Here is a 72,089-nt window from a genome sequence, read left to right on the forward strand (position 1 = left end):
ATAATGATAGCAGACCTTCTATCTCCCAACCATGCTTCCACTCTAACATATCTGCCATAAACATTGTAGTTCTGATAAACTCTGAACAGGTAGGACTGGATCTTCCTCCCCCACCTCCGATAGAGGTTGCCTTGACCACGTGAGGCTTTCTGTAATGTTTCACAAACCCAGCGCAAGTTCTCTTCATCGATCTTAACTCTGCTAGTGAATCTTGCCCCCCGCTCAATCAAAACAAACCATCTGTCGTAATCCTCACTGATGTCGATTAATTCAAAAGATTTATCACCTGAGATAAAATGGATTTTTCCTCCCATGACAAAGGCTGTAACTCCGGGGGGAAACCCTGCCGGAGAGAGAATCAAAAGGAGAAAGATAAAAACAGCACATTTCCCAAGTCAGATAGAAAAGTTAGAGAGAACATTTTCGAAATTACCCTCTTTCTATATTTGAAAATAATGAACTTTGCATGAAGCATTATTTGCATTGGGTACTGTAGCTTATTTCTATAAGGTATTACCTACTTGCATTTATTTTTGACTCAATTCTGTTTCTACTTATGTTGTAGCTAATGATGACTAATATATTACTTCGACAGGAGCACTTCCAAAAGTACTATGATTTTGTAATGCCATATTTAAAAACGATCCTGGTAAATGCAAATGATGAATCTAATCAGATGCTTCAAAGCAAAGTCTTGCTGTGCATAAGCAACGTTGCGCTTGCTGCAGGCAAAGAGAAATTCAGAGATGACTTGAAGCAGGTCGTCTCCAAACTATACTCGATGCTTCTCTTTGTATGTGCCTGCAATGTATTAGTGCTATGGGAAAAACTTATCTACAGTACCGGTATTTATAGCATGCCACAAAGATTTATCATGGTTTATTGATAATTTGAGGTGAAAATATATGTTAATTAACCATGATTAAGTGAAAAGTGTGCTTAAATGGCTTTTCCATAGACAAACCATATTATTGATTACTCCTATTTGAATTACCACTTTCTTCAACTGTTGGGATCAATGACTAATGCCTCATATATTTTCTCCTCCTAGTTCCTTTTTGGTCCAACATTCTGCATCTCTATTGGCATTCTTTTCTTCTCTTGGTGGTGTGATCTTATCCATTCATTCATTTCTAAACGCGGACCTTCCTTTCTATATGTTCTGTTATATTTAAGGTTATGGAAGTGCTTAAGTACTCATTACAAGAATCACATGTGACAGAGTATACAAATATTCTTCGCTGTCTAAAGGTAAGTGTTACTCGTTTGGTTTTACAGGCTCAGAACTTTTTATTAGATTAGCCTCTCAATCTTTTCTTGATTTACTGCAGGCATCGTATGGGATTTGTGTGTGCATTGGGTAGGAATTTCTTCCTTACATGAGTCTAGTCATGCCATATGCAGTTGAATGTGCTCAACTTGAGCCCGATAAGACTGTATCCTCAGATAAACTATATGATAGGTAAGTTTTTATCATTGAGGTTTGGATTTTTCATTTATCATCTTGCCATTATGGTCTCTACAGATGCCTCCTGCACCAGTCATTTCCTCCATATTTCTACTGCCGTCAGTGTTTATTTTCATCCAGTTCGGAGGTGGCCTTTCCCATTAACTGTGATGATTCAGTTCTGGGAGAAAGATCAATAACCAGCCTGCATATAGCTTCCCAACTTGTAGGCCATTCATTATTCCCTTTATATTTGAATACCACCCATTTCATGAACAAAATCTGATAAGTCGTACGCTTAATGGATAGCGTGGAGGATCCATACTTAATAGCACACCTAGACTTCCATATCTCCCAACAGATAACAACACGAGTGATTCTCAAAATAATTCGGGCTACCAGGGATATCTTCCTTAAGTTTCACATTTTGCAATATGCACAAAGTCATGTTTGGGGGTGAAATGATATGCATCTATGGAAGTGACCTCCTAGAAGGGAAATCAATGTTGTGCTCGGCCCTTGAATTATATGCTCATGAATTGGGGGAAGATTTTTACCCATGGATTCCCCAGGTTGGCATGATAGCATGAACGATCACTAGAACAATTACTTTTCTTCATGTGTTGTTAAGTGGATTCAAACTTAACAGGTGATATTTATGTCTTAAACCCTGAAACAGGCTGCTTCAATTTTAATTCCGCTTCTGAAATTCTATATCCACTCTTCTGTCAGGAAATGTGCTAGTTGTGGTAAAAAAATCTCATGCTTTCATATGCTTTCCAATTTTTTTTCTTTAACTTACCGAATTTCTAATGAGATATTGTTTTAATTTGTGGTGGTTAAGCAATGGTATCCTTGTTGCGTTCTGCTAAACTGGCAGTAGAGAAAGGGATTGCTGGAGGTGGAAACAAGTGGTACTTGAAGCAGTTGCCTGGCTGTATAATATTGGCTTTGGGGGACGCATTGTATTCGGTTGCCTTCAACACATTAATATTTACTGTTTCTTTTTCCTGTTGGGAAAAGGTTTGAGCTCCATTTATCTGAACGAGGAGAAAGTGACACTTCAATTGCTATTGCATGCAGGAGCCTGAGACAAAACTATGTGAAAAGATATTGCAGGAATTGAATAATTGCCTAAATGTATGTCAGGTTATGATGGTTTCTTTACTTTGCAGGAATTTACTCTATGCAGTTTCTTTTCAAGGTTTTTATGTCCATTATGATAAGCAACACACTTGTCCAAGCTCGTAAGAATGAAAGTGTAAAATAGGACAACCTTGTACATAGCAAGACCTGGAGACAAGAGTAATAACTTGCATAGAGTAAGATCTTCAGGGAAAAGTAAAATAGGAGCGGCGGACTTGGTCATTCTTAGTCTGTGCATGGGCGCATGCTTAAGAATTGAAACGTGGACTAGAATTTACCATAAATCCTATATTTACAAAAGTTTCCTTGACATGAGTTAGAACAGCAGCTTTCACTTCTTATGGTCCTTTTTGTGTCTTCTTTCAGATCGGTGGAACACTTCTCAATGAATATCAGGTTCATAGAATCACAAATGGGATAAAGCACGTCATTATAGAAAGTTCACGTAGAAAAGGAAAACTCACAGAGAGAGAGAGAGAGAGAGAGAGAAATCAGAAGACTTTGATGCTGAAGAAGCTGAATTGCTGAGGGAGGAAAGAGAGCTAGAAGAAAAAGTATTTTATAGGGTTGGTTGCATATTGTTGACACTGATCAAAACCTTCAAGGCTACTTTCTTGCCTTTCCTTATGAGCTTTCCTCATATCTAATGCCTATGACAGTGAGTTTCAGCTTATGGTAACCAATGACGTTTCGATCCCCTAGGTTGTTTTCCACCAATATTTCTCATTGTTCTTTTTTCACTGCTTGAAAGGGCAAGGATAAAACAGCTCAAGAGAGAAGTGCATGTGTAAAAATCTTTAATAAACTTGTGGAGGAATGCAACGAATCAGCTCTAAAGTAGGTCTATCTTTATGAGTTTTTTCTTAAGTAAGGTCACAATTCTGATAGTTACTTTCTGTTCAAACCAGGTATTATAATATATGTCTTCCTTTTCTTTTGGACTCAAGCAACGACGAAAATCCAGTTCTTAGAGTGGTTTGTGAATCTTGGTGGTTCTGATAGTTTTCAGTCATGTGATATTTGCTGTTGATTCATCCAAACACCATTGATGCAATGTTCAGAATGCACTTTATGGACTTAGGCTTTGTGCGGAATATGGTGGTTTTGTTTTCAAACCATTTATTGGAGGTATGATATCGTTGAATGTGATTTTGAGATTCTTCTCATCATGCGGAAGTGGATGAAGAGTGATATATTTTTGTATTTACTAAATTTCATGACGTTATTCAGAGGCTCTTTCAAGGATCAATGTTGTGATAACACATCTACATGCTCTTGCACCTGAAAATGAACAGGCATATCATGATGCTGTTTTTGCACTTGGTCAGATATGTCAGTTTCATCGGGAAAGTATTGACTCCACGCAGGTGCGATTTTCTGGGAATCCCTAATGTTTTATTGCTCAGCTCATTTAAATACACACACACACACACACACACACACACACACATATATATATATATATGCATTTAGATTTTTGTTGTTGTACTTCTCTACTAACTTCATTTCATGTTTGCACTTGCGATGACCAGCTTTTTGTCCTACAATTTTAAAATCTGAAAGTCAGTATACCAGCCTGATAAATGATTGCAATAAACTAGGAATCTAGACACATGGTGCTCGGTTTCAACCACTTATATAGTGATTTACAAGACTTCTATAATTCTTATTTAATCTTCTATTGGCTGGTTTTCATTCCAACTTATTTAGTTTAATTATCCTGTAGCTTAAGGTATTTAGTCAGCTTACGAAAAGGAGAGTTTAGACACTTCTATATATTTACTAAAAGGAAACATAAGGCACTTTTATGTATAACATGCATTGTCAGTACTTTTCATAGCATATGCTCACCATATCTGAATTTTGGTAAAACATGTCGCTTTTGTTCTTCCAAGATGAAATGATGCTCCTCCAATGTACTTCATAACTTGTTGAAATTCCATTTATTTCTCATTCCATTTTTTTTTTGCTAGATTATTCCGGCTTGGTTCCTATAAGAGGTAACATGGTTGTTCACAACCAGCTCTGTTCAATGGTCGAAAGGTACTGTACTGGACTAGTTTGTTCTAGTTTTTATCATCATCACCTGTACTTTACTTTTCAGGTCTTCTTTTTGTTAAGGCGACTGATTGCCAACGCAGGTTACAAGATTATTAATGACAACCTATCTTTACTAATTTAAAATATTCAGTTGTTTTGGGTTTTTGTCAATACATTTGTTGGCCAACTAGCTTTCAGCAATTGTTTCACATTACTCCCAGCATTTTGGTGCATCAATTGTAAAACTAGAAAAAAAATAATCACAAAATAGCAACATATGATTTAAAATATTTTCAATAGATAAAAGTATGAGTGTTATTATAATAACATGCATGATGCATATGTTCCACATAAATTTCCTAATTTCAGTTATATATTACGAAAATTACGTTACCATTAGCTGCCCCTTTGATAATGATTATAATGCCTCCTAGTGGATAAGTGCTGATAATGATTATAGTGCTTATAGTGGTTGGGATTGAAAATCACCCCTGTAACAACTAAAAATCTGAACACTCCTTGCTCAGCCTGCTCATCTCTGCCTCAAGATAGGCGAGACGCGTCACCACAGTCAGAAACTGATCACCATCAGTAGTTCCAACAAGTGCCTCTAATGTAGCAACTTTTTCCCTCAGTTCTGCGTTGCCACCAGCCATCTTTTACGAAATTCAACCGCTGAACGTCGTATCTTTGTCACGATCCCGCTGCGCTCTGATACCAGTTGTTACAGGGGTGATTTATGTCACTCGAATACTGTTCGAGTTTCACCACTGAACGACAGTCAAGCCCAGCCTTGACCTCAGCCTTTCCAATACTTAGAATTAACTCAGTGATGTTTGGGACTTAGTAGAATTTAGGCAGCAATAAAAGTAAAGGCACACACGAAATTTACAGGAATTTCTTCCCAACTCGTATTAATATGTGAATACAAGAACACAATAAAGCCAACCCTATGGCCAAGAACAAAGAACACCCTTGTTCCCTGCCCCAAAATGATTTCCTACCCTTAGGAATTATACTTAGATGTTTTTGGCTAACAATTTGGCACAAGACTAAGTTCTGCCCCTTTGGGAAGCCTTATGGTAATTGGGTCAGCTTGCTCTATAAATGGGCAAACACTCAGCCATGTTTGCTGGAGCACTCATCCCTCAATGGGACCTTCCACGAAATGGCCATCATCAGCACTACCCCACTGTCACATGTCTTGCACACTTGTCTCACAGCTCTGCCCACACTTTGCCTTTAGCCTGCCTAGCCTTGCCTTCGGACCATGCCTCGCACATTTGCTTATGACAACGTTCTCGTCACAGCCATGCCGTCCCACTGTTCCGTAGCCTTAGTCAAGTGCCATGTATTTATCTTCCTCTGCCATAGCCGTCGCCCACAACCAAAGTTGTCTTGCCATCACTGAAGACACTTGTCTAGCTGACCCGCCCAAATTCGTGCACAACTTAGACACACCCCAACTCCATACATTGCTTTGTCAAAACTTCCACAAACCATGCCAAGGGGCATTATACAAGCCTTTTACATTGTTTCTTCCCGGCATCCGTCATGACTCAACTTTAGGGGCTAACAAACCACCCCCACTAGTTGAACTCGACGTCCTCGTCGAGGCTTATTTCAAGTAGTCCTCTATTTGCTGTTCGTATTGCAACAATGAAGCACCCTTTTCCCAAGTCGCATCTGCCTCGGGCTTTCCTTTCCACTGTATCAAGAATTTTGTCCGCCTATTTTTCTTATGCATCCCAAGAACTCTGTGGTCAAGCACTTTCTCTATCTTTTCCTCTAGCTGAGTGCGCATCTCAGGAGGAGCTCTCTTTGTTTTGTGCCGGTCCGGATCTTCGGGATCATCAACATAAGGTTTCAGAAAACTCACATGGCAAGTCGGATGTATTTTCATTCTCTCAGGCAGAATTAGTCGGTAAGCAACTTCACCAACTTCAAAAGGACCCTCATACCTTGAAACCAAGGCTCTATGCCTAACCCGGCTGCCAATGTTTTTCTAAATCCGTGGAGTAAGTTTTAGCAACACCTTTTCACCCACCCTGAACTCTAGTGGACGTCTGTGTTTGTCAGCATACTTCTTCATCCTCCTCTGAGCTTTTGCCAAGCTATCTGTCGCCTCTTTGATTATAGCTTGTCTATCCCAACCATAACGGTAAGCTGCTGGACATTTACCCAGTCTTTTGTTGTGCAATCACCAATGGTTGTGTAGGCTGTTTCCCCAAAACAATCTCATCTCCGTTGCTGAAGACTTGTGCAAATTATAGAAGAGTTGTGCACAATCTAGCAAATCTGTCCAGTTGCATTGACTCGCAGTCACAAAGTGCCTCAAATATTCTTCCAACAGATGGTTAGTTCTTTCTGTTTGACCATCAGTTTGGGGATGGTTTGCCGTTGAGAACTTCAAGTTTGTACCCATCAAATTGAACAGATAGGTCTAAAACCGACCTGTAAACCATGCATCCCTGTCACTAATGACATCCTTCGGCATTCCGAAGTATTTAACCACATTTTTGAAGAATAATTCAGCCGCAACTTTTGAAGGACATTCTGTCGGGGCAACAATAAAAACAGCATACTTGGAAAATCTATCAACCAAAACCATGTTTGACGAAAATCCATTGACCTTTGGAAATCCACTGATAAAGTCCATCGAAACAGATTGCCATGGTTCTTCTGGGATGGGCAGAGGTTGTAGTAAACGTGCCTCCTTCTTTCGCTCAATTTTGTCAAGCTGACACACAAGACAACTCTTCACGTAGGCTTCCACATCATGTTCCATCTTGGGCCAAAAATAGTATCAGGACAGTAGGGCCATCGTTCTTTCAATTCTTGGATGACCCGCCCATAAGGTATCGTGAGTCTCTTTCAACAGTTCACGATGTATCCCAACGCTAAGTGGTACTACGATTCTCCCTCCTTTGAAATAGAGGAGATCGTCCTCGATCCAGTACCTTCTTACCGTCCCTTCCTTCACATGATTCATTGTTTTGATGTATAATGGATCATTAGCAGCACATGCCTTGATCTTATCAAGAAAATCAAATTCAAGTCGTGTAACAGAATAAACAGCAGCTAATACCTCCTTTCGGCTTAATGCATCAGCAACTTGCTTGTCTTTTCCCGGCTTATGTTCCCACATAAAATCATACTCTGCCAAGAATGTTTGCCAACGTGCCTGCTTCGGACTTAGCTTTTTCTGCATCTTGAAATATGTATTTGCCACATTATATGTTCTCACAACGAACTTTGTCCCCAACAAATACACCCGCCAAATCTGCAAGCAGTGGATCACAACAACCATTTCTTTCTCTTGCGCCGAATATCTTTGCTCTACTTCATTCAATTTCCTGCTTTCAAACGCCACTGGGTGGCCGTTTTGAACCAACACACCTCTAACAGCCTTGTCAGAAGCATCGGTATGAACTTCAAAGGGTAGTTCAAAATCCGGAAGTTTTAAAATAGGTTCTGAGGCAATAGCTTCTTTTAGCATCTCAAATGCGCTACTGCATTTCTCAGTCCAAACCCTTACAACATTTTTCTTTAACAAATCAGTTAAAGAAGCAGCTTTCTTTGAATACCCAGCAATGAACTTCCGATAATAATTGACTAACCCAAGGAAAGATCTCAATTCTTTCACCGATTTAGGTGCCTGCCATTCCACAATGACCTGCACCTTATTTGGGTCCATCCGCACTTGATTCTGGCTCACCAAGTGCCCAAGATATCTGATTTCTTGTTTGGCAAACTCGCACTTTTCCATTTTCACATATAATTGGTACTCCCTTAGGCGAGACAATACCCTTCTTAAGTGTGAGCAATGTTCATCCAAGGTCCTACTATAGATAACAATGTCGTTTAAATAGACAACCACAAAGTCATCCAAGTACTCATATAACACATCGTTCATTAGATTGCAGGGACATTCGTCAACCCAAACGGCATAACAAAGAATTCATATGAGTCATACCTCGTAACACATGTTGTTTTTTACTCATCACCTATCTGTACCTGCCAATAACCAGACCTCAAATCAAACTCTGTGAACCAGCACGCATTGCTTAATCTATCCATCAAGTCTTGCACCAATGGAACTGGGTATTTATTTTTCACAGTCACTTTGTTCAACGCTCGATAGTCAACACACATCCAGAGCGTTCCGTCCTGCTTCCTTTGAAATAACATAGGGGCACCAAATGGAGTTTTTGATGGTTGAATCAATCCCGCATCTAGCAACTCGTCAAGTTGTTTTCTCAATTCAGCCAACTCTTTTTGGCGCCATCCGATAAGGAGATTGAGCTGGAGGTATTGAACCAGGCAGTAACTCTATCTTGTGATCAATAGCCCTCCGTGGTGGTAGATGTTTAGGCAATTCTGGTGGCATCACATCAGCAAAATCGCTCAATATTGGAGCGATACAGTCCGGCACCTCAACCCTCTCATCAGGTTTCACTTCGACCATCGCAGCAAGGAAAGTCTCCTCTCCTCAGGCCTTTTTCTACCATCGCGGCATACACTATTGAAACCTTTCGTTGTTCTTCTTCTTTCCCATAGGGATGAACAGCTTTCACAAAGCCAGGAGCCATTTCATGCATAATCATCACTCCGTCCAGGTGAGGCATTGGAACAAAGCAATTTTTTCGCATAAAGTCAATTCCAAGCATCATCTCAAAGTCCTCCAGTGGAATCACCATTAAATCAACTTTCCCTTTCCAGTTTCTAACTGACATAGGGACACCGTAAGCCATACCCACAATGGCTTGGACTTTAGCATTCACCGTCTTCATGTAAGATGGACTCTTTATCACAGACAACCCGTACTTCTGCACCAATTTTGCCGAGATAAAGGTGTGAGTAGCTCCAGTATCTACCATTGCTATCACACTTAGATCCGCAATTTTCATTTCTATGTGCATAAGTAAAGAATGAGGGTTGTTTTCGTTGCTTGTAGTACTAAGCAACGCAATGACATTCAGTAATTTCAAAGGGTTCACCAAGGCAGCGACTTCTCTGCCTTCTCCTTCCCGATTATTTTCTGTCCCAAGCAAAGCATTAACTCGTTCCCGATTTGGGCAGTTTTTGGCAAGGTGAGCTCCGCCGCAAGTCCAGCAACCCTCGTCCTTTTTGTTGGCGTTGCCTTTGTTTCTAGCAAAACCACCAGTCACTGCCTTCCCCTTTTCCACGAATTCTTTTCGAGCTTCTTTCCTCCAATCCCCTTTCTTCTCTACCCTTTTCTTAGGTTTTGAAGTAGAAGGTTCTTTAGAAATACTTCGGGTACTGCGGTAATCGACCAATGAGTCTGCTGCAGCAATCGCACTTGGGAGGTCCTTCACGTTCTGCCTCCTAAGTTCATTCTGCGCCCATGCTTGCATTCCAGAAATGAAATTGTGCAATTTGTCCTCCTCTGACATATTTTGAATATCCAGCATTAAGGAAGTGAACTTCTTAATATAATCACTAACTGTTCCGGTTTGACGTAGGCGTTTCAAGCGATCCCTAGCAAGCCAAGATGCATTGCTAGGTAAGAACTGGTCCTTCATTTCCTTCCGGAGTTTATCCCACGTATCAATTTTGGGCCTACCCACACTTTGGTCGTCGGACATGCGAGTTCTCCACCATAGTTTTGCATCCCCCGTGAGGCACATGCTTGTAATGGTCACTTTATCCGCGTTTGGGATCTTGCCAGCAACAAAATATTGCTCTATATCCCATAGAAAATTCTCCAGTTCTTTTGCACTACTCGCTCCACCAAACGCCTTTGGTTCCGGGATCTTAACCTTGGAACGTTCTTCACTGCCTCGGGCAGTATTAGCCAAAGCTCTTCGAAGAACGTTCCAAGGTTAAGATCCCGGAACCAAAGGCGTTTGGTGGAGCGCGTAGTGCAAAAGAAATGGAGAATTTTCTATCGAGCAATATTTTGTTGCTGGCATGATCCCAAACGCGGATAAAGTGACCATTAAAAGCATGTACATCAAGGGGGATGCAAAACTATGGTGGAGAACTCGCATGTCCGACGACCAAAGTGCGGGTAGGCCCAAAATTGATACGTGGGATAAACTCCGGAAGGAAATGAAGGACCAGTTCTTACCTAGCAATGCATCTTGGCTTGCTAGGGAAACCAGAACAGTTCGTGATTATATTAAGGAGTTCAATTCCTTAATGCTGGATATTCAAAATATGCCGGAGGAGGACAAATTGCACAATTTTATTTCTGGAATGCAAGCATGGGCGCAAAATGAACTTAGGAGGCAGAACGTGTAGGACCTCCTAAGTGCGATTGCTGCAGCAGACTCATTGGTCGATTACCGCAGTACCCGAAAGTATTTCTAAAGAACCTTCTACTTCAAAACCTAAGAAAAGGGTAGAGAAGAAAGGGGATTGGAGGAAAGAAGCTCGAAAAGAATTCGTGAAAAAGGGGAAGACAGTGACTAGTGGTTTCGCTAGAAACAAAGGCAACGCCAACAAAAAGGGCGAGGGTTGCTGGACCTGCGACGGAGCTCACCTTGCCAAAAATTGCCCAAATCTGGAACGAGTTAATGCTTTGCATGGGACAGAAAACAATCGGGAAGGAGAAGGTAGAGAAGTCGCTAGCTTGGTGAACCCTTTGAAATTGCTGAATGTCATTGCGTTGCTTAGTACTACAAGCAACGAAAACAACCCTCATTCTTTACTTATGCACATAGAAATGAAAATTGCGGATCTAAGTGTGATAGTAATGGTAGATACTGGAGCTATTCACACCTTTATCTCGGCAAAATTGGTGCAGAAGTACGAGTTGTCTGTGATAGAGTCCCTCTTACATGAAGACGGTGAATGCTAAAGCCCAAGCCATTGTGGGTATGGCTTACGATGTCCCTATGTCAGTTGGAAACTGGAAAGGGAAATTTGATTTAATGGTGATTCCACTGGAGGACTTTGAGGTGATCTTTGGAATTGACTTTATGCGAAAAAATTGCTTTGTTCCAATGCCTCACCTGGACGGAGTGATGATTATGCATGAAATGGCTCCTGGCTTTGTGAAAGATGTTCATCCCTATGGGAAAAAAGAAGAACAACGAAAGGTTTCAATAGTGTATGCCGCGTTGGTAGAAAAAGGCCTGAGGAGACTTTCCTTGCTGCGATGGTCGAAGTGAAACCTGATGAGAGGGTTGAGGTGCCGGACTGTATCGCTCCAATATTGAGCGATTTTGCTGATGTGATGCCACCAGAATTGCCTAAACATCTACCACCACGGAGGGCTATTGATAACAAGATAGAGTTATTGCCTGGTTCAATACCTCCTGCTCAATCTCCTTGTCGGATGACGCCAAAAGAGTTGGCTGAATTGAGAAAACAACTTGACGAGTTGCTAGATGCGGGATTGATTCAACCATCAAAAGCTCCATTTGGTGCCCCTATGTTATTTCAAAGTAAGCAGGACGGAACGCTCTGGATGTGTGTTGACTATCGAGCGTTGAACAAAGTGACTGAAAAATAAATACCCAGTTCCGTTGGTGCAAGACTTGATGGATAGATTAAGCAATGCGTGCTGGTTCACAGAGTTTGATTTGAGGTCTGGTTATTGGCAGGTACAGATAGGTGATGAGTAAAAAACAACATGTGTTATGAGGTATGACTCATATGAATTTTTTGTTATGTCGTTTGGGTTGACGAATGTCCCTGCAATCTAATGAACGATGTGCTATATGAGTACTTGGATGACTTTGTGGTTGTCTAATTAAACGACATTGTTATCTATAGTAGGACCTTGGATGAACATTGCTCACACTTAAGAAGGGTATTGTCTCGCCTAAGGGAGTACCAATTATATGTGAAAATGGAAAAGTGTGAGTTTGCCAAACAAGAAATCAGATATCTTGGGCACTTGGTGAGCCAGAATCAAGTGCGGATGGACCCAAATAAGGTGCAGGTCATTGTGGAATGGCAGACACCTAAATCGGTGAAAGAATTGAGATCTTTCCTTGGGTTAGTCAATTATTATCAGAAGTTCATTGCTGGGTATTCAAAGAAAGCTGCTTCTTTAACTGATTTGTTAAAGAAAAATGTTGTAAGGGTTTGGACTGAGAAATGCAGTAGCGCATTTGAGATGCTGAAAGAAGCTATTGCCTCAGAACCTATTTTAAAACTTCCGGATTTTGAACTACCCTTTGAAGTTCATACCGATGCTTCTGACAAGGCTGTTAGAGGTGTGTTGGTTCAAAACGGCCACCCAGTGGCGTTTGAAAGCAGGAAATTGAATGAAGTAGAGCAAAGATATTCGGCGCAAGAGAAAGAAATGGTTGTTGTGATCCACTGCTTGCAGATTTGGCGGGTGTATTTGTTGGGGACAAAGTTCGTTGTGAGAACATATAATGTGGCAAATACATATTTCAAGATGCAGAAAAAGCTAAGTCCGAAGCAGACACGTTGGCAAACATTCTTGGCAGAGTATGATTTTATGTGGGAACATAAGCCGGGAAAAGACAAGCAAGTTGCTGATGCATTAAGCCGAAAGGAGGTATTAGCTGCTGTTTATTCTGTTACACGACTTGAATTTGATTTTCTTGATAAGATCAAGGCATGTGCTGCTAATGATCCATTATACATCAAAACAATGAATCATGTGAAGGAAGGGACGGTAAGAAGGTACTGGATCGAGGACGATCTCCTCTATTTCAAAGGGGGGAGAATCGTAGTACCACTTAGCGTTGGGATACATCGTGAACTGTTGAAAGAGACTCACGATACCTTATGGGCGGGTCATCCAGGAATTGAAAGAACGATGGCCCTACTGTCCTGATACTATTTTTGGCCCAAGATGGAACATGATGTGGAAGCTTACGTGAAGAGTTGTCTTGTGTGTCAGCTTGACAAAATTGAGCGAAAGAAGGAAGCAGGTTTACTACAACCTCTGCCCATCCCAGAAGAACCATGGCAATCTGTTTCGATGGACTTTATCAGTGGATTTCCAAAGGTCAATGGATTTTCGTCAAACATGGTTTTGGTTGATAGATTTTCCAAGTATGCTGTTTTTATTGCTGCCCCGACAGAATGTCCTTCAAAAGTTGCGGCTGAATTATTCTTCAAAAATGTGGTTAAATACTTCGGAATGCCGAAGGATGTCATTAGTGACAGGGATGCATGGTTTACAAGTCGGTTTTAGACCTATCTGTTCAATTTGATGGGTACAAACTTGAAGTTCTCAACGGCAAACCATCCCCAAACTGATGGTCAAACAGAAAGAACTAACCATCTGTTGGAAGAATATTTGAGGCACTATGTGACTGCGAGTCAACGCAACTGGACAAATTTGCTAGATTGTGCACAACTCTTCTATAATTTGCACAAGTCTTCAGCAACGGAGATGAGATTGTTTTGGGGAAACAGCCTACACAACCATTGGTGATTGCACAACAAAAGACTGGGTAAATGTCCAGCAGCTTACCGTTATGGTTGGGATAGACAAGCTATAATCAAAGAGGCGACAGATAGCTTGGCAAAAGCTCAGAGGAGGATGAAGAAGTATGCTGACATATACAGACGTCCACTAGAGTTCAGGGTGGGTGAAAAGGTGTTGCTAAAACTTACTCCACAGATTTGGAAAAACATTGGTAGCCGGGTTAGGCATAGAGCCTTAGTTTCAAGGTATGAGGGTCCTTTTGAAGTTGGTGAAGTTGCTTACCGACTAATTCTGCCTGAGAGAATGAAAATACATCCGACTTTCCATGTGAGTTTTCTGAAACCTTATGTTGATGATCCCGAAGATCCGGACCGGCACAAAACAAAGAGAGCTCCTCCTGAGATGCGCACTCAGCTAGAGGAAAAGATAGAGAAAGTGCTTGACCACAGAGTTCTTGGGATGCATAAGAAAAATAGGCGGACAGAATTCTTGATACAGTGGAAAGGAAAGCTCGAGGCAGATGCGACTTGGGAAAAGGGTGATTCATTGTGGCAATACGAACATCAAGTAGAGGACTACTTGAAATAAGCCTCGACGAGGACGTCGAGTTCAACTAGTGGGGGTGGTTTGTTAGCCCCTAAAGATGAGTCATGACGGATGCCAGGAAGAAACAATGTAAAAGGCTTGTACATTGCCCCTTGACATGGTTTGTGGAAGTTTTGACAAAGCAATGTATGGGGGTGTGTCTAAGTTGTGCACGAACTTGGGCGGGTTAGCTAGACAAGTGTCTTCAGTGATGGCAAGACAACTTTGGTTGTGGGCGACGGCTATGGCAGAGGAAGATAAACACATGGCACTTGACTAAGGCATGTGTACGGAACAATGGGACGGCATGACTGTGACGAGAACGTTGTCATAAGCAAATGTGCGAGGCATGGTCCGAAGGTTAGGCAGGTTAAAGGCAAAGTGTGGGCAGAGCTGTGAGACAAGTGTGCAAGACATGTGACAGTGGGATAATGCTGATGATGCCATTTCGTGGAAGGTCCCATTAAGGGATGAGTGCTCCAGCAAACATGGCTGAGTGCTCCACCAAACATGGATAAGTGCTGATAATGATTATAGTGCTTAATTACAGAATAACTATAATTGATAATGATTATAGTGGTTATACGCCCCTTTGTATTTACCCCTTAAAATTTTCAACTCTTATTCTCCTTTTTATCCAGTAAATTAAGAGAAGTAATACAAAATCTTATTTAGTAATTTTTGTTGTATGTTAGTAATTTGTCTATCAGATCTATACCACTTACAGCACATACAAAACGAATTTCTGATACGAAATAACATAAACATTAATCAAAGAAGTAGATAGGTAAAATAGTTTCAAATTGTTGAAATAATTTGCAACGATCTTACGTCAAATAAGTTTTGCTCTTTTAGGTTCTATGTGCTGGAAAAGATCTTGCTACTGAAGAAATGATAAACCGAATGATTAATCCGTTGAGGAATCTTCAGAAAACAGTACCAGCAGCCACCTGGGCATCGGCGTGGTCATTGCTATTGCCTCAGCAGGAGATGTAACTAGAATCCATTCTATCACCTAAAGAAAATGCTAACTTGTCATCAGTGCAATCAGGGGCAAAGTTAGGTGGACGCAAGGGGCGTAAATTGAAAGGCCATCGTCAAAAACTTAAATTGCGCAAATAGGGTAAAATAATTCTCTTGACAAAAGAGAAGATGCTAGTGGAGTGGCAAAGATGGCTTAAAAATTGCTTTAGGATATAGGTTCAAATCTAACCGTGGCATTCTTGAAATTTTCTAATATTCTAACTCCACTTCTGAGTGCAATAAAGCTATGATTTATGCAACTTTGTGTCCTTCAAACATGACCAGGAAGATGAAGGTATGATGCAATTTGCTAGGCTATTGCTGTTTGCTTGAATCTCATTGAGTCAACCGGTGAATGGATGGTTCCTCTACAGCTGCTCTGAACATCTTGTTATCCAAATTCAGAAGCAGCTATGTTTCATTGTGAATCTCTTTGCCCCTTCCTTCATTTTCATGAATGTTTCTATTAGATATGTTGAGCAAGAAATCAGTAAACACGGTCAAGAACTAGACTTGTATAGGTGTGATCCCCTTCTAAGTTTTAAAATCCTGTCAGTCGCGTAGGCGACGTGTGCTGACAAAGCATTGTGAAGGAACATCCGACAGAGGGACTATGTATGAGGCAACAACCATCAAGATATGTTGTGTTGCATGTCCTAAGTGTGCCTATTTATAAACAAAACTGTCCACTGGTGGGCAGTTGACCCGTCCAGCTATGAGGTACCACTTGTCACGAGCTTAACTCCAGTAAGCTACGTGCGGACAACTAGACAGCTGTTATCTGCTTCTAGTCTCAGTCCTAACGAAATAACAAGCACAAAGTCGTGCTCAAGCTAATAAGCAAAAAGTAAAGGAAGAAATACATCATAGCAGTACCTTCTTTAGAGCCGCTACAGGCCGCTCCTCACAACCATCAAATGTATTAATCGATCTATATCTCTTGATTTGTTTTATCTCTTTCTTTCAAAGACTATTATGGTGGAGATTTAAGCACAAGATTCTAATAAATTATACATACTGGAACGTAAAAAGTAAATTGATCATTCTCTCTACGGAAAATAACTGTTGCCTACGTATCTCACGCCCTGTGAGAATCAAACCGGCGTAGTTCGCCCAACATAAACTAAACTTGTAAACAAGACTCCTTTCTTTTGTTTTTTCAAATAAATCAAACTATAAAAAAGAAAAAAAAATTCATTTTTCAAAATTTCGGCAGGGTCACTTGTCACGAGCTTAACTCCAGTAAGCTACGTGCGGACAACTAGACAGCTGTTATCTGCTTCTAGTCTCAGTCCTAACAAAATAGCAAGCACAAAGTCGTGCTCAAGCTAAGACAAACACACACAAAGGCTGGAAAGACAATGAAATGAAAGGCACACAAAGATTGGGAGGCCAAGGCCAATTTTTTGATTTACTTGATAAACAAAGGGAAAATACAAAGTGTATATGAGATGCCTTCCAACAAGGCCTAAGTATGCCTATTTATATACAAAACTGTCCACTGGTGGGCAGTGGACCCGTCCAGCTGTGAGGTATTGCCCTAAGTGGCCTCCATCATTATGTTGGCAGATTTCCTGCCTGTGGCCTCGTCCAGCTGCTGGGCACTAATTCCTGCTGGCCCAGATTGGCTCCTATGATTGTGCTGCTAGGTTGTGGCCCTGCCCAGCTGTGCAGCACTTGTCTTTGTTGGCAGAGGGTGGCTGTCATGATTTAGGTTTGACTCGGTTTGTGGCCCTGTAGGCGGCAAAATCAGTAACGAGTTTGGCGGGTCGGCACACACTCCTCCACTTGAAATGGCGATGACCGCGGCGCCACAAAGGTTTAAGTAATCATAGACTTGATCTTTGAACTGCCATAGATCCTCGTACTTTTCCCATGATGCCTCCTCCGGTGACTGTCCCTTCCAATGAACAAGAAATTGGGCACTTGAGTTGCCCCAGCCTTTGCCTCGGACTAGTTGGTGATCAATGATCGCCTCAATTTTTTTGTCAAGGGCAGAAGGTGTGATGAAAATTTGGGCACGGCTGGACTACCCCCGTTCCGCATCATCCTTGTCTTCATAATATGGCTTGAGCTGGCTAGCATGGAAGACGGGATGGATTTTCAAGTGATGAGGCATGTCCAGCTTAAAAGAAATCTTGCCAACCTTGGCAGTGATTTCAAATGGTCCCTCGTAGCGCTGAATCAAGTTTTGGTTGACGCCTCTCAATGATTTGAACTGCCGGGGATTGAATTTAACCATCACTTTATCCCCAATTCTGTAGTTCACCGGACGCCTCTTACGATCAACAAACTTTTTCATCTTGCGGGCAGCCTTATCTAAGTAAGCCCTTGCCATATCCATTTGCTCCTCCCAAGCTTTTGCCATATGAAACGCCCCTGAGTTCCTTAATTCTGCACTCGTGGGCAAAGACTGATGAGTGTTAGGCTGCTGCCCCGTTGCAAGTTCGAAAGGGCTCCTCCCGGTCGATTCACTGCGTTGCAGGTTGTATGAAAATTGGGCAGTGTCAAGTAGCTTGGCCCAATCCTTTTGATTGGCACTAACAAAGTGCCTCAAATATAGCTCCAAGAGAGCATTAATCCTCTCCGTTTGGCCATCCGTTTGTGGACGAAAACTGGTGGAGAAGTACAACTTCGATCCCAACAAGTTGAACAGCTCTTTCCAAAAAGCATCGGTAAAAGAGGGATCACGATCGCTTATGATGTGTTTCGGGATGCCCCAATGTTTTACCACGTCTCTGAGAAACAAACGTGCTGCCTCCTTAGCTTTGCAATTAGCGGTGGTGGCAGTAGATGTCGCATATTTTGAAAACCGATCAACCACTACCATGATTGTGCCAAAGCCCTCCGAGTTTGGCAGACACGTGATGAAATCCATGGTGACGCTGTCCCATGGCTTTTCCGCTATTGGTAAAGGCTCCAGCAAGCCTCCCGATACTTTGTGTTCAACTTTGTCCTGTTGGCACACAAGACACGTTCGGACGTACACTTCAATGTCATCCCTCATATGCGGCCAATAATATGATGCCTCTAACAATGCTCTAGTGCGTTGTTGGCCTGGATGCCCTACCCAAATTGTGTCATGCCCCTCGTTGATTAGGGTGCGCCTAAGGTTGCTCCATTTAGGCACAAAGATGCGTCTGCCGGTAGTATACATGAGACCATTTTCCACCCAAAACTTCTTTGTCTTGCCTTGGCTGGCTAAGTCAAGAAGTTGCTTTGCCACCGGATCATGCTGCATTCCTTCCTTGATTGCATCAAGGATATCGCTGTTGGTTGTGCTAACAATTGGCGCTAGCACTGCCTTCCGACTCAATGCGTCAGCCACGACATTAGCTTTCCCCGGCTTATACTCCAAGGAATAGTCAAATTCCGCCAAGAAGTCCTGCCACCTTGCTTGCTTAGGTGACAACTTCTTTTGTGACTGGAAATAACTCGTCGCCACATTATCTGTTTTGACGACAAAAGGTGCTCCCAACAAGTAATGACGCCAGGTCCTAAGGCAATGAACTATGGCCGTCATCTCCTTTTCTTGGACCGTATACCGACGCTCCGCATCATTCAATTTTTTGCTCTCAAAGGCTATTGGGTGGCCCTCTTGCATTAGGACTCCCCCAATAGCAAAATCAGATGCATCCGTGTGGATTTCAAAGACTTTCGTAAAGTCTGGTAAGGCCAAAACAGGCTCCTCCGTAATTGCTGATTTGAGCCCCTCGAATGCCTCTTTACACAATTCGGTCCACTCCCAAGAATGAACCTTCATCAGTAAGTCTGTGAGTGGAGCCGCAATTGTTGAGTAGCCAAGAATGAATCATCGGTAATAGTTGGCAAGGCCAAGAAAGGACCTCAACTCGGTTACCTTTGTTGGGGCCTCCCAATCTCTAATCGCTGCAACTTTGTGGCTGTCCATTCGAATCTGTCCTTGGCTGATCGTATGCCCCAAAAATTTCACATGGTGTTGGGCAAAAGAACACTTTTCCCTTTTCACGAACAGGGTGTTTTCCCTCATAATTTGGAAAACTTTTCGGAGGTGATCAAGATGTTCCTCCATGCTGCTGCTATAGATCACAATGTCATCCAGGTAGATGACTACAAACTGATCCAAAAAGGGGTGGAACAATTTGTTCATTAACGTGCAAAACGTTGCGGGGGCGTTGGTTAAGCCAAACGGCATCACCAACCACTCAAAGCCTCCATAACGGGTTACACAGGTCGTCTTCGGTTCATCTCCTTCGGCTATGCTGACTTGATAATATCCTTTCCTTAAATCCATCTTGGTAAATACCTTGGCTTGGCCAAGACGATCAAACAAATCTGCTATCAAAGGGATTGGATATTTGTTTTTCACCGTGACTTTGTTGAGTGCACGATAGTCTATGCATAGTCGTAATGACCCATCTTGCTTCTTTTGAAACAAGACTGGTGCTCCAAATGGCACCTTTGACGGTCTAACGTATCCCGCTTCAAGCAACTCCTTCAGTTGCTTCCTCAATTCCTCCAATTCTGGAGGTGCCATGCGATACAGACCCATGGCAGGTGGCTTTGCTCCCGGAATCAGCTCAATCTGATGATCCACCTCTCTTCGTGGTGGCAAACATTTGGGAAGTTCTTCCGGCATAACATCCATGTTTTCATCAAGAACCCGCTGCACACATGGGGGCAAGGTCTCATCAACCTTGACCTCATCAATCTCAGTTATGGCTGCTAAGAACGTGGCTTCTCCTCTCTTGAAGCCCTTCACAATCTGCATTGCTGATAATTGACCTACGGCTTGTGGCACACGAAGGGTTGGTACCACACAAGGACCCCTTGGATCATAAATATAGATTTGGTTAAGGCTGGGGAAATGCACGCCATTACTTCATCCCAATAGTCCAGGCCCAATACGATATCAAACACGTCCATGGGAGCGACGAAGAAACACGCACTCCCATACCAAGCTCCTAAATTGAGTTGCACATTGTGAGCAACTCCATTTACGTTTGTGAGATTGGCATCGACTCTTTTTAACAAAGAGCTGCTGGGACTAAAAGTAAGAGCAAGTGATCTAGCCTTTGCTTCAGTCACGAAGTTGTGTGTCGCCCCAGTGTCGACCATGATGCGAACGGGTTGTCCATTAAGCTTCGCATCCACAAATAGTGATCCTTTTTGCTTTAACCTGGGTTCCTTGCCTATCACAACACCCAGTAAAGTCTGACCCATTTGGGCAAGATCAGGTTTGTCCCGCACAACCTGCTTCAAAGTAGGCTCCTTGGTCAGCAACGCACCGAGCATCATGTGGCCAAGATGCACCACGTTTTGTCTCCCTTGGGCAACAACCTCGCCCGCTTGCATATCCATTTGTGCCGCACCTTCTTGCCTCCGTTCTGCTGCGATTAAGGCACTGAGCTTGCCCAAAGAAGGACAATCTCTGTAGTGATGGTCAGGGTCCTTGCAAAGATAGCAACCATTGCGTGGACCATTCGCCTTCTTCCTTTCATTGTACCTGTCGCGCCAGTGTGATTGGCGGTTGCCTTCTCCTTTGGAATCACGATTGAAGCCAGCAATTTGTTTGCCTTTGTCTCGATAGGTACGATCTCCTCCAGATCTGACGGGTTTGCCCTTGGTGTCCCTTGACTTGGTGACTTCTGTCCTAAAATCCGTCAAGGATTCAGTCACGGCGATAGCTTCATTGACGTCCTTCACTTGACGTCGCTGCAACTCTTGTTTGGCCCAGTTTTGAAGGCCATCCATGAAATAAAACAACAAGTCCTCACTTGACATGTTGGGGATCTGTAAAATGAGTTGGTGAACTCCTTTACGTACTCACGAATGGAAGTTGTCTGCTTCAGCTCTCTCAACTTCCGACGAGCCTCATTGACGACGTTCTGTGGGTAAAACTGTCGTTTTAGCTCGGACTTGAACTGCTCCCAAGTTTGGATGGAGCAAGTGCCTTTCTCCATCTCGGTTTTCTTCCTCCGCCACCAAAGCATGGCGGTGTCGGCTAGGTATATCGTTGCGGCCCTGATTTTGGCAGCCTCATCAACGATGTTGAGGTGCTCATAGTAGTCCTCCATTTTCCAAATGAAGTTCTCAACGTCTTGAGCGCTTCTTTCGACTCTGAACTCTTTAGGTTTAGGGGCATCGATTTTGGTTTCACGAATCGTCACAGGACCAGTGCCACCGGCAAGCCTTACTGCCTCTAATTGTTGCTTTAGAATCTCAACCTCCCTGTGCAACGTTGAGACAGCCTCGGTCAGCTTGAGCTCAAGGTTGGTTAGTTCTTCCTTGTGCTCCTCGGTCATTTGATCCACGGCTTCCTTGACGTCTCCCAGCTCTTCTAAGGCAGTAGACTCAAGTGAAGCGAAGTTGCCTTCAACAACTTCAAGACGCTGGTTTAAAGCAGCTAAACCGGCCTCAGTGAGGTCTACCCGCTCGTCTAAGCGGCTTGATGCAGAACCATAACCTTCCTCGCCATGACTAACCTGCTGTGGGGGTGGCTCATAGGAAACACCCTCACTTGTCATGGCTATGGCAGGATCTCGCGCCTTGCTCGTCCCTCTTTTCTTTGGTTTATTCTTCTTTGTTGGTGACTCATCTCTCCCACGAATGTTGCCTAGATCAACATTATCTTTATCTGTTGCCATTCTGTAAACCTCGCTCTGATACCACGTGTCGCGGGCCTAGCATTTCACCGACGCGGCGCCTGCAGTCACCCCGCACTGCAGGCCAGCCCTTCCTTATAGTGCGGGGTGACTGCAGGCGCCGCGCGGGCACCATAAGGAAGGGCTGGCCTGCAGTGCGGGGTGACTGCTGGCGTCGCGCAGGCATTTTGGTGCCGCTAGCGTCGGTGAAATGCTAGGCCCGCGACACGTGGTATCAGAGCGAGGTTTACAGAATGGCAACAGATAAAGATAATGTTGATCTAGGCAACATTCGTGGGAGAGATGAGTCACCAACAAAGAAGAATAAACCAAAGAAAAGAGGGACGAGCAAGGCCCGAGATCCTGCCATAGCCATGACAAGTGTGGGTGTTTCCTATGAGCCACCCCCACAGCAGGTTAGTCATGGCGAGGAAGGTTATGGTTCTGCATCAAGCCGCTTAGACGAGCGGGTAGACCTCACTGAGGCTGGTTTAGCTGCTTTAAACCAGCGTCTTGAAGTTGTTGAAGGCAACTTCGCTTCACTTGAGTCTACTGCCTTAGAAGAGCTGGGAGACGTCAAGGAAGCCGTGGATCAAATGACCGAGGAGCACAAGGAAGAACTAACCAACCTTGAGCTCAAGCTGACCGAGGCTGTCTCAACGTTGCACAGGGAGGTTGAGATTCTAAAGCAACAATTAGAGGCAGTAAGGCTTGCCGGTGGCACTGGTCCTGTGACGATTCGTGAAACCAAAATCGATGCCCCTAAACCCAAAGAGTTCAGAGTCGAAAGAAGCGCTCAAGACGTTGAGAACTTCATTTGGAAAATGGAGGACTACTATGAGCACCTCAACATCGTTGATGAGGCTGCCAAAATCAGGGCCGCAACGATGTACCTAACCGACACCGCCATGCTTTGGTGGCGGAGGAAGAAAACCGAGATGGAGAAAGGCACTTGCTCCATCCAAACTTGGGAGCAGTTCAAGTCCGAGCTAAAACGACAGTTTTATCCACAGAACGTCGTCAATGAGGCTCGTCGGAAGTTGAGAGAGCTGAAGCAGACAACTTCCATTCGTGAGTACGTAAAGGAGTTCACCAACTCATTTTACAGATCCCCAACATGTCAAGTGAGGACTTGTTGTTTTATTTCATGGATGGCCTTCAAAACTGGGCCAAACAAGAGTTGCAGCGACGTCAAGTGAAGGACGTCAATGAAGCTATCGCCGTGGCTGAATCCTTGACGGATTTTAGGACAAAAGCCACCAAGTCAGGTGTCGTGATTCCAAAGGAAAAGGCAACCGTCAATCACACTGGCGCGACAGGTACAATGAAAGGAAGAAGGCGAATGGTCCACGCAATGGTTGCTATCTTTGCAAGGACCCTGACCATCACTACAGAGATTGTCCTTCTTTGGGCAAGCTCAGTGCCTTAATCGCAGCAGAACGGAGGCAAGAAGGTGCGGCACAAATGGATATGCAAGCGGGCGAGGTTGTTGCCCAAGGGAGACAAAACGTGGTGCATCTTGGCCACATGATGCTCGGTGCGTTGCTGTCCAAGGAGCCTACTTTGAAGCAGGTTGTGCGGGACAAACCTGATCTTGCCCAAATGGGTCAGACTTTACTGGGTGTTGTGATAGGCAAGGAACCCAGGTTAAAGCAAAAAGGATCACTATTTGTGGATGCGAAGCTTAATGGACAACCCGTTCACATCATGGTCGACACTGGGGCGACACACAACTTCGTGACTGAAGCAAAGGCTAGATCACTTGCTCTTACTTTTAGTCCCAGCAGCTCTTTGTTAAAAAGAGTCAATGCCAATCTCACAAACGTAAATGGAGTTGCTTACAATGTGCAACTCAATTTAGGAGCTTGGCATGGGAGTGCGAGTTTCTTCGTCGCTCCATGGACGTGTTTGATATCGTATTGGGCCTGGGCTATTGGGATGAAGTAATGGCGTTCATTTCCCCAGCCTTAACCAAATCTATATTTATGATCCAAGGGGTCCTTGTGTGGTACCAACCCTTTGTGTGCCACAAGCCGTAGGTCAATTATCAGCAATGCAGATTGTGAAGGGCTTCAAGAGAGGAGAAGCCACGTTCTTAGCAGCCATAACTGAGATTGATGAGGTCAAGGTTGATGAGACCTTGCCCCCATGTGTGCAGCGGGTTCTTGATGAAAACATGGATGTTATGCCGGAAGAACTTCCCAAATGTTTGCCACCACGAAGAGAGGTGGATCATCAGATTGAGCTGATTCCGGAGCAAAGCCACCTGCCATGGGTCCGTATCGCATGGCACCTCCAGAATTGGAGGAATTGAGGAAGCAACTGAAGGAGTTGCTTGAAGCGGGATACGTTAGACCGTCAAAGGTGCCATTTGGAGCACCAGTCTTGTTTCAAAAGAAGCAAGATGGGTCATTACGACTATGCATAGACTATCGTGCACTCAACAAAGTCACGGTGAAAAACAAATATCCAATCCCTTTGATAGCAGATTTGTTTGATCGTCTTGGCCAAGCCAAGGTATTTACCAAGATGGATTTAAGGAAAGGATATTATCAAGTCAGCATAGCCGAAGGAGATGAACCGAAGACGACATGTGTAACCCGTTATGGAGCCTTTGAGTGGTTGGTGATGCCGTTTGGCTTAACCAACGCCCCCGCAACGTTTTGCACATTAATGAACAAATTGTTCCACCCTTTTTGGATCAGTTTGTAGTCATCTACCTGGATGACATTGTGATCTATAGCAGCAGCATGGAGGAACATCTTGATCACCTCTGAAAAGTTCTCCAAATTCTGAGGGAAAACAACCTGTTCGTGAAAAGGGAAAAGTGTTCTTTTGCCCAACCCCAAGTGAAATTTTTGGGGCATACGATCAGCCAAGGACAGATTCGTATGGACATCCACAAAGGTGCAGCGATTAGAGATTGGGAGGCCCCAACAAAGGTAACCGAGTTGAGGTCCTTTCTTGGCCTTGCCAACTATTACCGATGATTCATTCTTGGCTACTCAACAATTGCGGCTCCACTCACAGACTTACTGATGAAGGTTCATTCCTGGGAGTGGACCGAATTGTGTAAAGTGGCATTCGAGGGGCTCAAATCAGCAATTACGGAGGAGCTTGTTTTGGCCTTACCAGACTTTACGAAAGTCTTTGAAATCCACACGGATGCATCTGATTTTGCTATTGGGGGAGTCCTAATGCAAGAGGGCCACCCAATAGCCTTTGAGAGCAAAAAATTGAATGATGCGGAGCGTCGATATACGGTCCAAGAAAAGAAGATGACGGCCGTAGTTCATTGCCTTAGGACCTGGCGTCATTACTTGTTGGGAGCACCTTTTGTCGTCAAAACAGATAATGTGACGACGAGTTATTTCCAGTCACAAAAGAAGTTGTCACCTAAGCAAGCAACAGATAATGTGACGACGTTAGACTATTCCTTGGAGTATAAGCCGGGGAAAGCTAATGTCGTGGCCGACGCATTGAGTCGGAAGGCAGTGCTAGCGCCAATTGTTAGCACAACCAACAACGATATCCTTGACGCAATCAAGGAAGGAATGCAGCATGATCCGGTGGCAAAGCAACTTCTTTGACTTAGCCAGCCAAGGCAAGACAAAGAAGTTTTGGGTGGAAAATGGTCTCTTGTATACTACCGGCAGACGCATCTTTGTGCCTAAATGGAGCAACCTTAGGCGCACCCTAATCAACGAGGGGCATGACACAATTTGGGTAGGGCATCCAGGCCAACAACGCACTTTGGCATTGTTAAAGACATCATATTATTGGCCGCATATGAGGGATGACATTGAAGTGTACGTCCGAACATGTCTTGTGTGCCAACAGGACAAAGTTGAACACAAAGTACCTGGAGGCTTGCTGGAGCCTTTACCAATAGCGGAAAATCCATGGGACAGCGTCACCATGGATTTCATCACGTGTCTGCCAAACTCGGAGGGCTTTGGCACAATCATGGTAGTGGTCGATCGGTTTTCAAAATATGCGACATTTACTGCCACCACCGCTAATTGCAAAGCTAAGGAGGCAGCACGTTTGTTTCACAGAGACGTGGTAAAACATTAGGGCATCCCGAAACACATCATAAGCCATCGTGATCCCTCTTTTACCGATGCTTTTTGGAAAGAGCTGTTCAACTTGTTGGGATCGAAGTTGCACTTCTCCACCGGTTTTCATCCACAAACGGAGAGGATCAATGCTCTCTTGGAGCTATATTTGAGGCACTTTGTTAGTGCCAATCAAAAGGATTGGGCCAAGCTACTTGACACTGCCCAATTTTCATACAACCTGCAACGCAGTGAATCGACCGGGAGGAGCCCTTTCGAACTTGCAACGGGGCAGCAGCCTAACACTCCTCAGTCTTTGCCCACGAGTGCAGAATTAAGGAACCCAGGGGCGTTTCATATGGCAAAAGCTTGGGAGGAGCAAATGGATATGGCAAGGGCTTACTTAGATAAGGCTGCCCGCAAGATGAAAAAGTTTGTTGATCGTAAGAGGTGTCCGGTGAACTACAGAATTGGGATAAAGTGATGGTTAAACTCAATCCCCGACAGTTCAAATCATTGAGAGGCGTCAATCAAAACTTGATTCGGCGCTACGAGGGGCCATTTGAAATCACTGCCAAGGTTGGCAAGATTTCTTTTAAGCTGGACATGCCTCATCACTTGAAAATCCATCCCGTCTTCCATGCTAGCCAGCTCAAGCCATATTAAGAAGACAAGGATGATGCGGAACGGGGGCAGTCCAGCCGTGCCCAAATTTTCATCACACCTTCTGCCCTTGACAAAAAAATTGAGGCGATCATTGATCACCAACTAGTCCGAGGCAAAGGCTGGGGCAACTCAAGTGGCCAATTTCTTGTTCATTGGAAGGGACAATCACCGGAGGAGGCATCATGGGAAAAGTACGAGGATCTATGGCAGTTCAAAGATCAAGTCCATGATTACTTGAACCTTTGTGGCGCCGCGGTCGTCGCCATTTCAAGTGGAGGAGTGTGTGCCGACCCGCCAAACTCATTACTGATTTTGCCGCCTACAGGGCCACAAACCGAGTCAAACCTGAATCATGGCAGCCACCCTCTGCCAACAAAGACAAGTGCTGCACAGCTGTCAGGGCCACAACCTAGCAGCACAATCATAGGAGCCAATCTGGGCCAGCAGGAATTAGGGCCCAGCAGTTGGACGGGGCCACAGGCAGGAAATCTGCCAACATAATGATGGAGGCCACTTAGGGCAGTGCCTCACAGCTGGACGGGTCTATTGCCCACCAGTGGAAAGTTTTGTATATAAATAGGCATACTTAGGCCTTGTTGGAAGGCATCTCATATACACTTTGTATTTTCCCTTTGTTTATCAAGTAAATCAAAAAATTGGCCTTGGCCTCCCAATCTTTGTGTGCCTTTCATTTCATTGTCTTTCCAGCCTTTGTGTGTGTTTGCCTTAGCTTGAGCACGACTTTGTGCTTGCTATTTTGTTAGGACTGAGACTAGAAGCAGATAACAGCTGTCTAGTTGTCCGCACGTAGCTTACTGGAGTTAAGCTCGTGACAAGTGACCCTGCCGAAATTTTGAAAAATGAATTTTTTTTCTTTTTTTTAGTTTGATTTATTTGGAAAAACAAAAGAAAGGAGTCTTGTTTACAAGTTTATGTTGATACGTAGGCAACCGTTATTTTCGGCAGAGAGAATGATCAATTTACTTTTTACGTTCCAGTATGTATAATTTATTAGAATCTTGTGCTTAAATCTCCACCATAATAGTCTTTGAAAGAAAGAGATAAAACAAATCAAGAGATATAGATCGATTAATACCTTTGATGGTTCTGAGGAGCGGCCTGTAGCGGCTCTAAAGAAGGTACTGCTATGATGTATTTCTTCCTATACTTTTTGCTTATTATATGACTAGTTTCTGGACACGTGTATCCCATGCTAATTATACAAATATTTCAAGATGGTATATATTTTATGATGATTCTTTTTTTTTACAAGTATAGAAAGCTGGAGAAGAACACTCTTATATCAATAAAGTATAACAAATATTGGTAAACCATAATGTATAATTGTATATATTGGCACAAATAATAACTTTAAATTTCTTCCCGTATGCATCTACAAGAAACATTATCAAATAACATTACGGTTTCATTTCTTCCCGCGCGCAAGGGCCATATCTACCTAGAAGTAAATTACATTGAAAAAAAAATAACTCTTCCCCTAATTTTAGTATCAAGAATAAATGAGGGAATATCTTTGTAGAATTCCTTCAAGAATAAATAATGATAAATAGAAAGAAGCAGTAAATAACTTTAAAAAAAAGAAGAGATGTACCGTTACTTACCAAAATAAAAAGAGAAATATGATTTTACTTTTAGTAATGGTCATGATCCCATGCAAAAGAAATTGTCAAAAGGACAACACAAGATGCATTTTGAACCTATAATTTATACCTCATCCCTTGCACTCAAGAGACAAAATTGCAGCGGATGAAGTGACTGCAAAAGGAAACATTTTTACCAAACAACAAAAGCAAGAAATACAGCAATAACAATAGCAAAAACTAAAAACAAAATTGTCAGGGAAGAAAAAAGAAAACTAAAATAAAAGGCTGATATAAAATGCCCTAAAAAATTAAATGAAAATAAAAGTAAAGTATAAAACATATATTAAACGCCCAATAAAATTGACCATCTGGTGATAGCTTCATGCTTCACGCCCCATGATTTTTTAGCAATATCACAGGTCCAACTAACAACGAGCATGCTTGATCATAGTCATTTGACAGTCCTTCATACCAACACACAGAACTAATGGCTCTCTCATAAAAAATTAATCAATAATAATAAGAATACATAACAACAACTACCTAGTAAAATCCCACAAAGTGGGGTCTGGGGAGGGTAATGTGTACGCAGATCTTATCCCTACCCCGATAGGGAAGAGAGGTTGTTTCCGATAGACCCTCAGCTCAGAAAGACGAAAAATAAAAATAATAATAATAAAACAAGAAAAGACAATTCATTAGTAACTCCAGTAGAAACCGTAATAGTAACAGAAGCATAACAACCAAAAAGATAAATGACATGCAATAACAGTAACCAGTAACTAAGGCCCGAGGCTAAGATAAATAGCAAGGATAGTGTGGATTCAACATAAACCGCAAGCCATCTAAGATCAACCCTAATCCAACCCCGCCTCACCCCCGGTATGAAGTAAGGAAAGCTCTACTACCCCCTAACCTACAATCCTAATGCTTGACCTCCAAACCTTCCTATCAAGGGCCATGTCCTCAGAAATCTGCAGTCGAACCATGCCCTACCTAATCACCTCTCCCCAATAATTCTTAAGCCTCCCTCTACCTCTTCTCGTACCCACCACGGCCAACCGCTCACTCCTCCTCACCGGAGCATCAAGGCTTCTCTTCCGCTCCGCACGTGCCCGAACCATCTAAGCCTCGCTTCCCGCATCTTGTCATCCACAAGGGCCACGCCCACCTTCTTCCGAATATCTTCATTCCTAATCTTGTCTATCCTAGTGTGCTCGCACATCCACTTCAGCATCCCCATCTCTGCTACCTTCATCCTCTGGATATGGGAGTTCTTAACCGGCCAACACTCTGCCCCATACAACATGGCCGGTCTAACCACAACTCTATAAAACTTACCTTTGAGTATCAATGGCACTTTCTTGTCACACAAAACTCTAGATGCATGCCTCCATTTCATCCAGCCTGCCCCTATACGGTGAGTGACGTCCTCGTCGATCTCTCCGTCCCCCTGGATCATCGACCCAAAATACAACTTTCTCTCTCGGGGATGACCTGTGATCCAAGCCTCACGTCCCTGCCTACTTCTCTCGACTCAGTGCTAAACTTGCACTCCAAGTACTCTATCTTAGACCTGCTCAATTTGAAACCCTTAGACTCGAGGGTCTGTCTCCAAACCTCCAATCTCTCGTTAACACCGACGCTCGTCTCATCAATTAGAACTATGTCATCAGCAAATAACATACACCATGACACATCCCCTTGAATATGGTGTGTCAATGCATCCATCACCAAGACAAATAAGAACGGGCTAAGCGCAGAGCCTTGGTGTAATCCCATAACAACCGGGAAATGCTCCGAGTCGCCTCCCACAGTCCTAACCTTAGTCTTAGCTCCATCATACATGTCCTTGATAGCTCTTATGTAGTCTAACGACACGCCCTTTGCCTCAAGACATCTCCAGAGCACCTCCCTAGGGACCTTGTCATACGCTTTCTCCAAGTTAATAAACACCATGTGCAGATCCTTCTTCTTATCCCTGTACTGTTCCACCAACCTCCTAATAAAGTGGATAACTTCCATAGTGGAGCGACCCAGCATGAACCCAAACTGATTGTCGGATATAGACGTCGTCTTCCTCACCCTCACCTTCACCACCCTTTCCTAGACTTTCATGGTATGGCTAAGTAACTTGATACCCCTATAATTGTTACAACACTGGATATCACCTTTGTTCTTGTACAACGGTACTACTGTACTCGACCTCCACTCCTCCGGCATCCTCTTCGTCCTAAAAATTACATTAAACAACCTAGTCAACCACTCCAATCCTGCTCTACCCACACTTCTAAAACTCAATCGAGATTTCATCTATCCTGGTCGCTCTACCCCTACTCATCTTACGCAAAGCCCTCACGACCTCCTCCACCTTAATGCGCCTGCAATACCTAAAATCTCGGAGATTCTCCGAATGCCCCAAGTCCCCTAGCGTGATATCCCCGTCCCCCTCCTCGTTCAGAAGTCCATAGAAGTACGTCTGCCATCTCTGCTTATTCTGGGACTCTCCCATCAATACTCTACCATCCTCGTCTTTGATGCACCTTACTTGGTCCAGATCCCGGGCCTTCCTCTCCCTCGCTTTAGCCAGCCGAAACAACTTCCTGTCCCCGCCTTTCTCCCCCAATTCCTCGTATAGGCGGCCAAACGCTGCATTCTTAGCCTCCGTGACCGCCAACTTTGCCTCCTTCCTTGCCACCTTGTACCTCTCTCTATTCGCTCTCCTCTCCTCCTCGCTTGTGCTTCCTGCCAACTTCGTGTACGCTACCTTCTTCGCCTCCACTTTACCTTGGACTACGTCATTCCACTACCAGTCGCCTTGGTGCCTGCCAGAAAAACCCTTCGATATCCCTAGCACACCTCTCTTGCCGCCTCCCTCGCATAGTTCGCCATCGTTGACCACATAGTGCTCGCGTCTCCAAGCTCCCATAGCGGATAACCTCCCATCCAACTCCTGGGCATTATCCTTGGTTAAAGCTCCCCATCTAATCCTCGGTCGGCCATGAGCATACCTCTTCTTCCTCTTCATCATAATGCCGACGTCCATCACTAAGAGCCTATGCTGAGTCGCGAGGGTCTCTCTTGGGATAACCTTACAATCCTTGCACAAACCTCTATCACACCTTCTGAGGAGAAGGTAATCAATCTGAGTCTTCACCGCCGAACTTTGGAAAGTAACCAGATGCTCCTCCCTCTTCGGAAAAGTCAAGTTCGCAATCACCATCTCGAAAGCCTTGGCGAAGTCTAACAGCGAAGTACCTCCTCCGTTTATAACCCCAAGGCCAAAGCCGCCATGCACCTCGCCATAACTACCAGCAGCTGACCCAATATGGCCATTAAAATCCCCTCCAATAAATAACCTTTTAGTAGGTGGAATACTGCGCACAATCTCGTCCAAACCCTCCCAAAAGTGCCTCTTAACCTCCTCATCCAAGCCCGCTTGCGGCGCGTAAGCGCAAACCTCATTGAGGTTGCACTCACCAGTCACCAACTTAATAAACATTAGCCTATTATTCACTCGCCTAACCTCCACCACCAAACTCTCTAGGATCCCTATCCACCAAGATACCCATTCCATTCTTACCCCCCACGACTCCAGATGATAAGGCATGTTACCATTCGGTTATTTTGCTGTGATGAGGATTTGGTTTAGCAAAAGGCTTCATGGGTACGTAGTGTGGAGCGGCGAGGGTGAAGAAAAGGAAATACATTTAGAGTAGTGGAACAGACTTTACAACATTTAATTATGAGTAGTAAACGGATGGTTTTAGTGGTGGAAGTTAGAAGGGCAAAAATTAACGCTCAATAAATAGTAGATGTAAAAATTCTTAATTACCTTGCATTCTTAATTGTACTTATTCATTTAATAGATTTTTTTTTTGAAGAAGGCCAAAATAGCCAATCAAAATTTTATGGGTATTTTCGTAAATTAACTTCACACTAAGGGGCTTCCCACTTATAATATAGTATGATGATATGATGATTATTAGTAGGAACAAAGTTAAACTTAAGTAACCAGATGTAGATCACCTTTACATCTTTCCTTGAGCAATTTTGGCTCTTGCAATATTCAGAAAGATGGCTACTGACAAGTTGCATCAAATAAATGCCATGACCAGTGAACATCTAACAATCATTGCAGGAGCTGCCTGAAGTTATCTCATCTTTCCTGTGACAAGGAGTAACTTCACCAAAAATTAATATGCAAGCGATACAAAATAGTATCATATAAAGAAATAAAGTTCATACGTCAATGTGATGGATCCATCCAAAGAAATTATTTTGAAGTACAAACACAACTTGAAAAAGTAAAATGTCTTCAACTTTCCCAGCTTCCATCTAGCTGGAGATGTTATTGTGCATAATGAGAACAAGGGAAACAGCTTAAAAGAATCACTGTTTTTCACCTTTGCACAGCAAAAAATAATTCTCAGGTATGTTTTACTTAGACTTAAAAGGTTAAGTGAACAAGCTCAGGAGTCACTACCTGTTGAACCAGTGTTGCAGCTTCAGTATGCACGTCAAGCAGACGAATCTAAGGGATAAACAACGACTTCGATCTGCTGTCCATTTTCTTCTAGCACTTCCTCAAATCTCTTCATTGATTTTTCAAGAGAATCACTGCATGGTTTCACTTCAATCCTCTTTAGGTTTGCAGTGTCTCCAATAGCAGGAGGAATTTCTTGAAGATGAAAGCATCTTTCGACCAGAAGTCTTGGGCAAGCTGGATTCCAAGATCATACCATTCACATTGTGTGATTCAAGTTGAAGAGCATCTAATTTGAGTTGGAGAGGTCCTTTACAGTGGCACTTGAGCTTTCGCAGTCTGGTTGCCTTCTTTATCATGTAGTCTGCTAGCTTGTCAGTGAGAGACACTGTGGCCAAGGTTTCTATGCAACATATGTTTGTTTTTGTGAGGAATGCGTCCATCAAATGACGCAACAGGTTGTACATGCACATGTTTTAACCTTGGTATTGTACCACTGCCTACAGTTATTACTAGCAAAACCTCAAGGTTTGAAAGGTTTGATATCCAAGATGGCATAGACTCCACAAATCCTTTGATTCCAAAGAACTTCAAATGAATTAGCTGTTTTAATCTCAGGAATGGACTGTCTGACACAAGACATTCCATATATAAAACTCTTATGAGTTTAAAGTTCTCGAGATCAAAAAACTCTTGGCAACCATATTGGGGGGGTCTGAAGAATGCGGAACGAGCTTGCACAGCCTCCGGTGCTCATAAAAGGAACTAGTCTAATCTTTGTTCTAACTACTTGTTATCTGCATAAACTTCTCTTCCTTAGCTTTTGCTCCACAAAAATCGTGCGACATATCATGAATGTGACATGTTCTGATTCCTCCGGCGGACCCCTTCTTGCTCACCATTATTAAGCTTCTACCGATGAGATCATTCAGTAAACTTTCTGCAACAAACTCTGAACTTTTTTCCTCTATGTTCTGCACCAATCCCTCAATAGTCCATAACCACGCCAAGTTTGAGAATGGAAGTTTGAACTGTTTATATTATCTGAATTTAGAAATGACTAAAGCTCTATCCCTTTCTGATCAATTTTCGTGGTAAGTTTCTATAAGATATGTTGAGCAAGGAATCCAGCCAGAGCCATCACTATTGTTTTCTGATAGAATATAAGGGTTCACCAAACTTTATAGAGAACCAGATTCTCTATCAGTTCCACGAGAACACACACACACATTAGTAAGTAAATGACACGAGGAATTTTACGTGGAAAATTCCCAGCTCAACGGGATTAAAAACCACGACCTACCTTTGTAGGATTTCAACTTCACTACTAAGCAACTTTTAGATTACAACCTATGCAACCTAGTAATTAACCTCTTAATCCCTTACTAATTGGTAACACACCTATTGCAAGCCACTTTGTAATACCTCTATTGCAAAGACTTCACAACTCGACTAACTCTAGCCAAGGCTCGAACACACAGGTTGAAGGTTTACAAAGGGTTTCCTACACACTGCTTCTATGTAAGCTAAGTAGGAGTTACAAGTAAGAGCATTAACAAAGTTACAACTCACTAAGGACGTACAATAACTTGATGTAGGAACTGGTCTGTAGTTGTTTTGTTCTTTGTTCTTGAAGCACTTGAGACTTTCTTGCTGGATGATCACGTGAAAGAGCTTGAGTAAAGTCTCTAAGTGTTTGAGTTGTTTTTACCTTCCTTGATGTTAATAATACATGTGTGACATCACTTACAATGATGTAAGCAATGTAGGTAAAAAGTCTTCCACATAAAGTTGACTGTTGCACTGTTCCAATACTGTAGCGTGTGCAGGCAACAACTTTTCCAGCTAGAGAGTTGACTTTCGTACAGTCACATCGGGATCTGGTGAATGTGTAACAGGTTCTTTATCTGGTTCTGGATAGTAAGTTTATTAGATCCTCAAAACATAAAACAAGGTACTTATGACCAAGGTACTTGTAGCCTATCATTTCTCTGTTCCGTCGCCATACCTACTGCAGTGCTATCATCCTCTATCCTTCTCAAGAAGCTGCTAAATGAAAAGCGCTCGTGCACTTGGCCTCGGCTTCCTTTGTTCGCTCAGTCCAATATCAGTTCTAATCCTCATGTTCAATGCAGAAAATTAATTTGGTCTAGCATGAATTAGTCAGTGCAATCTTACAAAACTTGCAAGATTTACGTTATTGTAAATTTTACAAAACTTCTCAATAGGCAGCAAGTTGACCCTTCTACAAGGTGTTTCTTTGTTGGATACATTTATTGGTTTTGCAATCAATTATCCAACACTAACTCAAAACCTGCAAACTCCTGTGTTGGTAATCTCATGGATTAATACCTTAGCTTTCTGATCTTGGATGTTTATCAATTTTCTCGGCTTGCAGGCCAGACACAATTTTCTAGTCCCAACTAAGAATTGTTCCGTGTTTCGCAGAGGTACTTTGAAACTAGAACCAGCCGTTATTGTAAATAACCGATAAGCTTTAAATGCTAAAAAGTATTTTTAAGTGTTGAAAAATTTATCAATAAATAGTTATGTGTATGGATAGAAGAGCTAAAACTAATTATATACATTCTTTGGTTAAAAAAAAAGTATTGATAAGTTGTTACTTATGCTATGTCGGATGGCCTTAACACAACCATAGTGTAGTTTACTCTTAATTTGAGTTACTAATTCTCTAGACAATTATTTGTAACAGAATATAATGACAGATATACTACCACAATGGGGAAAATATATAATAATAATTTTAACAAAAGAGAGATAAGATTCTTCTACGGTGCTAAAGTAATCACCCCACAAACAGCTCCTTTTTAATCAAGAAATGAAAAGTGAGCTTAGTTGCTCCATAATATGTTAATTGGCCTTAATATCCCATTGTCATATGGTGAGAAACATGATCGCATTATTCATAAAAAATATAGATTGTGTATGTGTCAAAGTAATGGCATGTAACGTTTTTTTGTATTTAAATTTACTTTTTCTTTAATCATGGGGCATTTGCATCTATACCTGCTTTTTGTGTTACGTTTTAACTTGTGCCCGCTTTGTAAAAAAAATTGCAAGCGTACCCGCTTTTTCGCATAACTTCAGCATACGGGGCTGAAGTAGCAAAGGCAATCATGCAAAACTTCAGCATTTTAGTAGACGGGCTTGAAGTAGCAAGTGTGCTAAAATTTTTGTTTTGTAACTGGCGAACTTCAGCTCTAGAACTGAAGTTTTTGTTTTGTAACTGGCGAAGAGCTGAAGTTATTTAGTTCATTTGTAAAAACTTCAGCACTATTTATGTTTGTTTGGGATCTTGGTCATCTGTATTTTGTTTGTGAAAGCAAAACTCATAGATAGCAAAATAACTTACTGCTAAAAAACCCCGTTAATCTATTGTCTTAAAACGCTACAAACTGTCGTATTGATTTTTTACTTTTAAATCAAACATAGTCTGTCTATAAAGCGATGAAATGGAACACATACTATTGTGCCTACACATTTACAAAGTGCTTTTATGAAATGATTGCTACAGACCACACAACCTTATTTGAGGTACTCATTTCTGAAAAGTCGACAAGAAAAACTGCTGAAATAATGGCCAATGCACTCATATACACAGCCTGTATTTCTATGAAAGAAACCACAATTTCGTTTGATTAATTGGATAAAAGAAACTAAGTGATTTTATCTCACTGAAGCAGTTGTGATTTTCCATTTCCTTTGCTTGAAAACAAAGGAGGAGAAAGAGGGCTGAAGTTATTTTAAAAGTGGGTACAAGTTAAAAGTTTTAAAAAAAAATGGGTATAGGTTAAATGTGGGCGACCAAATAGGGCGCTCCGTGCAATTTTTAGTTTAATCATTGACAATTGGTGGGCCAAATCTACGGAAAAGGCCTAAAAATGCCACTCAACTTTCAAAATGGTCTATCCATGCTATCCGTTAAAAAAATGTTCATTTTATGCTATTGTCGTTACACATTTGGCTCATCCATGCCATTATTGACTAACGACTCAATTTTTATTTTTTAAATATTTATAACACCCACATTTCCACGTGTCCTGTTGTTATTGGTCTGAATTAACCCATGCCCCACTTAATTTTAACCTTGGTTAGGTCCACCTACTCAAATCCGACCCGGTTAAAACATACCCATTCAATAACCCAACCCAAACTCTTCATACCAAATCTGCTTCTCTCCGGTCGTCTTCCCCGCTTAGCTCAAGGTGCTGGCAAAGAAGTAATTCGGAGAAGAAAGAAAAGATGTTTCCGCCGCCATTATCGTCCTTAAACCAAGATGTAAAGCCAAATTTCTTCATGCGTGCGGTGAGAAAAGATGAAAGGTTAGAGTTGACAGAGGTGAAAATTGGCCGGCCCGAAACTCTCCTTGCTTCCAACCAAGATGGACGGCTGAGATTATATCTCATTCGTGATGAAAAAGAAGAAACAGAAGAGGAAAACGAAGAATTCCCCTTTGACGATGAAGAAGAGGTGATTGAAACAATTCAAAAAGAAGAAGAAGAAGAAGAAGACAAGGTTGAAGAGTGGAAGTTTTCGCTGACAAGCGGTGGTAGTGGAGATGGTGTTCGGAGATGTTACGGTGGTCATCACCATCATCATCATAACAACCACCGCCATGATTTACATCTTGGGGAAAACGATTGGAGAGAAGGGGATTTGGTATGAAGGGTTTGAGTTGGGTTAATGATTCGGGTAAGTTTTAATCGGGTAGGTTTGGGTAGATGGACCTAACCGAGGTTAAAATTAAGTGGGGCATGGGTTAACTCGGACCAATAACGACATGACACGTGGAAGTATGTGTTATAAATATTAAAATAAAAATAAAAATTGAGTCGCTAGTCAATAATGACATGGATGGGCCAAATGTGTAACGTTGTGGCATGAAATGAGCATTTTTTTAACGGATGACATGAATAGACCATTTCTGAAAGTTGAATGGCATTTTTAGGCCTTTTCCGCCAAATCTATAATCAAACCTACTCCACTTATTTAAAGGGAATTGAATAAAAATAGATTTCCCCTATATTGACTGATTATGCATTTATGCTACTACTGATGGTTTAGATATATAGGGAAAGAGCTATTTTTGAAGAATATAAAATAATTGACAAATTGTTACAATTTTAGGGCACGATTTTGTTTTCTAAATTTAACAAGCTTATTATGCCAAAAAGTTTAGAGCTCTTGTTTCTTTTTTAAGAATATATATATATAGTAATCTATACAATATAAAATAAAAATAATACAGGGCAAAACAATGTACTAAGTTTTCGTTACGGGCGGGATCCGGAAAGGGGCGGACTATATGGGTCTATTCTTGAAGCCGCAACAGTCACGACCCATTTTCTGAACAAGTCGTGATGGGCACCCGATCGTTAAACTTGACCGAGCGAACCATCTACACTTATCAAATCTATTATAACTTCAAACTTTATATACAACAAGGCAATACTTTAACCAAATACTTTTAATTAATTTAAATATCTAAAATAAACCAACTCCAAAACTTTATCCATAGTAACAACTGAAATAATGCAAAGTTATTATCAAAAAACATCTGAATCTTAACCCACCGACTGTGTCTATGAAGCCTCTAATAATAAACTGACGCACTGCTCAGGACATGAGATTGTCTGGCTAGTTCTCCAAGTAAACAAAGATATAACTAAATAAAAATGACTCAAAGGAAATCCCACGAACAAAAGTGGAGTTCACCAATAACATTTGAAAATAGGGGAGTCCTAACCTGTAACCTGCTCACCTGCAAAACCGGTTCCTACGTTGTACCGCAAACCAACGTAGGTTCCCAAAAGAGAACGTCAGTACCATCCATTGTACTCAGTGTGTCTCAATGAACCCCTATTTAAGCATAGAATGATACTTAATAAAATATACACTACAAGCAAAGATTCTAAATGCATAGAAACATAAAGCTTCTAAAAACAATTCTAAAATAATTGTATAACAACAGTTTATGAATATTCTAAAAGAAATTCTTTTTTTTTCTTTTTTATAAAAAAAAATTACTTCACTTTCTGCTTCAAGGGTTCCAACTATCCTAACTTATTTATGTCTTAGTCACCGTGTGATCGCCATTGGTTTGATCCCAACCTGATCAAATAGGCCCAATCCACGACTCGTTTCATGGTTCTCAGCGCTCATGTATCATACCTTAGCCTGACTAAGTAAATTCTCAGCAACGAGACCCTCGGCTTTTGTGCTCCCTATTTTGGCACAAATAGTTTCGGGAAGTCAACGCCTTGGGCAGGACCCTCAGCCTGGATGATGATCTCTTCTCAGAATAGAGGTTACTCCCAAATTTTTTTTTTCTAAGACTTCTTCTTGTGACTTTTCAAGTCTAAATCTTTTCTGGAACATTCTATACATACTCATACTAGTATCCTTAAATGCAAAGCATGACATAAGAATGAAATAAACATTCAAAAGTATTTCTAAAGATTTTTGCTTATGAATTTTCAACATGAAAATGGCATATATTGAGATTCTTCTCATCATGTGGAAGTGGATGAAGAGTGAGATATTTTTGTATTTACTAAATCTCATGACTTGATTCAGAGGCTCTTTCAAGGATCAATGTTGTGTTAACACATCTACATGTGCTAGCACCGGAGAATGAACAGGCATATCATGATGCTATTTTTGCACTTGGTCAGATATGTCAGTTTCATCGGGAAAGTATCGACTCCAGGCAGGTGCGCTTTTCTGGGAATCCCTAATATTTTATTGTTCAGCTCATATATATATTGTTGTTGTACTTTACTACTAACTTCATTTCATGTATCAACAGTTTTGTACTTGTGATGACCAACTTTTTGTCTTACAAATTTTAAAATCGGAAAGACAGTATACCAGCCTGATAAATGACTGCAATAAACTAGGAATATATATTGATTTACAAGAATCTTCTATAATTCTTATTTAATCTTCTAGTGACTGGTTTTCATTCCAACTTAGTTTAATTATCCTGTAGCTGAGGGTATTTACTCAGCTTACGAAATGGAGAGTTTAGACACTTTTATGTATTAAAAGGAAACATATGGCACTTTTATGTATAACATGAATTGTCAGTACTTTTCATTGTTTTGAAGAAACTGGATTGCTAACATGGTGCTTGGTGTTTGGTACAACTGAATATTACTTTTGTTTACACCTTTTGTGCACATGTTCACCATATCAGGATTTTGGCAAAACATGCCGCTTTTGTTCTTCCAAGATTTCTCATTCCAAATTTTTTTGGTAGATTATTCCGGCTTGGTTGAATTGTCTGCCTGTAAGAGGTAACATGGTTGTTCACGACCAGCTCTGTTCAATGGTCGAAAGGTACAGTACTGGACTAGTATGTTCTAGTTTTTATCATAGGAGAGGGGTCAAATATATCCATGTACTATCAAAAAAGGTTTAAAAATACCCTCCGTTATACTATTTGGTCATCTTAGACCCTATCATTATACTATCATTCAAATATACCCCTCAATTGGACGGACTGCCACGTGGCGCCTCAGGATTAAAGAGACCCATCTCTTTTTTTACCCAATCCACTTCTCCTCCACCCATAACCCGACCCAAGTCGGTTCTTTTTAAAAAACCCTAATGAGTGGAATCTAACTTCCATGAATATCTTCTCTACTTTTTCTCTTTTCTTTTTCATTTCCTTTACCTTTAATTTCTTCTATGTTTTTTTCTTACTCCTTACCTGTTATAACATAAACGATTGTGTATAGTCCATAGATTGATTTTGGGTTTTCATGGAATTAGAAAATTTTCTATCCATATATCTATTAACCACATCCAATGAGAGAGCAAAGTATTTTGGTTTTTGAAATCATGGCCTTACTGAAGAAGAAAATGCACCCATCTTCTCTGACATCTCATGTTTTTGGCATGAAGCTTGGGCAAAAATTTGAACCAAACATAAATAGATTTCCAAGAACAAGAAGACTCGGATTCGATTACCAAAATTTTAAGGCTCAAGTTTGCATTTTATCGGAGAAGTAGAAGGCAACCACGTCATGCCTGCAAAATTACTTGTGGATTGTCTCATTCTTAACTTTGTCAGCATAGAAATTGAAAATTATCACTGCCTCTATATATTACTCAAAGAGAGGAAAACGAAATGTGCCAAAAACACATAGACGCAAGTTTATGGCTTAAGTTGTGGATCGGAAACATATGAAGATTAATGCCTATTTTTACATGGACATTGTGACCTATTCAAAGTATTTCGCAAACAAGGGTTGTTGGTTTGGCTGCTAAGGAAAATCATTAAAGTGAAATGAGGGGTTCAATTGGATAGGGGTGTTTTTTAAGTGGATGGGTACGGGTCTAATTAGGGTCGAATTAGTATTGAACCGGGTAACTTAATTTGGGGTGGGTCTCTTTAATTCTCAGGTGCCATGTGGCAGTCCGTCCAATTGAGGGGTATATTTGAATGATAGTATAACAGTAGGGGCTAAGATGACCAAATAGTATAACCGAGCTTATCTTTAAACCTTTTTTAATAGTACAGGGATATATTTGACCCTTTTCCGTTTTGTCATCATATGCTTTTTACTTTACTTTTCAGGTCTTCTTTTTGTTAAGGCGACTGATTGCCAAGGCAACTTACAAGATTATTAATGACAACCTATCTTTACTAATTTCAAATATTCAATTGTTTTGGGTTTTTGTCAACACATTTGTTGGCCAACTAGCTTTCAGCAATTGTTTCACATTACTCCCAGCATTTTGGTGCATCAATTGTAAAACTAGAAGAAGAAAAAAAGAACCACAAAATAGCAACATATGATTTAAAATATTTTCAATAGATAAAAGTATGAGTGTTCTTATAATAACATGCATGATGCATATGTTCCACATAAATTTCCTAATTTCAGTTATATATTAGGAAAATTACGCGACCATTAGCCAAACAAAATGCTTGAAGTAATATTATAGTATTGTGTCTATTTTCAAAGTTATGGTGCAACTAGAAAATATCTGTTACATTTAGTTTAACAGAAGTTGGTTAGCAGTTGCAATCTTGAATCTTGACAGAAGGCTTTTCTACTAAATTAAAAGATTATCATGTTCTTTCTAATGTTAGATGAATTATTAAACTATAATCTTTGTAGCATTTGTCGGGTTGACTTGATCATCTTATTGTTGGTTGTTACTATGATTTGTCTATTTTTCCATTCAAACAAATTGAACACTAGCTGAAGTTTGTAAACCCTAATATGTTGTCTCTTAAATCAATTTTTTTCTAGCCTTTAACATTTTAGCAACTTTTCTCGCTTTGCAGGTCAGACAGAGAACTTTTGGGTCCCAAATATGAGCACTTTCCAAAAATTTTGTCAGTTTTGCAGAGGTTATTTCGATATCAGAACCTATAGATGCCAGATTGAGTTGTTCATTTGTTCCTGATATAAATATTCTCAACTCTTATTCTTATTTTTATCCAGTAAATTAAGAGAAGTAATACAAAATCTTATTTAGTAATTTCCGTTGTATGTTAGTAATTTGTCTATCAGATCTATACCACTTACAGCACATACAAAACGAATTTCTGATACGAAATAGCACAAACATTAATCATAGAAGTAGATAGGTAAAATAGTGTCAATTTGTTGAATAATTTGCAAAGATCTTATGTCAAATAAGCTTTGCTTTTTTCTAGGTTCTATGTGCTGGAAAAGATCTTGCTACTGAAGAAATGAAAAACCGAATGATTAATCCGTTGAGGAATCTTCAGAAAGCAGTACCAGCAGCCACCTGGGCATCGGCGTGGTCATTGCTATTGCCTTAGCAGGAGATGGAACTGGAATCCATTCTATCACCTAAAGAAGATGCTAACTTGTCATTGTGAGCACGTGATTTTTGCCTTACGAAAACTACTCCAAAATAAATCAAAAAAATAAAATAAATTTCTTTTACTGTGTAATTTTTGAATTTGCGTGGTGTTAAATACTTGTGTTATGTCCGTAAGTGTTTACTTTGTCATAATAAAATGAAAAAATAAAATAAAATACATATTGCATGCATATAGGATTTAATTATGCATTTAAAAGATAATTTAAATAAAATCACAAAAAATATGCAATAGTTCTATTTTAAATATTCCACTGTGTGATTGATGTCTTGTCTATGTGTTAAATAATTGTTATAGAGTAATTAATATATTTTTGAAGTTAAAATTGTTTTATAATTAAAATTAGAAATTTAAATTAGAAAAAATGAAAAAAAATGTATATGTATACAAAATCGGACCTGGATTAAAATCCAGGCCCAAATGAATTAATTCCCCCCCACAGCCCAATCCAGATGACCATGTCCGGTCCAATTCAGCTACGCCAAACGACGTCGTTTGGTGATCATTCATCAAGGGCCGTTAGATTAGATCAATTTAACGGCTGAGATACACTACCCTTACCCGTAACCCGTAACCCGACCCTTTGACCCAATCCAGGCCGACCCTGAACTTAGACCAAACGACGACGTTTGGTTAAGTGGATTGATCTCAACCGTGCATCTTAATTGATCCAACGGATGAGATCAATCCACCCCACCCCTATATAAAGACCAAACCCCTACCCCGCCCCCAGTAACTAAACCCCCCTCTCTACTGTTCATCATCACCTTCCTCAGACCCCCCCTAACCCTAGCCGCCCTAGGATCCCACCGCCTGAAACCCGGCGGCATCAACGCCGCCGGTCACCAAAATAACACCCTAGAATCCCCTGAACATCCTCTACACAGATCCAACCTTAGTTTCCTTTGAATCAGACCCCAACTCTTCGAATATTAAATCGAAGGTGGGTCTGAAAACTCCAACCTTTCCAATGGCTTCCAAAATAACACCATAGTACCCCCTAGCATGCCTTGTTATGGATCTGAAGTTTGTTTGGCTCGAATCAGTTCCGAGCTTCTCGAATCTTCTTTTGAAGATTCGGACCAAACAAGAACAAACTCAGATTCGTTTTAAGCTGACACCAAATGACCCCTAGGCTACCCTCACCCTTGTATCATATTTGGTTCTCCTCGAATCTGACCAAAAATGGTTAAGTCCCAAATCGAACTTTCAAGAACCCTAAAAATACCAAACTTTTGGATTCTGTTCAGATTGAATAAAGATTGAGGTTTAATCGACCTTAGTCGAAGTATTTTCAGTGGAAAATACTTCGACTAAGGTCTGTTTGATTTCAAACAAAATCCGAAAGCCGAGTTGAGTTCGAGTCTGATTAAAATTCAGAGGTACTTTTCTATTTCTGTTTGTATATTCTGTATGTATTTTTGTTTGTTTTAATAACTCGTTGATTTTTCATATTTTTGTTTTGATTAAATTCTGTCATCTTTGTCTCATGCCCGTCTATATGATCAAAATATGAAACTATTTCTGTTGGTTGTGATTATTCACAATGTAAGTAATCGACTCGATTAAGTTCGTCGATTAGTTATATTATGAATTCTCATTTATGATAATGCTAATTGAAACAGTCTGTTTTTATTGTTTTAGACTAATTATGGACAAATGTTATAAGTAATCAACTGATTAATACTCGTCAATTAAATCATGTTTGTTTGCGAATCAGTGAATTCAAATGTGTGCTGTATATATCATTTTCTGAACAGGGCATTGTCAGTATACTAACAATGCCCCTGTGTTTGTTTAACTTTAGTCCAATGTTGAAATTCAGTTTTATTGCTATGTTAAATTCAGTATAATTGATTGTGATGTTAAGTTTGAATTCAAGTTTACAAGTGTTAGTTAAATACAATTGTACGAGGAATTTAATCCTAGGACTGGTTATAACTGTTAAAGCAGACTTTAAAATCTGTTTTGCAACATATTCTGATTTTAGTTTAAAGGCTGTAATTACAGAAGGATTTCAGGTTTATTTTGAAATGAAACAGTAGGGTAATGTGATAGTGTGCTTTCAATGGAATGTTGGTTGGCTATAATTTAAGATACTAATGGGAAACAAGGGATAATGGGGCTGCTGATAAGAGCACTTAGTTTTAAATTATTCAAAAGCAGTTTTAATGGAAACTTTCTGATTTAAAAAAAAAGGGTCCAAGAAGCACTTAAAAAGTATAGGACCAGCCCTGTATAAATACAGGAGCTGGACAGACTGAAAGGAGTCAGTTAGACAGAGAGAGAGAGCTTACAGACTGGAGAACAGATTTTGAAAGAGAGTTTAAGAAAAATACACCTAGAGTGAGATAAAAGAGTAAATCAGCAGAAAAATCAGATTCCTCTCGGAATCTGAAGAGGAAGAAGAAACAGAAAAAAAAAAAAAGAGTATTCGCACACACGCACACAGTGAATCTGAAACGGATGTAGAAAAAGGAAAGAAAAACCCGAAACATATTTTTTCTGGAATCTGTCCGTGTTTATTTATTAATACTGTGTGGTTTAAATCTGAATTTTTTTATCTCCGTTACTATTGGTCTGGTTTCACGGGACTCGTTGATTGTGCTCAAAATCAGCTGCGTTATTTGGCATTTTCTGCCTGTTTTTGTTACTGCTGTAACTGCTGAAACTTACTTCTTCTACCTTCATTTCCAGGTACATATCCTTTTAAATTCTATGTTGGAAAGAGATTCAGTATGACAGATAAATGAAGCTTGAATTGTAATAATATCTTTATTCATTTGAGCTCTTTAATTAAAAATTCAGTTTTGTTTCTGGATCAAATAAGTGGTATATGTTGATAGGAAGACTGTAAGTTAAATGTCATTTCTTGAAATTTGTACAAGTGTTGTAATAGGGTTAATTTTGAAATTTTCATTAATAGAAGGTATAATTAAGATTGTCAAGATAGGAAACATGACATAAAGTGGGCCATTATTTAAATTTTATGGTGCTGTTAGCTAAGTAAAGAGTAATGTAGAAATATCAAGAAAACTACATTACTAACTCTTGTTGTTAAATAAGGTGAAGATGGTACTGATGGTATATTTTATAAGATAATAGATGTATAAACGTTGGTGAAAGGTGATATGATATAGCTTGTTACGATGTTAAAACGTTATGAATGTTTACGACATACAACTAGGTTGCATGTAAGGTAATTTTATTGAATTAGCTTGTATAATAATTCCTTTCCTATAAACTCGAATGCCTATCTACCTTCATAAAATAAATTAACCAAATAATTAGGCCTATTAGATTAAAAGCAAGTATATGAGAATGAAAAGAGATGTACAAGCATAAATTGCCACACTTTATATCAATGGTAATTAGAAATAGAATTTGCATTAAGTAAATAATGAAAATTCTTGGAAAATATTTCCTTCCTTTATGAATCATTCATTTTCAGTTTCATATGCAATTTATTCTTTGGCATATATATATATATATATGTCATATTTGTTTAAAAAATAGTATTAATCATATTTTTATTCTGTTCTTTGAATTTGAATAGTTGGAATGAATATAATTTATATTCGGAAATTATAATCGACGGGCAACCTTTAAATAAATATATGAATATAATAAACAATTTGTGGAAAATCCCTAAACCATTACAAATATTTTGCGCAATTAGGGATGCGTTCGCGTACCCTGATTATATTTTTAAAAAACAAATTCGGATTATGCGTACGCGCAATTTCGAGCGAATATTTAATAAAAGGATTTTTTCAAAGGCGTTAAATCAATTTCATAAAAAACCCAAGATGTGCGGTTCACTATTTAAGAAAAACAAATTTTTCTTGATTCGACACAAATTTCGAAAAAATGATTGTTTAATAAATACATTATCAAAAGTTATCGTGTACACGTACGCGTGACACAATTCCGCATTTTTAAATTTATAACACGAATATACGTACGCGTAATTCGATTCAAAGAAGGGTCCTTAATCACAATAAGTATAAGCGGTAGTAAAATTACGTAATAAAAATATATTTAATAAAAATCAAGATAATTAAGCCAATAATAAAAACAGTTAAGCGACCGTGCTAGAACCACGGAATTCGGAAATGCCTAACACCTTCTTCCGGATTAACAGAATTCCTTACTCAGGATTTCTGGTTCGCAGAATAATAAACAGAGTCATATTCTCCTCGATTCAGGGATTAAAATTGGTGACTTGGGACGCCTTAAAATTCCCAGGTGGCGACTCTGAAATAATTAAATAAATCCCGTTTCGACTGTCCTTCAATTGGAGAAAACTCCCCCACGCGCCCCGCGGGCGCGGTAAAAAGGAGGTGCGACAGCTCTGGCGACTCTGCTGGGGATTCCTATTGTAAGTTGTAACCCAGAACCATTGGTTCAGGGTTTAAAGAATTCGAGCTTAAAATATCTGTTTTTATTGGCTTTACTTACTATATAATTTTCAACTGTTTATATGCTAATATGCTAAATGTTTTTTTTTACCGCTTTAATATTATTTGAATTGTGAATATATACAACTGCTACGAAACCCCCTTCTTTCTGAGTCTTCTGAATTTATGGTGTACACGTGCGCGTGACCCACCTTTCTGTTAAAGTCATACCAAATAAGACGGAGTTGGGACAAGTAACTAGGCCGGGCAGACTTTCGTGCTCCCGGTACGTTGCCCCCGCTTCGGCTCAAACTGTCCGTTTGGGTAAGCCAGGTTTAGAACAATCAACCTAAGGTTTTACACTTAGAATAACTCAGCCATGTACCGGATCCCTAGTAGGAACGAATATTTGCATCATATACATTTGGCCTTGGAGACTCAACACAGGGGTTGGGTCTGTCTAGGACAGGTGAACCCGAAACAAAAAGACCATCCTGATGCATCCTACTTGCTACTTGTGCATTCATTTGCCTCGAACATGCTTGTTGACCAGCTTAAATGAAATCATGGTGAGAACTGAAGAATAAAATAGGTTGTTTTTTTTTTTAAAAAAAAAGAAAAATAGTTTTAAAATTTTGAAATAAAGGTATTTAATAAATAAAAAAAATTTCGAAAATGATTTTTTTAGTATAAATTTTCAAAATGAATTTTGACTTTATTAAAATTAAATTTCAGATACAAAATGAGCACCACACAAAGCCCCTCGTCCACAAGTACGGAAGAATTTCTATGTCAGCTTCAAATGTGGTGGTATGATTTAGGCGAAGACAGCCAAAAATGGGTCGTCAAGCATTTGGGAAATCTCACGGACATTATGAAAGTTAAACCCCATGATGATCTGATTGCGGCGTTAGTAACTTTCTGGGACCCTGTTCACAATGTTTTTCGTTTCTCTGACTTCGAGCTTACTCCTACATTAGAGGAGATAGCTGGCTATGCTGGTTTTGACGGAAGTCTAAGAAATCAAAGCTTGATATTCACAAAGGCTCCTTCGGTACATCGATTCTTCGGTCTTCTGAACATCAGCAGTCAAATCAGGAAAAACAATGTCATCAATGGATGTTGTTCCTTCAACTTTTTGTATTCAAGGTTCGGAAAGTCAGATGGGTTCGAAATTCATGAGAAAGGCCTTACTAACAAGCAAAACAAAGACACTTGGCAGATTCACCGTCGCTTTGCCTTCATGGTGGCTTTTCTAGGAGTCATGGTCTTCCCAAACAAAGAGCGAACAATTGATATTCGCACCGCGAAAGTTGTGCAAATCCTCACCACCAAAGAAAATCACACCCTTGTCCCCATCATTCTATCAGATATTTATCGGGATTTGACTTTATGCAAATTAGGAGCAAAAGTCTTCGAAGGATGCAAAATTTTGTTGCAAATGTGGGTGATTGAACATCTCCAACAACAACCCAAGATCATACAGTATGGGTCAAACAATGATAATTGCATCGAAAGCTATGAGGAAAGAACAAAAAATTATCAGGTTCCAGAAGGGATAGAAGCATGGGTATCTCATCTAAAGGCTTTAACGGCAAATCAAATTGAATGGACCCTGGGATGGCTCCCGATGAGGGAAGTAATACATATGTCAACCTCAAATAGTTATCTACTACTATTGGGATTAAGAAGCATTCAGCCGTATGCACCACTAAGAGTCTTAAGGCAACTAGGGAGATATCAAATAGTTCCTGATGATGAAGATTTGAGTATGCAAGTAATCGAATTACACCCAGAAGCCACTATTCCCGAAGCTCTACTTCAGCAGATGTGGAATGGATGTCGATACTTGAAAAGTGATACTCAAGTCCCAGACACTACAAGGGGTGAGATAAATCCTGGATATGCAAGGTGGTTTGAAAAACGATCTCGCGTGGATGATGTATCAGAGCCTGAGCTAAGAGGGCCAACAAAAAGACCCCATGTTCAAAACTTCAGTGATAAAATCCAAGAACGGTTGATCTGGGGAGAAAAGGAAAAAGGGTACAAAGCAACTATCCATGCCCTAAAAGAAAATCTAAGAAGCCTCAGTTTGGAGAAAGATTTGCAAGCACAAGAAGCTGAAGGCGAGAAGAAGAGTCTAGCTTGTGAGAATGAAAATCTTCATGCTCGATTCCAAAAAATGAAAAGAGTTTCTGAAATGCCAAAGAGGAGCTGGAAGGATCAAAAAACCATCGCCAATCTCTTTGAAAGAATGCAAGATTATGATTCCATTCTTGCGGAAAACGAAAGGGCATTGAGCAAGGCAAAAGAAAGGATCCAACAATTAAACGAAGAAGCCAGATCTAACAAGGAACGCCAGGATAGGCAATCCGAAAAAGACAAGGCACAATTCAAGAAGGAAAAGGACTATTGGATGCGATCAGAAGACCAGCTTCGTGCACAACTAGAAGAGGCAAGAAGATGCAACAGAGAACACCAACAAGCAGACCTCGACAGGGAAAGAGCGCAAGCAAGATTAGAGCAGGCCAGACTCCGAGCTTTGTTAGAATCAGCTCTAGATCGTGAGAACCGTGTCAGAGATATAGCCACCACTCGTCAGCAGCAATTGCAAGACCAAGACCAACGTCTCCAAGGTTTCAGGGCACAAATCCACGACCTGGCAGTCTTCACATCTCAAAGTTATGTAAACTGCCAAGGAATGGATTATGAAAGGTTTACAGAGCATGCGCCCACTTTTGCTCGTCATCTAGCAATGGAGTTGGAAAGGATGTATCGTACGCTGGGAGGCCATCCAGGTCAAGCCCCACATTGAGCAGATAATCCAATATTTGACAACAAAAGTGGAAAGTGGGGCACGTTGTGAGATGTTAAGAATTGTATCTTTTATTTTGATTTAAGTGTGTGTGTTTTCAAGCCATTTTCTTAAAGTTTTCAAATGTAATTCCATCTTTGTGTAATGAATAAAAGTGATTGCCTTTGGTCCGAACTACGCAAGGTCTGATTCATGTGAGGCATGATACGTAGGCAATCTCTAAGATTCGACCACCACGATAAAAGATATATATAATAAATAAAAGTGAATAACAATAAAAATTTCAAGAAAGCTGGGACGACACAAGCAGCCGAGCAAATGCATAATAGAAAGGGATTATTTGTCTAGGAGCATTGCATCTCAACGTGTGATTATATATGTGTTAAACTCTCAAAACTAACAAGTTTGTTCATTTTCAGAATTCAAGCAATTAGTTTCTCTAAAGAGTATACTGGCATATTATCACTATCACACAAGATCAAAAGGACCAATACCCGAAAGTATGTCTATCCCAGATGTTGACACAGGTATGGAGCTAGAGGAGATGGATGTCGGGAAAATGAAAGAAGAGATGTTTAAGCTCAAGCAGCAAATGGCTGAGATGTACCAAGCATGGTCTACAGGACAGCTACCCCCATCTTACCCAAATAACCCTGCTCCATCAATGACCCAAGCTCAGGATAATATCACCATTGAATTATCCCCAAACTTCCCCATTTACCAGCACTACCGAGGCACCACCTCCCAGACACCGCAGTCTCCACCTCCAAAACCTGTTCCATATTTTCCTCCACCTATGACTCCTGTTTTCGTAGCACCTCCCCTGCTACATTCCACAAATCTCCTAGTGAGCCTACATTCCAGGCCCAGGACAACCAATATTACCCCCGGAGCCCACCTTCAAAGCCTCCGAAATCAATTCACCTGCTCCTCAGTTTGATCTCCCAACCGAAATTAACAAGCCAGCCAAAAATGCTGAACAAGAAGAGATGTTCAGGAAGGTCAAAAGTCTAGAACAGTCGTTCCGAGACATGCGAGGATTAGGTGGGCAAGTCAGTGTAGCCTACAAAGATTTATGCTTATTCCCTAATGTACAATTGCCATTTGGCTTCAAGATGCCCAAATTTGACCTATACAGCGGGCACGGCGACCCAGTAGCCCACTTAAGGGGTTTCTGTAGCAAGATGCGAGGAGCTGGGGGAAAGGATGAATTATTGATGGCTTACTTCAGTCAAAGTCTAAGCGGATCAGCTTTGGAGTGGTATACACGCCAGGACCATGGGAGATGGTACACCTGGGATGACCTGGCACAGGCATTCGCATACCATTTCCAATACAATCTGGAAATCATCCCAGATCGATTATCTTTGACAAAATTTGAGAAGAAACATAATGAAAGTTTCAGAGAGTATGGTTTTCGGTGGAGAGAACAGGCAGCAAGAGTGGATCCTCCTATGAAGGAGAGCGAAATGGTAGACTACTTCCTCCAAGCCTTGGAACCGACTTACTATGCCCATTTGGTTTCAGCGGTTGGGAAATCATTCAACGAAGTAGTGAAGATGGGAGGTATGGTGGAAGAAGGCCTCAAGACAAATAAAATCATGAGCTATTCAGCAATTAAGGCAACTACTCAAGCTATTCAAGGCGGGGTAGGAGGAATCGGAAGAAAGAAGAGGGAGGAAGCAGCAGTAGTTGATTCAGGAATTTGGCCGGGACCCAGAGGTTCACCGCTTTACTATAATCAACAACGACCTCGCCAATCAGCTTACCACCATGATTCATCCCAACACTACTATCACCCTTCAGAGCCTCATTTTTCCATTAACCATGCTCAAGCATACAATCAGCCACCTGTTCACACCAATTGGCGTGCTCCTGTCACACCAAATACTTACCCACGAGCCTATCCCGGACCAGGTTTCAGGCCTAGGCCAGCATTCAGGGGAGAAAGGGAACAGAAAAAGAAAACTTACACTCCATTGGGAGAGTCTTACACTAGTCTGTTCCACAGGCTGAGACAGCTAGACATGCTGAGACCAATACAATCCAAGCTACCCAATCCTCCTCCAAAGAATCTGGATTACACCATTAGCTGTGAATATTGCTCCGGTGCACCAGGCCATGACACGGAGAAATGCTGGCATTTGAAAAATGCAATACAAGAACTGATTGATACTAATAAAATCGAGGTTCAAACCCCCGAAGCCCCAAATATCAATAGAAATCCAATGCCAGCCCATCAAGAGGCTAATATGATAGAAATCATACAAACTGATGGGGAGACAAAGAAGCCGTCACAAACTGTCATGATGATCAAGTCTCATGAAACCAAGCCAGATAAGCAGTTAATGGAGGAGAAGCCGGTGTCTAAGCAGAACAAAAATGGTGATGAACCATCTATGATAGTCGATGAGGGATCATCGAGCAAAGTTGCCGCAAAACAAGAAAGGCCGAAAGTGATAATACCAGGGGTTGCTAACAAACCCATTGTATTCGTGGAAGGAGCCCGTACAGATCAGGTTATTATTGCACCTGTAATCCAGCTGCCGATCATCAACAACAAAGCCATCCCATGGAACTATGAACGGTTGACTGTAATGTACAAGGGAAAAGAAATCAAGGAAGAAGTGTGTGAGGTGCAAGGCTTGACTCGTTCGGGAAGATGTTTTACTCCCGAAGAGTTAAGAAAAACTAAAAATAATCCAACGCCAACAAAGAGAGCTGTGACGGAAGAAGAGGCGGAAGATTTTTTAAGAAAAATGAAACTCCATGATTATTCTGTTGTGGATCAATTAAAGAAGACCCCCGCTCAAATTTCATTATTGTCATTACTGATCCATTCAGAGGAGCACCGTCTGGCTTTGATGAAAATCCTGAATGAGGCTCATGTTCCTGAAAAGATCTCTGTAAATCATTTGGGAAAAATAGCCAACAGAATCTTTGAGACAAACAGAATTACATTTGCTGATGATGAATTACCTGTGGAAGGTACCGAGCACAACAGAGCTCTTTACCTCACCGTGAAATGTGAAAACTCCGTAGTAACCCGGGTATTGGTTGACAATGGGTCAAGTGCAAACATATGCCCTCTCTCCACTTTAAACAAATTAAAAATTAAAGAGGAGAGGATCCAGAAGAATAGTATCTGCGTACGGGGGTTTGACGGTGGAAGCAGAGATTCATTTGGCGACATAGTGTTGGAACTGACAATAGGGCCAGTTGAATTCACAATGGAATTCCAAGTGTTGGACATAACTGTTTCTTACAACTTGTTATTGGGTCGACCATGGATCCATGCTGCTAAAGCAGTCCCGTCAACACTACATCAGGCTGTCAAGTTTGAATGGGATCATCAAGAAATAGTCGTGTATGGAGAAGAAAGTTTAAATGCTCACAGCAGTACCATTGTACCGGTCGAGGGAACAGAAAATGACCAGGGACCATGGGTATACCAAGTGACCGACACAGTGTCGATAGAGAAAATTCCAGAGGGGAAATACCTTCCAAATCCAAAGATATCCTCTGCATCAGTCATGGTAGCTTATGAAATGTTAAAGAATGGCTTTATACCCGGCAAAGGTCTGGGTTTATCTTTGCAAGGAATTATACAACCAGTATCTCTCCCCGAGAACTGGGGAACATTCGGTTTGGGGTTCATACCCACTGCCAATGACGTGATAAGGGCTAGGAAGCTGAAACACCAAGCATGGGTTCTTCCAAAACCAGTCCCACATCTGTCAAAGTCTTTTGTCAAGACCGGTGCTAAAAATCGCCCGATAACAACAATTCCTAAATCCCGGGTCAATCCTGAGAAGGAATTAATTGAAAGGTTCGAGAAATTGTTTAGTGATGTGAATATGTTGGAAAGCGGAGAAGGGTGTAGCAACGCAGAAGTTCAATTCGTTGGGCCAGAAACAAAGCTCAATAATTGGAAAGCCACTCCTCTCCCAATTCGAAAGGAGTCTTGGTAGTTTATTTTGATTTTCTTTCAGTTTGTTTGGGTTACTTCAGGGTTGTAATCCCAAAGCTTATCTTACAGTTTGTTTGAAGTGTGCAAAACCTTGTTATCTTTCATCATCCAATAAAAAGCAGTTTCCTTTTTTATCATTCCTGATAGTTTTCTTTTCTTTTTTTTCTTTCCTGTACAGTTCCTTTTACGCTGGCTCTAGTGATATGGCATGCATGAGGAATCCTCGGCCCAGTCTTAAAAATCAATCTGGTTCCGAAATATTAATTCAAGAAATATATTGTGATTATGAATCAGAATATGATGAAGATGAGGTTTTTGAAGAGATTAGTAAAGAGTTAATTCACTTTGAGGAAAAAATCAAACCTAACTTGAGTGATACCGAGGACATCAATATAGGGGACACGAGTAATATCCGAGAAACTAAAATAAGTGTCCATCTGGAACCAAAGATCCGAGAGGAGTTAATTAAAGCACTCATAGAATTCAAAGATGTTTTTGCATGGTCGTATGACGACATGCCGGGCCTGAGCACTGATTTAGTGGTTCACAAATTGCCCACCGATCCAACGGTGCCTCCTGTCAAGCAGAGGCTGAGAAAATTCAAGCCTGACATGAGTGTGAGAATTAAGGAAGAAATCACCAAACAATTGGAAGCAAAGGTCATTCGAGTCACTCGATATCCTGTTTGGTTGGCTAATATCGTTCCTGTACCAAAGAAAGACGGCAAAATTAGAGTATGCGTCGACTATCGCAATCTCAACAAAGCAAGTCCAAAGGATAATTTCCCATTACCTAATATCCATATTTTGATCGACAATTGTGCCAAGCATGATATAGGGTCTTTCGTGGATTGTTATGCCGGGTATCATCAAATTCTAATGGATGAAGAAGATGCAGAAAAGACGGCATTCATCACACCATGGGGAACTTATTGCTACCGGGTAATGCCATTCGGTTTAAAGAACGCCGGAGCAACCTATATGAGAGCAATGACCACAGTGTTTCATGATATGATACACAAGGAGATTGAGGTATACGTGGACGATGTGATCATAAAATCAAAGCATCAGGCCAACCACGTTGGGGATTTGAGGAAGTTCTTCTTAAGACTTCGCAGGTACAACCTCAAGCTTAACCCTGCCAAGTGCGCATTTGGAGTTCCATCTGGAAAGTTGCTGGGATTCATAGTCAGTCGACGAGGCATCGAGCTAGACCCATCAAAAATCAAAGCCATCCAAGAATTGCCACCTCCCAGGAACAAAACTGAAGTAATGAGTTTGTTGGGAAGGTTAAATTATATCAGCAGGTTTATTGCTCAGCTCACAACAACTTGTGAGCCAATTTTCAAATTGTTGAAAAAGGATGCTGCGGTCAAATGGACCGATGAGTGTCAAGAAGCGTTCGATAAAATAAAAGGGTACTTGTCAAACCCACCCGTGTTGGTCCCGCCAGAGCCAGGAAGACCTTTGATTCTTTACTTGACGGTTTTGGAAAATTCATTTGGTTGTGTATTGGGGCAGCATGACCTCACTGGCAGAAAAGAACAGGCCATCTACTACCTTAGCAAGAAGTTCACAGCTTATGAGGTTAAGTATACTCATCTGGAAAAGACATGTTGCGCCCTAACATGGGTAGCTCAAAAATTGAAACACTATTTGTCATCCTACACTACTTACCTCATTTCTCGGTTGGATCCATTGAAATACATTTTTCAAAAGCCTATGCCAACGGGAAGACTTGCAAAGTGGCAGATATTGCTCACAGAATTCGACATCATCTATGTGACTCGAACTGCAATGAAGGCTCAAGCACTGGCCGATCATTTAGCCGAAAACCCGGTCGATGAGGAATATGAGCCGTTGAAAACTTATTTTCCTGATGAAGAAACAATGCATATCGACGAGGTGGAGCAAATTGAAAAGTATGGCTGGAAACTTTTCTTTGATGGAGCCGCTAACATGAAAGGAGTTGGGATAGGAGCTGTAATCATTTCTGAAACAGGGCATCACTATCCTGTTACGGCTCAATTACGATTTTATTGCACCAATAATATGGCTGAATATGAAGCTTGCATTTTGGGGTTAAGGCTAGCTGCAGACATGGGTATCCGAGAAATCTTAGTCATGGGAGATTCGGATCTTTTGGTACATCAAATTCAAGGAGAATGGGAAACCCGAGACTTGAAGCTCATCCCATACCGACAATGTCTACATGATCTTTGTCAGCGGTTTCAATCAGTGGAATTCCAACATATTCCAAGAATCCATAATGAGGTTGCCGATGCATTGGCTACCCTAGCATCAATGTTGCACCATCCGGACAAAGCTTATGTAGATCCAATACATATTCAAGTCCACGATCAGCACGCTTATTGCAATATGGTTGAAGAAGAATTTGATGGTGAACCATGGTTCCACGACATCAAGGAGTATATCAGGATGGGGATATATCCCGCACAAGCCACAGGAGATCAAAAGAGGACCATTAGGCGATTAGCAAATGGATTCTTCTTAAGCGGAGGAGTTTTGTATAAAAGAACACCAGATCTTGGATTATTAAGATGCATAGATGCCAGACAAGCTACAGCTGTCATGTCTGAAGTACATTCAGGAGTTTGCGGACCCCACATGAGTGGATATGTGTTGGCAAAGAAAATCCTCCGAGCTGGTTACTATTGGCTTACCATGGAGCGAGATTGTATCAGTTTTGTGCGCAAGTGTCATCAATGCCAAATACACGGAGATTTGATTCATTCTCCACCATCCGAGTTGCACACAATGTCGGCACCATGGCCATTCGTTGCCTGGGGCATGGATGTGATTGGACCAATTGAGCCGGCAGCATCCAATGGGCACAGGTTCATTCTGGTAGCTATTGATTATTTTACCAAATGGGTTGAGGCCAAGACATTCAAATCAGTGACCAAGAAAGCTGTGGTCGATTTTGTCCACTCAAATATCATATGTCGATTCGGAATCCCGAAGGTGATCATCACAGATAACGGTGCTAATCTTAACAGCAACTTAATGAAGGAAGTATGTCAACAGTTTAAGATTACACATCGTAACTCTACCCCATATCGGCCCAAGGCGAATGGAGCAGTAGAAGCAGCCAACAAAAACATAAAGAAGATACTTCGGAAAATGATAGAAGGTTCAAAACAATGGCATGAAAAATTACCATTTGCATTATTGGGATACCGCACTACTGTTCGCACTTCAGTAGGAGCAACTCCTTATTTGTTGGTATATGGCACTGAAGCAGTAATTCCTGCAGAAGTTGAGATTCCTTCCCTTCGGATCATCGCCGAAGCAAAGATTGATGATGATGAATGGGTCAAAACCCGTCTGGAACAGTTAAACTTGATTGATGAAAAACGATTGGCCGCAGTATGTCATGGTCAATTATATCAAAGAAGAATAGAAAGAGCATACAACAAAAAGGTGCGTCCCCGGAAGTTTGAAGTAGGTCAGCATGTGCTGAAACGTATTCTTCCACATCAGGTCGAGGCAAAAGGAAAATTTGCCCCAAATTGGCAAGGACCATTCATTGTGACCAGAGTATTATCAAATGGTGCACTATGTTTAAAAAATATTGAAGGCAAATGCATAGATATGGCGATCAATTCTGACGCGGTAAAGAGATATTATGCATAAATTTTTTTGAATGTTTGTATTTAGCATTATTTCGAAGATTGGAATGACAAAGGCCATTTATTCTGCTATCCAAACACTATGCCCTTTGTTTTCCCCCTTTTGAGTCATACTTGTTTCTTTCCTATCCCCTCTTGGAAGCAATAAAAAAAATCACTATTATTTAGTGAACTACGTTTGACCTGATTCCTCAAAGAAGGATACGTAGGCGCCTTACGGCTCGGTCATAGGGTGCACAATATACATAATGTGCACAAAAAGTTATGTCAAGCAACCCCAATAAAACAACTGGGGCAGAGAAACTGTATTGCAAATAAGAGAAAGATTCCAAGAGTTGTAATTTTTAACCCATACCAAGAACTGTTTAGCTTTTAATACCTTTTCCATTTCTAACCCCATACCAAAAGACCTTTCGATCAATCTTAGAAAAATGCTGAGACAAGCAAATGAAGATGGTTCATAATACTCTGGTACAAACAAGAAAAGAAAGTAAAAATGAGAGAGTCTTATAGGTGAAAACCCACACGGGCACCATAAGGCGACGGAAGTTGAGAGAAAAGTAAAATGAGAGAGTCTTATTGGTGAAAACCTTCGTAGGCACCATAAGGCGAAAAGGAAGTGAGAAATGAACAAATGAGGAAGGTTTATCGGTGAAAACTCTTTGAGATATTGCAAGTCCAACAGGTCTGTGAAATGAAAAATGAAGTTGGATTACGGAAATTTTGGGGAAAACCAAAATGAGACAATTGAAAGGAGATTGATTAAAAGACTGGGTTGATTAATCCGAAATGCATACCCTGATCATTGGTGCCAGTAATCCAATCAGATAAGTTTTTATTCTTTCTCCAACAATCATCCAAAACTTGGATTTTTATTTTCATTCTATAATTGTTGAAATCAGCGTATTTCGTCACTAATAATCTTACTTTTCTAAAAGCTTCGAGATAAGTTTTATTCCAAACAAATAAGAAGGAATGTCAAGGTATACTACCAAGATTCAAGGTTACAAAATACAGCCACGAAAGGTGGGAGATAAAAGATATGGGTGTAAGAAAGGTGAAATCAAAAGTGGATCAACAAAGTCAGAAGGGACATATGATTACAGTTGAAAGGTTTTGAAGGAAAACATACAGAGGGGAATCCTATAGTCAAGAATCAATTACAAGGACAAAACAGTCTTTTCAACCATTCCAAGGCAATAAAGAGAGACGAAGAGAAGCATCACCATCGGCAAGAATACCCCAGTCAACCACCCTGCTTTAAACTAACGAAGTTTTCTTTAAAAACAGGGGCAAATACAATATTTGTGTCAGGAAATACCTGGTAAAAGAATTAAAGAAGTCAGGCGTCCACCTGGAGAATGAGGATGAAGAATTGAAGAAGTCAGGCGTCCACCTGGAGAATGAGGATGAGAATTGAAGAAGTCAGGCGTCCACCTGGAGAATGAGGATGAGAATTAAAGAAGTCAGGCGTCCACCTGGAGAATGAGGATGAAGAATTGAAGAAGTCAGGCGTTCCACCTGGAGAATGAGGATGAGAATTGAAGAAGTCAGGCGTCCACCTGGAGAATGAGGATGAGAATTAAAGAAGTCAGGCGTCCACCTGGAGAATGAGGATGAAGAATTAAAGAAGTCAGGCATCCACCTGGATAATGAGGATGAGAAAAGAAGAAGTCAGGCGTCCACCTGGAGAATGAGGATGAAGAAAAGAAGAAGTCAGGCGTCCACCTGGATAATGAGGATGAGAATTAAAGAAGTCAGGCGTCCACCTGGAGAATGAGGATGAGAATTAAAGAAGTCAGGCGTCCACCTGGAGAATGAGGATGAAGAATTGAAGAAGTCAGGCGTCCACCTGGAGAATGAGGATGAGAATTGAAGAAGTCAGGCGTCCACCTGGAGAATGAGGATGAGAATTGAAGAAGTCAGGCGTCCACCTGGAGAATGAGGATGAGAATTAAAGAAGTCAGGCGTCCACCTGGAGAATGAGGATGAAAAATTGAAGAAGTCAGGCGTCCACCTGGAGAATGAGGATGAGAATTGAAGAAATCAGGCGTCCACCTGGAGAATGAGGATGAGAATTGAAGAAGTCAGGCGTCCACCTGGAGAATGAGGATGAGAATTGAAGAAGTCAGGCGTCCACCTGGAGAATGAGGATGAGAATTGAAGAAGTCAGGCGTCCACCTGGAGAATGAGGATGAAGAATTGAAGAAGTCAGACGTCCACCTGGAGAATGAGGATGAGAATTGAAGAAGTCAGGCGTCCACCTGGATAATGAGTATGAGAATTAAAGAAGTTAAGCGTCCACCTGGAGAATGAGGATGAAGAATTGAAGAAGTCAGGCGTCCACCTGGAGAATGAGGATGAGAAAAGAAGAAGTCAGGCGTCCACCTGGAGAATGAGGATGAAGAAAAGAAGAAGTCAGGCGTCCACCTGGAGAATGAGGATGAGAATTAAAGAAGTCAGGCGTCCACCTGGAGAATGAGGATGAGAAAAGAAGAAGTCAGGCGTCCACCTGGAGAATGAGGATGAAGAATTGAAGAAGTCAGGCGTCCACCTGGAGAATGAGGATGAGAATTGAAGAAGTCAGGCGTCCACCTGGAGAATGAGGATGAGAATTGAAGAAGTCAGGCGTCCACCTGGAGAATGAGGATGAGAATTGAAGAAGTCAGGCGTCCACCTGGAGAATGAGGATGAAGAATTGAAGAAGTCAGGCGTCCACCTGGAGAATGAGGATGAGAATTGAAGAAGTCAGGTGTCCACCAGGAGAATGAGGATGAGAATTGAAGAAGTCAGGCGTCCACCTGTAGAATGAGGATGAGAATTAAAGAAGTCAGGCGTCCACCTGGAGAATGAGGATGAAGAATTGAAGAAGTCAGGCGTCCACCTGGAGAATGAGGATGAGAATTGAAGAAGTCAGGCGTCCACCTAGAGAATGAGGATGAGAATTGAAGAAGTCAGGCGTCCACCTGGAGAATGAGGATGAGAATTGAAGAAGTCAGGCGTCCACCTGGAGAATGAGGATGAAAATTGAAGAAGTCAGGCGTCCACCTGGAGAATGAGGATGAAGAAATTGAAGAAGTCAGGCGTCCACCTGGAGAATGAGGATGAGAATTAAAGAAGTCAGGCGTCCACCTGGAGAATGAGGATGAAGAATTGAAGAAGTCAGGCGTCCACCTGGAGAATGAGGATGAGAATTGAAGAAGTCAGGCGTCCACCAGGAGAATGAGGATGAGAATTGAAGAAGTCAGGCGTCCACCTGGAGAATGAGGATGAGAATTGAAGAAGTCAGGCGTCCACCTGGAGAATGAGGATGAGAATTAAAGAAGTCAGGCGTCCACCTGGAGAATGAGGATGAAGAATTGAAGAAGTCAGGCGTCCACCTGGAGAATGAGGATGAAGAATTGAAGAAGTCAGGCGTCCACCTGGAGAATGAGGATGAGAATTGAAGAAGTCAGGCGTCCACCTGGAGAATGAGGATGAGAATTGAAGAAGTCAGGCGTCCACCTGGAGAATGAGGATGAGAATTGAAGAAGTCAGGCGTCCACCTGGAGAATGAGGATGAGAATTGAAGAAGTCAGGCGTCCACCTGGAGAATGAGGATGAAGAAATTGAAGAAGTCAGGCGTCCAACTGGAGAATGAGGATGAAGAAATTGAAGAAGTCAGGCGTCCACCTGGAGAATGAGGATGAGAATTAAAGAAGTCAGGCGTCCACCTGGAGAATGAGGATGAAGAATTGAAGAAGTCAGGCGTCCACCTGGAGAATGAGGATGAGAATTGAAGAAGTCAGGCGTCCACCTGGAGAATGAGGACAAAGAAAAAAGAAGTCAGGCGTCCACCTGGAGAAAGAGGATGAGGAAAGAAGAAGTCAGGCGTCCACCTGGAGAATGAGGATGAGAGAAGAAGAAGTCAGGCGTCCACCTGGAGAATGAGGAACAAGAATTTAAAAAGAAGTCAAGCGTCCACCTGGAGAATGAGGATGAGAATTGAAGAAGTCAGGCGTCCACCTGGAGAATGAGGATGAGAATTGAAGAAGTAAGGCGTCCACCTGGAGAATGAGGATGAGAATTAAAGAAGTCAGGCGTCCACCTGGAGAATGAGGATGAGAATTAAAGAAGTCAGGCGTCCACCTGGAGAATGAGGATGAGAATTGAAGAAGTCAGGCGTCCACCTGGAGAATGAGGATTAGAATTGAAGAAGTCAGGCGTCCACCTAGAAAATAAGGATGAAGAATTTAAAAAGAAGTCAGGCGTCCACCTGGAGAATGAGGATGAGAAAGAAGAAGTCAGGCGTCCACCTGGAGAATGAGGATGAAGAATTTAAAAAGAAGTCAGGCGTCCACCTGGAGAATGAGGATGAAGAATTAAAGAAGTCAGGCGTCCACCTGGAGAATGAGGATAAGAAAAAAAAAGTCAGGCGTCCACCTGGAGAATGAGGATAAAGAATTTAAAAAGAAGTCAGGCGTCCACCTGAAGAATGAGGATGAAGAAAAGAAGAAGTCAGGCGTCCACCTGTTGAATGAGGATGAGAATTTAAGAAGTCAGGCGTCCACCTGGAGAATGAGGATGAGAATTGAAGAAGTCAGGCGTCCACCTGGAGAATGAGGATGAGAAAAGAAGAAGTCAGGCGTCCACCTGGAGAATGAGGATGAGAATTAAAGAAGTCAGGCGTCCACCTGGAGAATGAGGAGGATGAGAATTAAAGAAGTCAGGCGTCCACCTGGAGAATGAGGATGAAGAATTGAAGAAGTCAGGCGTCCACCTGGAGAATGAGGATGAGAATTGAAGAAGTCAGGCGTCCACCTGGAGAATGAGGATGAAGAAATTGAAGAAGTCAGGCGTCCACCTGGAGAATGAGGATGAGAATTAAAGAAGTCAGGCGTCCACCTGGAGAATGAGGATGAAGAATTGAAGAAGTCAGGCGTCCACCTGGAGAATGAGGATGAGAATTGAAGAAGTCAGGCGTCAACCTGGAGAATGAGGACAAAGAAAAAAAGAAGTCAGGCGTCCACCTGGAGAATGAGGATGAGGAAAGAAGAAGTCAGGCGTCCACCTGGAGAATGAGGATGAGAGAAGAAGAAGTCAGGCGTCCACCTGGAGAATGAGGATGAGAATTGAAGAAGTCAGGCGTCCACCTGGAGAATGAGGATGAGAATTGAAGAAGTCAGGCGTCCACCTGGAGAATAAGGATGAAGAAATTGAAGAAGTCAGGCGTCCACCTAGAGAATGAGGATGAGAATTAAAGAAGTCAGGCGTCCACCTGGAGAATGAGGATGAAGAATTGAAGAAGTCAGACGTCCAACTGGAGAATGAGGATGAGAATTGAAGAAGTCAGGCGTCCACCTGGAGAATGAGGATGAGAATTGAAGAAGTCAGGCGTCCACCTGGAGAATGAGGATGAGAATTAAAGAAGTCAGGCGTCCACCTGGAGAATGAGGATTAAGAATTGAAGAAGTCAGGCGTCCACCTGGAGAATGAGGATGAGAATTGAAGAAGTCAGGCGTCCACCTGGAGAATGAGGATGAGAATTGAAGAAGTCAGGCGTCCACCTGGAGAATGAGGATGAGAATTGAAGAAGTCAGGCGTCCACCTGGAGAATGAGGATGAAAATTGAAGAAGTCAGGCGTCCACCTGGAGAATGAGGATGAAGAAATTGAAGAAGTCAGGCGTCCACCTGGAGAATGAGGATGAAAATTGAAGAAGTCAGGCGTCCACCTGGAGAATGAGGATGAAGAAATTGAAGAAGTCAGGCGTCCACCTGGATAATGAGGATGAAGAAATTAAAGAAGTCAGGCGTCCACCTGGAGAATGAGGATGAGAATTAAAGAAGTCAGGCGTCCACCTGGAGAATGAGGATGAAGAATTGAAGAAGTCAGGCGTCCACCTGGAGAATGAGGATGAGAATTGAAGAAGTCAGGCGTCCACCTGGAGAATGAGGATGAGGAAAGAAGAAGTCAGGCGTCCACCTGGAGAATGAGGATGAGAGAAGAAGAAGTCAGGCGTCCACCTGGAGAATGAGGATGAGAATTGAAGAAGTCAGGCGTCCACCTGGAGAATGAGGATGAGAATTGAAGAAGTCAGGCGTCCACCTGGAGAATGAGGATGAGAATTGAAGAAGTCAGGCGTCCACCTGGAGAATGAGGATGAGAATTGAAGAAGTCAGGCGTCCACCTGGAGAATGAGGATGAGAATTGAAGAAGTCAGGCGTCCACCTGGAGAATGAGGATGAAAATTGAAGAAGTCAGGCGTCCACCTGGAGAATGAGGATGAAGAAATTGAAGAAGTCAGGCGTCCACCTGGAGAATGAGGATGAAAATTGAAGAAGTCAGGCGTCCACCTGGAGAATGAGGATGAAGAAATTGAAGAAGTCAGGCGTCCACCTGGATAATGAGGATGAAGAAATTAAAGAAGTCAGGCGTCCACCTGGAGAATGAGGATGAGAATTAAAGAAGTCAGGCGTCCACCTGGAGAATGAGGATGAAGAATTGAAGAAGTCAGGCGTCCACCTGGAGAATGAGGATGAGAATTGAAGAAGTCAGGCGTCCACCTGGAGAATGAGGATGAGAATTGAAGAAGTCAGGCGTCCACCTGGAGAATGAGGATGAGAATTAAAGAAGTCAGGCGTCCACCTGGAGAATGAGGATGAAGAATTGAAGAAGTCAGGCGTCCACCTGGAGAATGAGGATGAAGAATTGAAGAAGTCAGGCGTCCACCTGGAGAATGAGGATGAGAATTGAAGAAGTCAGGCGTCCACCTGGAGAATGAGGATGAGAATTGAAGAAGTCAGGCGTCCACCTGGAGAATGAGGATGAGAATTGAAGAAGTCAGGCGTCCACCTGGAGAATGAGGATGAGAATTGAAGAAGTCAGGCGTCCACCTGGAGAATGAGGATGAAGAAATTGAAGAAGTCAGGCGTCCACCTGGAGAATGAGGATGAAGAAATTGAAGAAGTCAGGCGTCCACCTGGAGAATGAGGATGAGAATTAAAGAAGTCAGGCGTCCACCTGGAGAATGAGGATGAAGAATTGAAGAAGTCAGGCGTCCACCTAGAGAATGAGGATGAGAATTGAAGAAGTCAGGCGTCCACCTGGAGAATGAGGATGAGAATTGAAGAAGTCAGGCGTCCACCTGGAGAATGAGGATGAGAGAAGAAGAAGTCAGGCGTCCACCTGGAGAATGAGGATGAGAAAAAGAAGTCAGGCGTCCACCTGGAGAATGAGGATGAGAAAAGAAGAAGTCAAGCTTCCACCTGGAGAATGAGGATGAGAATTAAAGAAGTCAGGCGTCCACATGGAGAATGAGGATGAGAATTAAAGAAGTCAGGCGTCCACCTGGAGAATGAGGATGAGAATTGAAGAAGTCAGGCGTCCACCTGGGGAATGAGGATGAGAATTGAAGAAGTCAGGCGTCCACCTGGAGAATGAGGATGAAGAATTTAAAAAGAAGTCAGGCGTCCACCTGGAGAATGAGGATGAGAAAGAAGAAGTCAGGCGTCCACCTGGAGAATGAGGATGAAGAATTTAAAAAGAAGTCAGGCGTCCACCTGGAGAATGAGGATGAGAATTAAAGAAGTCAGGCGTCCACCTGGAGAATGAGGATTAAGAATTGAAGAAGTCAGGCGTCCACCTGGAGAATGAGGATGAGAATTGAAGAAGTCAGGCGTCCACCTGGAGAATGAGGATGAGAATTGAAGAAGTCAGGCGTCCACCTGGAGAATGAGGATGAGAATTGAAGAAGTCAGGCGTCCACCTGGAGAATGAGGATGAAAATTGAAGAAGTTAGGCGTCCACCTGGAGAATGAGGATGAAGAAATTGAAGAAGTCAGGCGTCCACCTGGAGAATGCGGATGAGAATTAAAGAGGTTAGGCGTCCACCTGGAGAATGAGGACAAAGGGAAAAATAAGTCAGGCGTCACCCTGGAGAATGAGGATGAAGAATTGAAGAAGTCAGGCGTCCACCTGGAGAATGAGGATGAGAATTGAAGAAGTCAGGCGTCCACCTGGAGAATGAGGATGAGAATTGAAGAAGTCAGGCGTCCACCTGGAGAATGAGGATGGAGAATTGAAGAAGTCAGGCGTCCACCTGGAGAATGAGGATGAGAATTGAAGAAGTCAGGCGTCCACCTGGAGAATGAGGATGAAGAAATTGAAGAAGTCAGGCGTCCACCTGGAGAATGAGGATGAGAATTAAAGAAGTCAGGCGTCCACCTGGAGAATGAGGATGAAGAATTGAAGAAGTCAGGCGTCCACCTGGAGAATGAGGATGAGAATTGAAGAAGTCAGGCGTCCACCTGGAGAATGAGGATGAGAATTGAAGAAGTCAGGCGTCCACCTGGAGAATGAGGATGAGAATTAAAGAAGTCATGCGTCCACCTGGAGAATGAGGATGAAGAATTGAAGAAGTCAGGCGTCCACCTGGAGAATGAGGATGAGAATTGAAGAAGTCAGGCGTCCACCTGGAGAATGAGGATGAGAATTGAAGAAGTCAGGCGTCCACCTGGAGAATGAGGATGAGAATTGAAGAAGTTAGGCGTCCACCTGGAGAATGAGGATGAAAATTGAAGAAGTCAGGCGTCCACCTGGAGAATGAGGATAAAGAAATTGAAGAAGTCAGGCGTCCACCTGGAGAATGAGGATGAAGAAATTGAAGAAGTCAGGCGTCCACCTGGAGATTGAGGATGAGAATTAAAGAAGTCAGGCGTCCACCTGGAGAATAGGGATGAAGAATTGAAGAAGTCAGGCGTCCACCTGGAGAATGAGGATGAGAATTGAAGAAGTCAGGCGTCCACCTGGAGAATGAGGATTAGAATTGAAGAAGTCAGGCGTCCACCTGGAGAATAAGGATGAGAATTAAAGAAGTCAGGCGTCCACCTGGAGAATGAGGATGAAGAATTGAAGAAGTCAGGCGTCCACCTGGAGAATGAGGATGAGAATTGAAGAAGTCAGGCATCCACCTGGAGAATGAGGATGAGAATTGAAGAAGTCAGGCGTCCACCTGGAGAATGAGGATGAGAATTGAAGAAGTCAGGCGTCCACCTGGAGAATGAGGATGAGAATTGAAGAAGTCAGGCGTCCACCTGGAGAATGAGGATGAAGAAATTGAAGAAGTCAGGCGTCCACCTGGAGAATGAGGATGAAGAAATTGAAGAAGTCAGGCGTCCACCTGGAGAATGAGGATGAGAATTAAAGAAGTCAGGCGTCCACCTGGAGAATGAGGATGAGAATTGAAGAAGTCAGGAGTCCACCTGGAGAATGAGGACAAAGAAAAAAGAAGTCAGGCGTCCACCTGGAGAATGAGGATGAGGAAAGAAGAAGTCAGGCGTCCACCTGGAGAATGAGGATGAGAATTGAAGAAGTCAGGCGTCCACCTGGAGAATGAGGATGAGAAAAAGAAGTCAGGCGTCCACCTGGAGAATGAGGATGAGAAAAGAAGAAGTCAAGCTTCCACCTGGAGAATGAGGATGACAATTAAAGAAGTCAGGCGTCCACATGGAGAATGAGGATGAGAATTAAAGAAGTCAGGCGTCCACCTGGAGAATGAGGATGAGAATTGAAGAAGTCAGGCGTCCACCTGGAGAATGAGGATGAGAATTGAAGAAGTCAGGCGTCCACCTGGAGAATGAGGATGAAGAATTTAAAAAGAAGTCAGGCGTCCACCTGGAGAATGAGGATGAGAAAGAAGAAGTGAGGCGTCCACCTGGATAATGAGGATGAAGAATTTAAAAAGAAGTCAGGCGTCCACCTGGAGAATGAGGATGAAGAATTAAAGAAGTCAGGCGTCCACCTGGAGAATGAGGATAAGAATTAAAAAAGTCAGGCGTCCACCTGGAGAATGAGGATGAAGAATTTAAGAAGAAGTCAGGCGTCCACCTGGAGAATGAGGATGAAGAAAAGAAGAAGTCAGGCGTCCACCTGGAGAATGAGGATGAGAATTGAAGAAGTCAGGCATCCACCTGGAGAATGAGGATGAGAAAAAGAAGTCAGGCGTCCACCTGGAGAATGAGGATAAGAATTAAAAGAAGTCAGGCGTCCACCTGGAGAATGAGGATGAAGAAAAGAAGAAGTCAGGCGTCCACCTGGAGAATGAGGATAAGAATTAAAGAAGTCAGGCGTCCACCTGGAGAATGAGGATGAAGAATTAAAGAAGTCAGGCGTCCACCTGGAGAATAAGGATGAAGAATTAAAGAAGTCAGGCGTCCACCTGGAGAATGAGGATGAGAATTGAAGAAGTCAGGCGTCCACCTGGAAAACGAGGTTGAGAGAAGAAGAAGTCAGGCGTCCACCTGGAGAATGAGGATGAAGAAGGAAAAGAAGCAGTCAAGGCACCCACCTGAAGAACGAGGGAATGCAATTGAAGTGTTGAAATCAAAAGCCCGCTCATATGAAATAGGAGCACACTTAGAATCAATAAAGCAGAGGAGTCCAACAAAATCCCCAGCAAGAAACAACAAGAGTCCCAAAAGAAAATACAGGACACAATGAAAAGGAATACGGAATAAGTCAAATGCCCAAGAGTCACCAAGATATCAAGACAACAAGAAACGCAAGGGCATGATCTAGATAAGATTTGTTTAAATTCCTGTACCATAATCTAGTTTAATTTTTGCATTACCTTCGAAGTAAGGTGTAATAAGGAGGTCAGCAAGAAGTAAAAACAGCACGAGGCAGCAGTAACATCACAGTCCCACGGTAGTCCCAGCTACCACAAAACTTCCCGAACTATATTGACCTGATTCCTTTATAGCCAAGGATATGTAGGAAACCTTTGAAGCAGAGGTTCGGTCAAATCTTTCTAAAAATGCTTCCCACGGAGTATTCGAACGGGCAAAAATCGCTCGTATCCGCTCACTTTATCTTTGCACGAAAACTCTTCGAGTTTCCGCACAAAGAGGGGCAGCTGTGAGCACGTGATTTTTGCCTTACGAAAACTACTCCAAAATAAATCAAAAAATAAAATAAATTTCTTTTACTGTGTAATTTTTGAATTTGCGTGGTGTTAAATACTTGCGTTATGTCCGTAAGTGTTTACTTTGTCATAATAAAATGAAAAAATAAAATAAAATACATATTGCATGCATATAGGATTTAATTATGCATTTAAAAGATAATTTAAATAAAATCACAAAAATATGCAATAGTTCTATTTTAAATATTCCACTGTGTGATTGATGTCTTGTCTATGTGTTAAATAATTGTTATAGAGTAATTAATATATTTTTGAAGTTAAAATTGTTTTATAATTAAAATTAGAAATTTAAATTAGAAAAAATGAAAAAAAAATGTTCCCCCCCACAGCCCAATCCAGATGACCATGTCCGGTCCAATTCAGCTACGCCAAACGACGTCGTTTGGTGATCATTCATCAAGGGCCGTTAGATTAGATCAATTTAACGGCTGAGATACACTACCCTTACCCGTAACCCGTAACCCGTAACCCGACCCTTTGACCCAATCCAGGCCGACCCTGAACTTAGACCAAACGACGACGTTTGGTTAAGTGGATTGATCTCAACCGTGCATCTTAATTGATCCAACGGATAAGATCAATCCATCCCACCCCTATATAAAGACCAAACCCCTACCCCAGCCCCCTAACTAAACCCCCCCTCTCTACTGTTCATCATCACCTTCCTCAGACCCCCCTAACCCTAGCCGCCCTAGGATCCCACCGCCTGAAACCCGGCGGCATCAACGCCGCCGGTCACCAAAATAACACCCTAGAATCCCCTGAACATCCTCTACACAGATCCAACCTTAGTTTCCTTCGAATCAGACCCCAACTCTTCGAATATTAAATCGAAGGTGGGTCTGAAAACTCCAACCTTTCCAATGGCTTCCAAAATAACACCATAGTACCCCCTAGCATGCCTTGTTATGGATCTGAAGTTTGTTTGGCTCGAATCAGTTCCGAGCTTCTCGAATCTTCTTTTGAAGATTCGGACCAAATAAGAACAAACTCAGATTCGTTTTAAGCTGACACCAAATGACCCCTAGGCTACCCTCACCCTTGTATCATATTTGGTTCTCCTCGAATCTGACCAGAAATGGTTAAGTCCCAAATCGAACTTTCAAGAACCCTAAAAATACCAAACTTTTGGATTCTGTTCAGATTGAATAAAGATTGAGGTTTAATCGACCTTAGTCGAAGTATTTTCAGTGGAAAATACTTCGACTAAGGTCTGTTTGATTTCAAACAAAATCCGAAGCCGAGTTGAGTTCGAGTCTGATTAAAATTCAGAGGTACTTTTCTATTTCTGTTTGTATATTCTGTATGTATTTTTGTTTGTTTTAATAACTCGTTGATTTTTCATATTTTTGTTTTGATTAAATTCTGTCATCTTTGTCTCATGCCCGTCTATATGATCAAAATATGAAACTATTTCTGTTGGTTGTGATTATTCACAATGTAAGTAATCGACTCGATTAAGTTCGTCGATTAGTTATATTATGAATTCTCATTTATGATAATGCTAATTGAAACAGTCTGTTTTTATTGTTTTAGACTAATTATGGACAAATGTTATAAGTAATCAACTGATTAATACTCGTCAATTAAATCATGTTTGTTTGCGAATCAGTGAATTCAAATGTGTGCTGTATATATCATTTTCTGAACAGGGCATTGTCAGTATACTAACAATGCCCCTGTGTTTGTTTGACTTTAGTCCAATGTTAAAATTCAGTTTGATTGCTATGTTAAATTCAGTATAATTGATTGTGATGTTAAGTTTGAATTCAAGTTTACAAGTGTTAGTTAAATACAATTGTACTAGGAATTTAATCCTAGGACTGGTTATAACTGTTAAAGCAGACTTTAAAATCTGTTTTGCAACATATTCTGACTTTAGTTTAAAGGCTGTAATTACAGAAGGATTTCAGGTTTATTTTGAAATGAAACAGTAGGGTAATGTGATAGTGTGCTTTCAATGGAATGTTGGTTGGCTATAATTTAAGATACTAATGGGAAACAAGGGATAATGGGGCTGCTGATAAGAGCACTTAGTTTTAAATTATTCAAAAGCAGTTTTAATGGAAACTTTCTGATTTAAAAAAAAGAAAGGGGTCCAAGAAGCACTTAAAAAGTATAGGACCAGCCCTGTATAAATACAGGAGCTGGACAGACTGAAAGGAGTCAGTTAGACAGAGAGAGAGAGCTTACAGACTGGAGAACAGATTTTGAAAGAGAGTTTAAGAAAAATACACCTAGAGTGAGATAAAAGAGTAAATCAGCAGAAAAATCAGATTCCTCTCGGAATCTGAAGAGGAAGAAGAAACAGAAAAAAAAAACCAAAAGAGAGTATTCGTACACACGCACACAGTGAATCTGAAACGGATGTAGAAAAAGGAAAGAAAAACCCGAAACATATTTTTTCTGGAATCTGTCCGTGTTTATTTATTAATACTGTGTGGTTTAAATCTGAATTTTTTTATCTCCGTTACTATTGGTCTGGTTTCACGGGACTCGTTGATTGTGCTCAAAATCAGCTGCGTTATTTGGCATTTTCTGCCTGTTTTTGTTACTGCTGTAACTGCTGAAACTTACTTCTTCTACCTTCATTTCCAGGTACATATCCTTTTAAATTCTATGTTGGAAAGAGATTCAGTATGACAGATAAATGAAGCTTGAATTGTAATAATATCTTTATTCATTTGAGCTCTTTAATTAAAAATTCAGTTTTGTTTCTGGATCAAATAAGTGGTATATGTTGATAGGAAGACTGTAAGTTAAATGTCATTTCTTGAAATTTGTATAAGTGTTGTAACAAGGTTAATTTTCTAAATTTTCATTAAAGTATAGTTGTGATTAAGATTGTCAAGGTAGGAAACATGGCATAAAGTGGGCCATTATTTAAATTTTATGGTGTTGTTAGCTAAGTAAAGAGTAATGTAGAAATATCAAGAAAACTACATTACTAACTCTTGTTGTTAAATAAGGTTAAGATGGTATTGATGGTATATTTTTATAAAGATAATAGATGTGTGTATAAACGTTGGTGAAAGGTGATATGATATAGCTTGTTACGATGTTAAAACGTTATGAATGTTTACGACATACAGCTAGGTTGAATGTAAGGTAATTTTATTGAATTGGCTTGTATAATAATTCCTTTCCTATAAACTCGAATGCCTATCTACCTTCATAAAATAAATTAACCAAATAATTAGGCCTATTAGATTAAAAGCAAGTATATGAGAATGAAAAGAGATGTACAAGCATAAATTGCCACACTTTATATCAATGGTAATTAGAAATAGAATTTGCATTAAGTAAATAATGAAAATTCTTGGAAAATATTTCCTTCC

General features: G+C 41.4%; 1 protein-coding gene across 25 annotated transcripts; it reads left to right on the forward strand.

The window, feature by feature from the left end:
* The first annotated feature begins 357 nt into the window (after nucleotides 1-357).
* LOC104233996 (uncharacterized) lies at nucleotides 358-43,124 on the forward strand. Of its 25 annotated transcripts, none has more exons than XR_011403582.1 (21): nucleotides 358-510; nucleotides 596-760; nucleotides 1,177-1,251; nucleotides 1,332-1,360; nucleotides 1,526-2,019; nucleotides 2,127-2,196; nucleotides 2,292-2,419; nucleotides 2,531-2,587; nucleotides 2,960-3,251; nucleotides 3,345-3,430; nucleotides 3,502-3,568; nucleotides 3,655-3,721; nucleotides 3,824-3,960; nucleotides 4,567-4,636; nucleotides 15,459-15,803; nucleotides 15,912-16,049; nucleotides 39,163-39,391; nucleotides 39,661-39,797; nucleotides 40,346-40,425; nucleotides 42,386-42,451; nucleotides 42,761-43,124. XR_011403582.1 is itself a non-coding variant. In XM_070162450.1 (11 exons), exons 6-11 carry the CDS (start codon nucleotides 3,240-3,242, stop codon nucleotides 4,588-4,590), a joined length of 393 nt encoding a protein of 130 aa, XP_070018551.1. In that variant the 5' UTR covers nucleotides 358-510; nucleotides 596-760; nucleotides 1,177-1,251; nucleotides 1,332-1,360; nucleotides 1,526-2,587; nucleotides 2,960-3,239; the 3' UTR covers nucleotides 4,591-4,960. The 25 variants fall into 25 exon arrangements, 1 of the variants encoding a protein (XP_070018551.1); XR_011403584.1 differs by having other exon boundaries at nucleotides 3,889-3,960; XR_011403578.1 differs by having other exon boundaries at nucleotides 1,526-1,673; nucleotides 1,757-2,019; nucleotides 3,502-3,721.
* The last annotated feature ends 28,965 nt before the right edge of the window (nucleotides 43,125-72,089 follow it).

This window comes from Nicotiana sylvestris, chromosome 11 (genome assembly GCF_000393655.2).
Source record: "Nicotiana sylvestris chromosome 11, ASM39365v2, whole genome shotgun sequence".
NCBI lineage: Eukaryota > Viridiplantae > Streptophyta > Magnoliopsida > Solanales > Solanaceae > Nicotiana > Nicotiana sylvestris.

Coding starts and splice junctions, on each gene's coding strand:
- LOC104233996 (XM_070162450.1), top strand. Junction 3,569..3,654: donor AAAATCCAGTTCTTAGAGTG/GTTTGTGAATCT, acceptor TGCAATGTTCAG/AATGCACTTTATGGACTTAG. Junction 3,722..3,823: donor TTTCAAACCATTTATTGGAG/GTATGATATCGT, acceptor GACGTTATTCAG/AGGCTCTTTCAAGGATCAAT.